The sequence below is a fragment of the Gorilla gorilla genome, chromosome 1, assembly GCF_029281585.2.
Source record: "Gorilla gorilla gorilla isolate KB3781 chromosome 1, NHGRI_mGorGor1-v2.1_pri, whole genome shotgun sequence".
In the NCBI taxonomy this organism is placed as follows: Eukaryota; Metazoa; Chordata; class Mammalia; order Primates; family Hominidae; genus Gorilla; species Gorilla gorilla.
In genome coordinates, this window is record NC_073224.2 from 56,336,900 (window position 1) to 56,408,988 (window position 72,089).

General features: G+C 40.5%; 1 protein-coding gene and 2 long non-coding RNA genes across 5 annotated transcripts; 2 read left to right on the forward strand and 1 right to left on the reverse strand.

Annotated features, from left to right (window-relative positions):
• Positions 1-6,486: 6,486 nt before the first annotated feature.
• LOC101143415 (uncharacterized) lies at positions 6,487-10,127 on the reverse strand. Its single transcript, XR_010135107.1, has 2 exons — positions 10,062-10,127; positions 6,487-6,672 (listed from the first exon to the last, which is right to left on the reverse strand). It is a non-coding gene; the product is annotated as an uncharacterized lncRNA (long non-coding RNA).
• A 1,637-nt stretch (positions 10,128-11,764) lies between these two features.
• Positions 11,765-20,562, forward strand: ZNF281 (zinc finger protein 281). Of its 2 annotated transcripts, none has more exons than XM_004028111.4 (2): positions 11,765-12,069; positions 12,296-20,562. In XM_004028111.4, exon 2 carries the CDS (start codon positions 12,310-12,312, stop codon positions 14,989-14,991), a length of 2,682 nt encoding a protein of 893 aa, XP_004028160.1. In that variant the 5' UTR covers positions 11,765-12,069; positions 12,296-12,309; the 3' UTR covers positions 14,992-20,562. The 2 variants fall into 2 exon arrangements, with proteins under 2 accessions (XP_004028160.1, XP_018884009.1); XM_019028464.3 differs by having other exon boundaries at positions 11,767-12,069; positions 12,292-20,562.
• Positions 20,563-44,141: 23,579 nt separating this feature from the next.
• Positions 44,142-58,037, forward strand: LOC101142692 (uncharacterized). Of its 2 annotated transcripts, XR_008673308.2 has the most exons (6): positions 44,142-47,581; positions 47,702-47,933; positions 48,781-48,857; positions 50,782-50,901; positions 53,081-53,287; positions 54,744-58,037. It is a non-coding gene; the product is annotated as an uncharacterized lncRNA (long non-coding RNA). The 2 variants fall into 2 exon arrangements; XR_008673309.2 differs by lacking the exon at positions 50,782-50,901 and having other exon boundaries at positions 44,142-47,933.
• Positions 58,038-72,089: the final 14,052 nt, after the last annotated feature.

The window sequence follows — 72,089 nt, forward strand, 5'->3', positions numbered from 1 at the left end:
TGCAGCACACCAGCATGGCACATATGTACATATGTAACTAACCTGCACGTTGTGCACATGTACCCTAAAACTTAAAGTGTAATAATAATAAAAGAAAAAAAAGAAAAAAAAGAAAAAACTCATTACATCACTTTTCCCATTAAAATTCTTTAATAATCCCCTCTTCCTAGAGAATAGCTTAACTCCTTGACATGATATGCAAAACCTTTCATGATCTGGTCCTTTCTTCCTTTCCAGTTTCGTCACCTTGCCTGTCTCACTTGAAAACCAGTTGCTCCAGCAATTCTGAACTCCTTGGAGGTAACTCTGGCCTGGTTGGTGCTCTCAAAACTCTTTTTTTCAAATTATCTCAGAAATGCCCTTTCCCAGCCGTCTCCCTGATCACTCCTTCTACTCCTTCAAGGATCAGATCTTTATGGCCAGACACGGTGGCTCATGCCTGTAATCCTAGCACTTTGGGAGGCCGAGGTGGGTGAATCACCTGAGGTCAAGAGTTCAAGACCAGGTTGGCCAACATGGTGAAAACCCATCTCTATTAAAAATACAAAAATTAGCAGGGCGTGGTGGCAGACGCCTGTAATCTCAGCTACTCAGGAGGCTGAGGCAGAAGAATCGCTTGAACCCGGGTGACGGAGGTTGCAGTGAGCCGAGCGAAGCAAGACTCCATCTCAAACACAACAAAACAAAATCAGATCTTTAGAAAAATATCAAATCAAAATGCTTCACACAAAAAAGAGGCAGTCACTTCATGAATTTTGGCTTCCCTTTGAAAACTCACGGTCTTCCCTTGGTGAAACTGAGTTTTCTACTTATAAGCTTCTTTTAGTCTATTTTTAAAAATAACTTCTCTACTAGACTTCTTGATGGTAAGATCCACATCTTAACCCTACTTAGAGTCACACAGTACCTGATACCTAGTAAGTACTCAATAAATGTAAATGGATAATGTAAGAATTATTACTAATTACTCAGTTTCCATTGTATGTAGATAGAAGAAATAGACTTTTGTCTAGCACACATTGAATTCTAGCACACATTGAATTTTCATTATGTCCTAGGCATCATGTTAATTGTTACCTACTTTATTGTGACAACCCTGTACAATTACTATTGTTACCGAATAAGGAAAGTTAGCCTCAGAGAAGTTAAGAAAACTGCCCAAAGTCACAGGGTTAGTGTGTGGTAGAGCTCGGAGTACCGGAGTACATCCAAGTTTGTTTGACTCCAAACCTTTTTTTTTTTTTTTTTTGAGATGGAGTCTCACTGTCACCAGGCTGGAGTGCAATGGCCTGATCTTGGCTCACTGCAACGTCCACCTCCTGGATTCAGGCGATTCTCCTGCCTCAGCCTCCTGAGTAGCTGGGATTACAGGTGTCCACCAGCAAGCGTGGCTAATTTTCATATTTTTAGTAGAGACGGGGTTTCACCATGTTGCCCAGGATGGTCTCGAACTCCTGACCTCAAGAGATCCACCCGCCTCGGCCTCCCAAAGTGCGAGGATTACAGGCGTGAGCCACCATGCCTGGCCCCAAATCCTTAGCTTTTAACCTTTACCCTCGACTGCCCCTTTGGATCCTGTTTGGTTCTTCTGCAAAACTGTCATTTAAAATATTCTCCTTAGCCAGGCACAGTGGCTCACACCCAGCACTCTGGGAGTCTGAGGTAGGTGGATCACTTGAGTCTAGGAGTTCCAGATCAGCCTGGGCAACATGGTGAAACCCCGTCTCTACAAAAATACAAAAATTAGCTGGGCGTGGTGGTGCATGTCTGTAGTCCCAGCTACTAGGGAGGCTGAGGTGGGAGGACTGATTGAGCTCAGGTCAAGGCTGCAGTGAGCCATGATCGCACCACTGCACTCCAGTCTGGGCAACAGAGCGAGACCCTGTCTCAAAAAAAAAAAAAAAAAAGAAAGAAAGAAAGGAAAGATATTCTCCTTTATGTCACTCAGTATTGCTCTTAGGAAATATTTTTTGTGAAAAATAGATCTTATTATCAGACAGTGGGAACCATGTAGTAACCCATCAAGTTCTCTTTCTTGGATTGGCCACCTGGAGTGAAGTGAAATTCCTGTTGGAATTATTTTATCTTTTCCTGGGCTTCTGGCTTCTTTCAGATTTTATTTTTGGCCAGGTATGGTGGCTCACGCCTATAATCCCAACACTTTGAGAGGCCCAGGCCAGTGGATCACTTGAAGCCAGAAGTTCAAGGCCAGTCCTGGCCAACATGGTGAAACCCTGTCTCTACTAAAAAAACAAAAATTAGCTGGGCGTGGTGGCACATTCCTATAGTTCCAGCTACTTGGGAGGCTGAGGCAGGAGATTTGCTTGAACTCAGGAGGCAGGGGTAGTGGTGAGCTGAGATCGCGCCATTTCACTCCAGCCTGGGCAACAGAGTGAGGCTCTGTCTCCAAACAAAACACAAAAACAAAAAAAACCCCCAGATTTTGGCCAGGCGCAGTGGCTCACGCCTGTAATCCCAGCACTTTGGGAGGCCGAGGCGGGTGGATCACTTGAGGTCAGGAGTTCGAGACCAGCCTGACCAACAAGGTGAAACCCCACCTCTACTAAAATGCAAAAATTAGCTGGGCGTAGTGGTGCACGCCTGTAATCCCAGCTACTTGGGAGGCTGAAGCAGGAGAATCAATTGAACCCAGGAGGCAGAGGTTGCAGTGAGCCAAGCTTGGGCCATTGCACTCCAGCCTGGGCACCAAGAGCGAAACTCCGTCTCAAAAACAAAACAAAACTAAACTAAACAAAAACAGATTTTATTTTCAACTACCCAGTGATATACATAGATAGTTATATGTATGTACTAAACATATATCTGTATATATTATATATATAAAAATCTATGAGAATAGAAATAAAATATTTCTATTTATATATGACTTATGTATATATACATTTTATATATATACACATATATATACATATATATATATGATAGGATAGTTAGAAGTAAAATTTGAAAAAAATCAGAAGCCCAGAAAAAGAGAAAATAATTCTACCAGGAATTTCATTATAGTACATATAATAAATTCATTTTAGCTGGGCACCTGTAGTCTAGCTACTAGGGAGGTTGAGGCAGGAAGATCACTTGAGCCTAGGAATTTGAGGCTGCAGTTGCTATGATCCTGCCTATGAATTGCTACTCCACTCTAGTCTGGGCAAAATAGAGAGGCACTGCCTCTTGAAAACTAAATAAATAAAAATAAAAATGAGGCCACTTAAAAAATAAACACACTTTAAATAAACCCACTTTTTTGTTCAAATTTATTATAGTCCTTATATTAAAATAAGAATCTAGGAAAAAAATCTAATCTTACCTCCAAATCAAATCAATATTTCATTTGTCTGTCTTATATTTCGATCCTTATTCGTGTGCAGATTGTTTTCTATATTTACAGTAACATGATACATAGAATTTTATATTCCACCTCTTTTCTTGACAACATCAGCATGTTTTTCTAGTTTGCTTTGTCTCACTTGTTTCTCCTTTTCTTTTTGTTTTTTGAGATGGAGTTTCGCTCTTGTTGCCCAGGCTAGAGTGCAGTGGCGCGATCTTGGCTCATGGCGACCTCTGCCTCCGAGGTTCAAGTGATTCTCCTGCCTCAGCCTCCCAAGTAGCTGCGATTATAGGTGCTCGCCACCATGCCAGGCTAACTTTTGTATTTTTAGTAGAGACGGGGTTTCACCATGTTGGCCAGCCTGGTCTCCAACTCCTGAACTCTGGTGATCCACCCGCCTTGGCCTCCCAAAGTGTTGAGATTACAGACATGAGCCAACGCCCCCAGCCTGTCTCACTTGTTTCTGACTTGCCTCCTCTTCCTCTTATCCTTCCCATTAGGAAACCAGTGACGACAACAACAGTTTGGTGTGCATCCTTGCACATCTTTCTCCTGTGTAATTATTAATAGTTACATTTGGGCAGAGGAAGGGAGAGTTTTGCTATTTGTTTTACAAAAGTAAGAATATATAACATAATGCATCTTTCCTCTTGCTTTTTTTAACTATGCAAGGACATCCCTCCAGACTAATATAGCTCCAACTCATTCTTTTAGTTGCCTAATATCCTAAGGGATAAAGATACCACAATTTATTCAGTTGTTCTCGTGCTGAAGGGCATTCAAGTTGTTTCTAGTTCTTTGCCACTGTGCACAATGCAGCAACAAGCAACCTCAAAAATACATATCCTTCACGCTAACGCTTTTGTTTCTATAGGATGTAATCCCCAAAGCGGGAATTGTTTATAGAAAGTAGATTGGGGCCGTGTGCACTGGCTCACGCCTGTAATCCCACCACTTTGGGAGGCTGAGGCAGGCAGATCACGAGGTCAGGAGATTGAGACCATCCTGGCTAACACAGTGAAACCCCCTCTACTAAAAATACAAAAAATTAGCTGGGTGTGGTGGCAGGCTCCTGTAGTCCCAGCTACTCGGGAGGCTGAGGCAGGAGAATCGCTTGAACCCGGGAGGTGGAGGTTGCAGTGAGCCGAGATCATGCCACTGTACTCCAGCCTGGGTGACAAGTGAGACTCTGTCTCAAAACAAAACCAAAAACAAACAAACAAAACAAACAAACAAAAAAAGAAAGTAGATTGGAACAGGATTTGTAAATATATAAAAGTACACAGCATAGTAACATACATTCAAAAAAGTTCAGTAAATGATGACAATGATAAGAATATTTGACAATACGGTTACCTAGCAGCCTTTTTTTGATGGTAAAAGGTAAGTTTCCCAGCAACCAGAAAGTATATGTCATTGAATGAGAATCTATAAGGAAAGTACAAGAGGCAGAAACTGGCCCATAGCTACTGAAAATCATTGTTACCAACCGCATTTCTTGTTGTACTTGCTAGGTGGAGGACCAGGGTTACTTGAAGCCCTATTACTAAATACTGAGTCCCTAACCCTATGAGCTAATCAAACTGCAATATGCTTTTAATAAACTTGAGCTTTGAAAAGACTCACCAATTGCATTATCTTGAAGCTAGTGACTTAAGAGTTATGAAGTTGTTGGCTGGGGGAGGTGGCCCACGCCTGTAATCGCAGCACTTTGGGAGGCCGAGGCGGGCAGATCACGAGGTCAGGAGATCGAGACCACCCTGGCTAACACGGTGAAACCCCGTCTCTACTAAAAATACAAAAAATTAGCCGGGCGTGGTGGGGGCGCCTGTAGTCCCAGCTACTCGGGAGGCTGAGGCAGGAGAATGGCATGAACCCAGGAGGCGGAGCTTGCAGTGAGCCAAGATCACACCACTGCACTCCAGCCTGGGCAGCAGAGCAAGACTGCGTCTCAAAAAAAAAAAAAAGAGTTATGAAGGTGTCTATTTAAGACAATGTGTGTGAAAGAGCATTATATTAGGAGTCAAACAGTAATCCTTGGCTCTGCCAACTTGTCAGCATTGTGGCACTTTGAGCAAGCCTCGAAATCCCTGTATATAAGAATAAAGCTAATAATACTCACACTGCCTCCTTTGCAATGTTGTAGTGAAGAACAAATGGGTTTATGTAAATGAAAGTGCTTGAGAGAGCTATCCAGATATTAGCACTGTTAATACTATTCTGATTCCTGAGGAGGCAATGTGCTATGTATGGGGCACCTGTCCTGTTCTTTCTGTTGCCAAGAAAGAAAATATTACCACTTAAAAAAGATTGATTCTGTAACAATCATGAAGTGTACTGTAAAAGTACAGATCAATATAACAACAGACTTGATGTCAACCACTGAATCTATTTGCAGATAATGCTCAAGACTTCTAGAACAGTGTAAATATTTACAAAGTCGCCTCAGTTTTCAATGTTTCATAGATAAATGAGAATGAAATCATCAAGAATGTTTTTTTTCTCTTTCCCTTAGTTTCTATTTTTAACTTCTGTACAGTATCAGATGTAATATCCTGGTGTTCTTTCCCAACTCCTGGCCCCTGCCCATAAAGTACACGCATGCTACAGGAATCCAGCTACACTTTGGATGCTTCCTGCCCAATTAATGTTATTTTTACTGTGACTAAAGCATTGAGAAATAGGTACCTCTATAGAAAATACTTCATATATTAATACATTACAGATGAACTGTTCTATAGATGGAATAGTAGAAACCACCTAACAGACATGAGAGATCATTCAATTCAGAAATGTGACATACTTTCAGTATTGACTCTTTAGTAGGACAGAATGTTGCTATAAGGAGTTCCAGAAATTACAGTGCCAGTTGAAGTTTGGCAGTTGGTTCCTTCCAGCTGTTCTTAAAGATATCCTCTCTGCAGGAATTTAAAAGTGGCTCATAGTATGGCTTAAGATGTTTATGTTTAGTTGTTTCTGTTGTGATTCTTCCCTTTGAGAAAACAAGATGTTTTTCTAGTAGTAAAGGGTTTACGAAGTTCTGTGACATTAGATCTAAATGATCATGACTGTGAATACCTGGTAAAATTAATGGAGAAAAAAGACATCATGTGTGGGGCATACAATTATGGGGCATAAAATTAGTTACAAAAAAACTAATTTTTATTGTTTATGTTATACATTTCAACTGGTTGTGGCAGCATCAGATAGACACCCCAAGTGAAAGAGAAGCAGAGAGTCCTTGGCATGATTTCAGGTTTCAGACTCCCTCATGGTCTTTAGAAACATCCTTCCGGGGCTTCCTTACCATGCTGTTAGGTGTACATCTGTTGAGGACAGGCAAAAAGAGAAAAAAAGCTTTTGAGATGGAAGCTGCCTGTATCTAAAATCCTTTTAAATTCTAAATCCTATTTTCAAAAGGAATATTTTTGTTGTGATCATTTTACATTTAAGGTTAAATGTATTAAAATTAAAAATGTATAATAAGTAACGTGGTAGTGTAGTAAATAAAAATATGAAGCATACTCTACTTTCTCAGTTTACCAAAATGTGGGGAAAAAATAAAACTTACAAGACAGATAAATTACAGGGGTGATTATACCATTATTAAAGTGCTCTTTGATTTTCTTTTTATTTATTTATTTTTTTAGAGATAGGATCTCACTCTGTTGCCAGGATGGACTGGAGAGCAGTGGTGCAATCATAGCTCACTGCAGCCTCCAACTTCTGGGCTCAAGTGATCCTCTCATCTCCTGAGTAGCTGAGACTACAAGCATGCAGCACCATGCCCGGCTAACTTTTAAATTTTTGGTAGAGACAGGGTCTTGCTATGTTGCCAAGGCTTGTCTCAAACTCCCAGCCTCAAGCGGTCCTCCTGCCTCAGCCTCCCAAAGAGTTGGGATTACAGGCGTGAACAACTGCACCTGGTCGCTCTTTGATTTTCAAAGCATCATATAGATTTCACATAAACAGCTGGGTTTCTTATATGGAAATAATAATGCATGTTGTTCAATGTTCAGGAAATTTTATTTGTTCAGGAACTCATCTATTGTACAAAGCAAAATATTCCTATCATAAATAGAATTAAAATTTGAATGACTTACTCTTAAATTTTTATTTATGCAGCAAAATAAGGAATAAAAAATTAACAATTATTGAGGGAAGAGGAACTCTTAATTATCTTAGAGTTTTTACATAAATCAGAAACAAGATTTTTTTTTTCTTAACTATTTAGAATTATCCAGAATTGGAGCAAACAAGTAGCCTATAAAATGAGTACTAAACTCAAGTACTGAGTGGCTTGAATTTAGTCTGCCCTAAATGGATCTTGACCAAGGCTACTGGAAGGAGGAAAGTGAGTGTTGGTATTGAACTTTGGGACATCGGGTATACACAGTAAAAAAAAGTGTAGCTATAGTTGAATTTTTAAAAGTTTATTATCAAAATGGAAATTGTTTATTGTTCATAACTCTTCATTAATCATTCTTATTAATACAAATGTATGTATTGCAACAGTTTTAGTTTCTGAAATTATAAAGGTAGTAGTATTGAATTAGATTTGTTATAATGAATATACCATACTAATGTAAAATGTTAAAAATAGAGGAAACTGGGGACGTATCGGATATATGCAAACTGTTAGTACTATCTTTTTTTGTTGTTTTTTTTTTTGAGGCGGAGTTTCACTCTTGTGGCCCAGACTGGTATGCAGTGGCGCAATCTCTGCTCACTGCAACCTCCGCCTCCTGGGTTCAAGTGATTCTCCTGCCTCAGCCTTCCTAGTAGCTGGGATTACAGGCATGTGCCACCACGCCCGGCAAATTTTTTATTTTTAGTAACGACGAGGTTTCACCATGTTGGCCAGGCTGGTCTTGAACTACTGACCTCAGGTGATCTGCCCGCCTCGGCCTCCGAAAGTGCTGGGAATACAGGCAAGAGCCACCGTGCCCAGCCTGAGTACTATCTTATCAATTTTTCTGTAAAACTAAAATTGCTGTAAAAAACAAAATCTATTTAAAAAGAAACTAAATAAAAACAAGAATCACTAGTTTTATACAATCTCTTTGTTCTGGGATTGTTTCCATTATCTGTAAAATCTAAGCATTCAGAGATAAACAAATATTAAAATATTCCTTTAATATTTTACTTTTGAAAGAATCATATTACTTAACTATTTGAACCATTTCTAGATTTAGTACAGACTCCTATTTAATATTTGGCTTGTTAGTACCTAACAAGAATACTACAATGTAGATTTTTATTTCCTCACCAAAGTGAAAATTTTTTGCTGTCTGTTTTCTCTAAGTTTAAAGCATATAGTTTTATTTTCTTTTAAAAGTTAAGATTTTAGAGTTAAAAGTGAATTTATATTTTCTAATTAATTGAGCATTTTCTAAAGCTAAAGACTAATCAATCAACATCTCTGGAATATTTGTTACATATATAGATTACAATAAAAATGTATGCAGTTCACAACAGATGGTAATGTGAAATTTTATCTCGAGCTGGTATTTCAAGTATTATTTCAAAACCTATTCATACTTATTACCTTAAGTTTATTCTTTTAGCTGCTTTATAATTTTTTTTTTAATTTTAACCCTGTTGAAGATTGTAACAAATATATTCTAGTTGCTACAGTCTAAAACAGTGCTTGGAAATACTGATGCTTAGTGTTATTTCTATGATTACTTTAATAACATTTCCTGAGTTTAATTTTTTCATTACCCGGCTATCTTTCAGAACTGGTATATTGATTTTTCTAATTAATATTCTTTGTACTTGCGATGGTATTTTTATTTTGTACTTCTAAATAATTGAATAGCACGACCATTATAAGTGATGTGCTTGCTATGTTATCATATAAATGCTCAAGGTACACCTTCTAATGTTGAAAAATAGGAAAATAAATTGACCTTGATGAAGTGTGTCTTCTTCTGTCTGTTCCCAGGAAAGTTTATTTCAGGTATTTCTACTGCTGAAATGATTAGCGTTAACAGCTTTCCCCCTCCATTTTATTTTACAGGGTCTCTTCATCTTCCTGATATATGGGGTGTACAACACAGAGGTAAGTCTGCTTGGAGTATCTCAAGGCTGACAGAGTGAATGAGAGAAATGACAGGTTTCTTATCTTGATAACTGAGGAACAAAGTTGGCTTTTCATATGAGTGTCCTACTGCCCTTCATGCTTGGACTAGCTTATATGCATCCCAGCTTACCATTAAACACTGACACCCTGAATAAAGGGACAGCCTCATTTCTCATAGGCATTGACTAATATTTTACGACTGCCTTAAGTTTTTGAACTTTCAGTCTTTAACACTTAGCTATTGTAGAAAAAAACAAAAACAAAAACAAAAACAAAAAAACAACTCAGCCTCTCCTATACTCTCACTCAACAATCAACACAGAAGATTTCTGCGACCAAATGTGTAGGGGTTTCTCCCCACACACCGAGCAAGCAATCGATTCTGCAGCAGACACCACTGGGGTGTCCTCCAATTCAATTCTGACACTACCTACCTGGAGACAGCATCAGATCCCACAGATTAAGAGCCCAGGCCTACAAGACCGGCCGCATTTCAGATGCCAATCACAAGCCCCAGGTAGTTTTACCTGTGCTTCTGACTGACCAGCTGTAAATCGGGGTTCCCATGACCCCTTCCTTGGGCTTGATTAATTTGCTAGAGCAGCTCATAGAACCCAGGCAAACACTTACGTTTTCCGGTTTACTATTAAGGACATTACAAAGGCTATCGATGAACACCAGATGAAGAGATGGATGGGGGAAAGTCTGTGGGAAGGGGCGCGGAGCTTCCATGCCCTTTCCGGGTGCGCCACCCTCCTGGAACCTTCACGTGTTCGCTTACAGGAAGCTCTCCAAACCCCGTCCTTTTTTAGGTTTTTATGAAGGCTTCATTACACAGGCATGATTGATTAAATCATTGGCCATTGAAGATCAACTTAACCTTCAATCCCTCTCTCCTCCCCAGAGGTCGGGGGGTGGGACTCAAAGTCCCAAACTCTAATCCTGCCTTGGTCTTTCCGGTGACCAGCCCCCATCCTGAAGCTACCTAGGGGTTGCCAGCCATCATCAGTCGCTTCATTAGCATACAAAAAGACATTTATTACTTTGCAGATTCCAAGGATTTTAGCAGTTGTATGCCACAAAACGGTTCAAAGTCCAAATATATATTTCACAATATCACAACTATACTTGACAGTATTAAAGTGTCAGTTTAAGTGGTGGAATACTTACATGTTGTTTCATGGGATTAGAAAAAAAGCAATTACTTCTTATCTCAAAATTCTCATTAAATATTGTCTGTAAAATTTTTAGGGCAGGCTCAGAGAGGTCCATAAGTATTAGTAAATAATCCCTATGGTTTCGATTGTGAAATTTCCCAGAGAATTTATTATTTAATTATGAGAAGTTATTTAGCTAGAAACATTGTGATGTACATGTAACTTCATTAAGAAAACATACTATGTAAATAAGCTGTTGTCATAGTTCTAGTTCTTTTATTTAAAATTTCTCATTTATAAATATCCTTTGCTAGGAAAGTGTCTGGTTTAGATTTCTGCATGGTTAACATGAAATCGAGTGCCTTGTGTACATTAGGCACTGAATAAATATTTGTTGTTTGATTTTGTTGATATAACTTTGATTTTAAGATTTTACTTCATAATTTTCCCTTACGAGAAAAATTTCTAAATTTGCAATGAGTTTCTTGGTATTCTGTACTGGCGAGGAAAGAGTTGATCCTAGCAGAGCTCTTAGAATGGCCTGGTGGTTAATTTTTCATAAACAATATAAAGGGCCAGGCATTTATAACGTGGCAAACAGACTGATTAGCCAGGCTAAGGTACGGGGGCATTTAAATAAGATGTAATGATAATGAAGTATGTGTGTGGGCGTGTTTTACAGGACTGCTGCACCTGGATTACGCTCGGTTTCCTCTTCCAGTAGCCTTCAGGAAGGTTGGCAGTAAGACAAGTTTTTTTCTTTTTTTTTTTTTTTGCAACGGTACCACTAATTGCGGTTTCAAAGCAGGCTCCTCCCATAAATGCAAAGGATATGCGCCCATTATTAGTGCTTCCAAATTCAAAGGGATAACATAAGCACCTGTTTTAATAAATGTTGAGCATTTGGAGTTGAATGCTTCTTGATAGAATCAAAAGTGCCCTCAATGATCCACTTCTAGGTTTGAATTTTATTTCAAGACCTGGATTGCAAAACCTAGAGTGAAGAAAGCCCTAACACTGAATCCTCAGTTTCCCCCACCTTCTCTTCCAGCCCCTTTCTCTGCATCTCCCACGCCACGCTGTAGTACAGTCCCCCGTAACTTCCCGCCCCTTGGGTTCCACCTCCTGAGCGTCTTTCCCCCAGAAACCCTCAACCACTTTCATCTCCTTCAGTGCAGCCCACCAATCACGCCTGTGCGCCTCGAAAGCCCCTTTTTAGCAGGACTCCAAATCCCCGCCTCCCCTGCCCTTGCTCCCCCGCCTCCGCCCAACGGCCCCAGTGATTGACAGGCAGGCCGGGCGGAAGCTGCGGCGCAGGCGCCCTGGCTCCTTAGACCTCCCCTCTGGCCGGGTCGAGGAGTTCCCAGCAGACACTGCGCCGCGGCTGCGCAGTACACGGGAGGCTTTTAATTCCATTGTGGAGAGGACGGCGTTATTTTTATTAACTGGAGGCGACGGCGGCTGCGGCGGCGGCGGGACCCGTAAGTATTGCCGGTGGGTCCAGAAGGGAGAGGGCGAGGCCTGGGGAAGAGTCGCAGGACCATGCGTGCCGGTGCCGGAGGCGACTGGGCTGGGAATTAGTGCTGGGCGCGTTGCGGTCTGGGCGGCGGCGCGGCGGGGTCCTTAGCGCTGCGGTGGTCCCGGCCCGGGGCCCGGTTCCACCTCCTTTCCTCCCTCTTCCCTCTCCCTCCTCCTTTCTTCAGCCAGGCCTCCTCCGGGGTATGAAAATCGGCAGTGGGTTCCTGAGTGGCGGCGGAGGTACCGGCAGTAGCGGTGGTAGCGGCTCCGGCGGCGGTGGTAGTGGCGGCGGCGGCGGCAGCAGCGGCAGGAGGGCAGAGATGGAACCCACCTTTCCCCAGGGTATGGTTATGTTCAACCACCGTCTTCCCCCGGTCACCAGCTTCACCCGGCCGGCGGGGTCGGCCGCCCCACCCCCGCAATGCGTGTTATCCTCCTCTACCTCCGCAGCCCCGGCCGCTGAGCCCCCCCCTCCGCCAGCCCCGGACATGACTTTCAAGAAGGAGCCGGCGGCGTCAGCCGCGGCCTTCCCCTCGCAGAGGACCTCCTGGGGGTTCTTGCAATCTTTGGTTAGCATCAAACAGGAGAAACCCGCGGATCCTGAGGAGCAGCAGTCCCACCACCACCATCACCACCACCACTATGGGGGGCTGTTCGCTGGAGCTGAAGAGAGGTCTCCAGGCCTAGGAGGCGGTGAAGGGGGGAGTCACGGCGTCATCCAGGACCTCAGTATTCTCCACCAGCATGTCCAGCAGCAACCAGCCCAGCACCACCGTGACGTATTACTCAGCAGCAGTAGCAGGACTGATGACCACCATGGCACTGAGGAGCCAAAGCAGGACACTAATGTCAAAAAGGCAAAAAGGCCAAAGCCAGAATCTCAGGGAATCAAAGCCAAGAGGAAGCCAAGTGCATCTTCCAAACCTTCTTTGGTTGGAGATGGAGAAGGTGCCATCCTCTCCCCAAGTCAGAAACCTCATATCTGTGATCACTGTAGTGCTGCTTTCCGAAGCTCCTATCACCTGCGGAGACATGTCCTCATTCATACAGGAGAAAGACCTTTCCAGTGCAGCCAGTGTAGTATGGGTTTCATTCAGAAATACCTACTACAGAGACATGAGAAAATTCATAGTAGAGAGAAGCCATTTGGATGTGATCAGTGCAGCATGAAGTTTATTCAGAAGTACCATATGGAGAGACACAAGAGGACACATAGTGGAGAAAAGCCATATAAGTGTGACACTTGCCAACAGTATTTTTCAAGGACTGATAGATTGTTGAAGCACAGGCGCACATGTGGTGAAGTCATAGTTAAAGGAGCCGCTAGTGTAGAACCTGGGTCATCAAACCATAACAATATGGGTAATCTGGCTGTGTTGTCTCAGGGAAATACAAGTTCTTCAAGGAGAAAAACAAAGTCAAAAAGCATAGCTATTGAAAATAAGGAACAGAAGACCGGTAAAACAAATGAATCGCAAATTTCAAATAATATAACCATGCAGAGTTACTCAGTAGAAATGCCTACCGTGTCTTCCAGTGGAGGCATAATTGGCACTGGAATAGATGAACTGCAGAAAAGGGTGCCAAAATTGATCTTTAAGAAAGGAAGCAGAAAGAATACAGATAAAAACTACCTTAACTTTGTGTCACCATTACCAGACATAGTAGGACAGAAATCCTTGTCTGGAAAACCAAGTGGCTCACTTGGCATAGTATCAAATAATAGTGTGGAGACCATTGGTCTTCTCCAAAGTACAAGTGGCAAACAAGGTCAGATAAGTAGTAATTATGATGATGCCATGCAGTTTTCAAAGAAAAGAAGATATTTACCAACTGCCAGCAGCAACAGTGCCTTTTCTATAAACGTAGGACACATGGTCTCCCAACAGTCTGTCATTCAGTCTGCAGGTGTCAGTGTTTTGGACAATGAGGCACCATTGTCACTTATTGACTCCTCAGCTCTAAATGCTGAAATTAAATCTTGTCATGACAAGTCTGGAATTCCTGATGAGGTTTTACAAAGTATTTTGGATCAATACTCCAACAAATCAGAAAGCCAGAAAGAGGATCCTTTCAATATTGCAGAACCACGAGTGGATTTACACACCTCAGGAGAACACTCAGAATTGGTTCAAGAAGAAAATTTGAGCCCAGGCACCCAAACACCTTCAAATGATAAAGCAAGTATGTTGCAAGAATACTCCAAATACCTCCAACAGGCTTTTGAAAAATCCACTAATGCAAGTTTTACTCTTGGACACGGTTTCCAATTTGTCAGTTTGTCTTCACCTCTCCACAACCACACTTTGTTTCCAGAAAAACAAATATACACTACGTCTCCTTTGGAGTGTGGTTTCGGCCAATCTGTTACCTCAGTGTTGCCATCTTCATTGCCAAAGCCTCCTTTTGGGATGTTGTTTGGATCTCAGCCAGGTCTTTATTTGTCTGCTTTGGATGCTACACATCAGCAGTTGACACCTTCCCAGGAGCTGGATGATCTGATAGATTCTCAGAAGAACTTAGAGACTTCATCAGCCTTCCAGTCCTCATCTCAGAAATTGACTAGCCAGAAGGAACAGAAAAACTTAGAGTCTTCAACAGGCTTTCAGATTCCATCTCAGGAGTTAGCTAGCCAGATAGATCCTCAGAAAGACATAGAGCCTAGAACAACGTATCAGATTGAGAACTTTGCACAAGCGTTTGGTTCTCAGTTTAAGTCGGGCAGCAGGGTGCCAATGACCTTTATCACTAACTCTAATGGAGAAGTGGACCATAGAGTAAGGACTTCAGTGTCAGATTTCTCAGGGTATACAAATATGATGTCTGATGTAAGTGAGCCATGTAGTACAAGAGTAAAGACACCCACCAGCCAGAGTTACAGGTAAGGTCCCAAAAGTGGCCAGGCTGGAGGTCTTCTAATGTAATTTTGTTTTATTTTGAGAACACTGCCATTGGAATGTTTCTACACGATCCTATTAAGAATAATGTGATGCCCTTTCAATGCAACTTTTCATATTTAGTTTATTTTGTTAGCGTGATTTTAGCTCTGTTTGTATTATGATTTTTAATCAAAATCAATAGATTAAAAATAGTTTGACATTCAAAGTGACAATGTTTAGCAATCAAATTTACATGTATAGATCGTCAGGGAATAGCCCAAATGTTTTAAACGCAAAAAAAAAAAAAAAAGACAAAAAAACAACAAAAAAAAAACCTACAAAAAAAACTTTGTTGCTAGGATTAAGGTTATTCTAATTGCTTTACTCTCAGGAAAGTGTAATAACGCATGGGAATTCTGTACGTTATCACTGTAATGGAATATCCAATTTACAGATAGTATGATATACATTTTATCATTTAAGTAAGGGATCGAAAACATTTCAAATTGCTCTGTCTGGGCTGATAGACATTTCGTCATTTAAGTAAGGGATCGAAAACATTTCAAATTGCTATCTCCATCTGGGCTGATCCAAAATTCTGAGATTGTTGGCTACCTGTATTTTGTTGCAGCTTTTAAATGTACTCTGAACTTCCAAACCACATTCATTCCAGCCTGGTAGAACAAATATTCTTGGATCTTTGATCAAAGCCTGGAATGATAGCTTTAATAAAAGAAGGAAAAAAAAAAAGCACCCTCTCTTGATCTCAACTGTAACAAGGCTGTAATTCCATCAAGCGATTCTACTGACATCTAGTACAGTGTTGAAGCCCGTGGTTGGCTGGTTCCAGTATTAGAACTCAAGTTGAAATTATATGATTAACTGAAATTTGGGGCATGCATTATTTATTATACATGGCCTAAAAGGGTTCTGTCTGCGCTGTTACGTATTACCTACACTTCTGGGTTTTTTTGTTCTTGTTCTCAGCCTCTCTTTAAGATTTCTTGGGCCTTCCTTTTCCCTCTTTCTATTTTAACAGTTTTAATTTTAGAACCATTTACATTCCAGTAGGTAATTCACTATGCGCTTTATATGCCTTAGGGCATCCAAATAAAAAACAATAGGGTAAACATCCCCAAAACCCACCTTTAAAAAAAAAAAACCCATACAGATTTCCATATGTAATAAAACCCCATGTTCTTGGATAGATATTAATAAGGTTGTAATTCCAACTGGTGACATAACTCCTGTGAGGGATAAGAATGTGTCTGCTTATAGTAATAACATCAGAACCTCTTTGTGAAATTGCGGCCTTTAATGTACATTTTAATAAAAGGGTGCATTAGTATTGTACAGGGGTCTTGTAAAGTCAAAACTTGCTATGAACTCTAATTGCCATTTGAAGCTACTGATTGGCAGTGGCTCTACTCTAAAACTGCTTTTTAGCAATTGTATTTTTTTCCTGATTATATTTTTTAATGTACTTTGATGTTTATGCTGATGAGTTTTTTATGTACTTTTGGTGATGTTTCAGTCTTATGTACTCTTCTGACGTCAGAAAAGTACCACTGGTTGTTTGCAGTCTTATTGTGTAATCAGCCTACCGCAGGCTTCCATGTATAATAAAGTAATTAATATTGTGCAAGTGTAAAACACTTCTATTATAAAAGCAGTGTTTGGAAAATAAGAAATATTAAAAATGGTTACAAAGTATTAGTTAATTTCCTTTTCCCACTTTCCTCCCTTTAGCTTTAGCAGCTAAAGGGTCACCAACTTGTCATTGCAAGATTCTTAGAAAATGTACTTAATCTTAAATACACTCAGTACTAAAAAGTGTTTATTTCTTACTTCAGTAAGTGCGGTAAGTTCTATTGAGTACAGAGTACAAGCTGTAATCAAAGGATGGAGAGGACCTTTACCACTGTATCTCTTAAGCTGTATGATTTTTCTCCAGTTTGTTTTTTACAGGTTTTGAATTTCTTTAACTTTTATTGTGTGTACTGAATACTGCATATGTATTATTCTGATTGTTTGCTCTAGTTTACTACCAATAAAAGTCCTGTTAATCACAAGATTGAAGAAAGGAGATATTACTTAATATCCAGTAACGTTTTTCAGAATTTTCTATTAACATTTTCTAAAATATTCACATCTGTGGTATAACCTGCAGTTTAGAGGCTTGTATTTTAATTGTATTTTTTTAACTTAGGTATTTTGTGTTTCTAGGTTTATTTTAGTTGAAAATGGACTCAAGGCCAGGAGTGGTGGCTCACGCCTGTAATCCTAGCACTTCGGGAGGCCAAGGCGGGTGGATTGCCTGAGCTCAGGAGCTCGAGACCAGTCTGGGTAACACAGTGAAACCCCGTCTCTACTAAAATACAAAAAATCAGCTGGGTGGGGCGGCGTGTGCCTGTAGTCCCAGCTTCTCGGGAGGCTGAGGCAGGATAATTGCTTGAACCCAGAAGGTGGGGAGGTTGCAGTGAGCCAAGATTGTGCCACTGCACTCCAGCCTGGGCGACAGAGCAAGACTCCGTTTCAAAAAAAAAAAGAAAGGATTCAAATTTACATAATATTAAATTTTTGTTCTTCCATATTGCTGTGCACCTAAAACATATTCAATGTTCATAAAATATTCAGTTTTATGACATGAAAACATTCAACATTTTATGAACATTGAATACTTTATGAATGTTGAATATGTTTTAGGTGCATAATATGGAAGAATAGAAATTTAATATTATATAAATCAATGTTTTCTTGAAATTGGGTTAGCCATCCTAATATTACTCCAGAGAAATTATTTATTGAGGCTTTATTTTAAATCAGATTCCAATATCTTCTGGTTTTAGGTGCATCCTTTTTTGCCTCAAAAAGGTTGTAAAATACTATGGCACCAGTTTTGGGAAAAAAACTTTTTACTTAAAAAGTTGTGATAAAGTGACAGTATGATTTAGATTACAACGGTCTTGAGCATTTTAGTTGGGATGAAGGTATTATTAAATCATAGCAATGTTTTAAAATGTTGAGAGTATAAGTATTAGAAGGAAAGAGCTAAACCTATAAATAATGGAGATGCAGAAACTGAAAATTAGTAAATATGTAATATATTAGTAAACTTATAAGTATGAAGGAGAAAAAGATCATAAGACATTTGTGTTTTGAAATTTAGTGGCTACAGTGTTGAGGAATTGGGAATAAATATATTAAAGGGTAGAATAGGTCTTTGAGGCTTTGTTTTCTTTTTAGTATATGATAGTATTACAGGAAATCATAAAGATATTAAGTATAAGCATGGATTTCTCTGTAGAGATTATCTGTACTGGCGAGTCTGTGATTAGGAAATGTCAGTTTTTGTTTGTTTTGCCCAAGTGTATTTCCTAGATTTGGTCTTTTTCTTGAACAAGAGTGCTAAGCAGAATCTCTGATTCTGTATTGAAATCCAACTTTTGATTTCTTTGCACAGGTGACTTATTCTCTGTTCTAGATTAGCCCTAACAGATTGATTTTTTTTTTTTTAACCCATCCACCTGCCTTTGTTTCTTCTGTGGAATGTCTGTCTCTGAATATGATCATTTTAAAATTAAGGTTTTTTTTTACTTTTAAGAAGTTAAGATATGAAGTAGGAAACAATGCTTTTGGATTTCTGTTGTGCTACTGGAAATTCAGAATAAGGACTACCATAATTTAGCAATTGCTGGTCAGTATTTTTGAGGTAATTTAATAATGGGAACAGTGGAAAAACATCTATAATTTTTAGCGTGTTTTTAAAAAGTTGCAAACTGATACAAATATTTCTACTTTAGTTTTCTGTATTATGCTCATCAGATGAGAGAGGCAAAAGTTTGTATTCATTCCTGTCATCTGGCATTTTGTAATTACTTGCCATTAGTAGCATTTAAGCCTGAACTGGGTGACAGTTTGAGCAATATGGTTTCATGAGGTCACATGGAATTTTTACCTTCCAAATTCATAGGCTCTTGTTAAGCAGAAGAACTTCCCTCACCAAAAATAGTTTCTGAACTTCTACTTTTAGAGTAAAACATACCTGAAGACTATCATTTTCTGAGTTTTATGGTCTTTGTGTTTTCTATGATACATACTGATAGGATTTCATTTTTAGAATGTGATGCAAGACTCCTTTGTTAGTGCTATGATAGGATCCATGCGTCATGTTGCGTGAGGTTATGTCAGTAATGTTCCATGAATATTTTGTTATGGGATCCCTCCTGGTATTTAAGAAGAGGGATCTGTGGTGGTTTACCAATCTGCTTGTACCCTTCATGAAATGATAAACAATTACTGATAGATAGTGAGGGAAAATATTGTATTCTCATTATTTTTTTTATATCCTTGGTAACATTTAAAATGAACAGTAGGATGAACACAGCATCTTAGAATTCTGTTATCTTATGCTTGACTGTATTTGAGTGTGACTAATTTAGACTATATTTAAATTCTTTATGAATTTTTGGCTTACTCATACAAGTCCAGCGTAACATTTTTTTTGGGTCACAGACTCTGGGTACCCGATATAATTGATGGCCCCCCGTCCCCTGTACGTTAGCAGAGATATATCAACAAATGAAAATGTGCAAGCCAGTCTACATGCTCACAAGACCTCCTCCAACTTTGAAATAAATTCTTAGTTATGGACCCTAGGTTAAGAATTTAGAAGACATCCTAAATATTGAAATTTGATTGTATAGATAAGTAGGAAGTTAAAACCTAAGAAAATCATCAAATATTAGGGGTGCTTCTGAATTGATTTATCTGCAGTTTAACTACTTAGCATTTATGGAATGCATTTAGTTTACAAAAAGCCATAGAGTTTTATGATAAGCTGGTCAAGTAATTAGTTGAATAGATTTTATAATTCTTTGCACTTCTCATCTGATAATAACTACCGTATAGGTAGTAGACTTGACAGTAGTTCAGTATTTTCTGTTAACAGAGTTGTGTTTATAACAATTACAGTCAACTACTGTGGTTCTTCAGTTGCACAGAGTAGCTTTTGGCAAAAGTGAAAAAACCTACAACCAACCTACATCTTTTTACCTACGAGGAATAATATTGAGTTCTTAATAACAGACTATATTTCATTATAGCCTGTGTGTGTGACTAGCTAGGTTGAAATGTACTGTGCATGATAAGCCTTGTAAAGCAAGTTATATGTTGAAATTAGTATCTTGGGAAGTGTAGATAGATAGCTGGAGAAAAATGTAATGATTTGGAGCTTGTACTCCAGAGGGGAAAATGTATTTCCCGTGTTTATAGAGAATAGAAGAATAATGGGCAGGGGTTGAATGTAAAGGGAATTAAGGGATATCTTAGAATGGAGAAGAAAAGGAATAGATTTTGAAGGAAAATATCATACACATTCCGTACTCAGTCACATTTGGAAAATAGGGAATATAAAATTTACTCCAATATTAACTGTTAAAAGGGTAAAGAGGATCTTTAGCTGGAAAACTGTTCTGATTTTGTCATTCTTTCAGTTCAGACTTATTTCAGTACTTTGGTTTGTTATGAACTTTAGAACTATTGTGGAGCAATTAATAAATAACTCTTAACAGACAACTGTGGTGAATTTCTGTTTACGTGTCCAGTCTAGGAAAAAGATGGCTAATCTTTGTGTTTATGTATTAAATCTTTTCTTTGGTAACTCATAAAATCACACAGTTTCCATCGGTTGTTAAGAATTTTAAATAACTTTTTTCTTACTAAAACAATTGGCAGTCAAAATTGTTATATGTGATCAAATGGATATGAACAGAATTTAGGAATTAAGACCAAAACTCTGAATCCACATTCTTTACCCACCAAAAAATAAATGTACAAATACAGTGTACGAAGGCATGTTGTGTTACGACAAAGGAAAAGTGTGAGTGGTTATAAAAAGTTGGAAACCCTTAATAATTATTTTTTTGTTTTGCTTTGAAAAATATTTGCAATTTTAACTTGTGACTAGTTCGTTTCTTTATTCTACGTTAGATAAGAATCTTATAAGCATTATCTATTGGAAAGTTAAAGTTTTAAATGGGAGCTAAAGTTTTAAATACTGAGTTTTGGAATAAATACAGTTTTTAAAGTCGAAGTGACATTTTTTAGATTAATTTCTAAAGAGTGGATTGCAAAATTGAATGACAAGATCAGCAGTGTAACTATTTTATGTTTGTGCATAAACTAAGCTCTTCCTACGAGGAAGCCAAGTGCAAACATTTGAAAGAGAGTTCCTTCTTTTTGGAGGATAATGAGAACTGTAAATGGGTATCATTGTGGGTCTCCATGAATAGACAACCCATGACCTTCATCAGTTTAGTGGTGGAACTGGAAAGAGCTTTTCTAAGACTTGCAGTTTTTTACTTCGTGGTCCAAAACAGTAAAAGTGCCTAGTATAGATTAGAAAGCTGACTGAAATGAGACCTGAAGTTTTCATCTTGCAAGTGGGTAAGGTATAGGGATAAAAATTGTGAAAATGTTTGCATTTAATAGACCCAATATGTAAATTTTCTTTTTAAAAATTTATTATTATTTTTATACCCCAGGCCATGGCAGATTTATTCTTTTTTCTTTTTCTTTTTTCTAATATGTAAATTTTATTCAGTCAAGCACATTAGAAAACTGAGCAAGATTTCGTAGCACTGCATAAATGCATTAAATCACTTTAAAACTTGATCTTGTACTGCTTTCACTTTTGTTGTAAGTAGCCTTACAATGAGCAAATTAAAATTGTGTTACTATAATATGTTAAGGATTATGTTGTTTGTAAGGTAAATTACTGAGGAATTTTATTCCTTTGGATTTGGGGGGACAGCTGTAGAAGGTCCAAATGTTTAATTTCTTTTTTATGATGTCCACTAAGATATCATACACATTTCTATACTCAGTCACATTTGGAGTAGTTTGCTGTGTATTTCTTTTTATGAGTGTTTATGTTGGTAATTTGATCTCTTAAAGGTTTAGTTTAGAAATTTTGCAAGGGTAATTAGAAACTATTACACTAATTTTTAAAATTGCCTCTTGTTTTTAGTAAGTAAAAAATTAGGTTATGACAACACTTAACATAGATTGTCTAGGTTTAGTTGAAAAAGTATAAAAAAACCTATGATTGTTGAACATGCTGTAAAAAAACAAAATATTAAAACTTGTGACAGATTTGTCTTTGGAAGGGAAGGAATGACTGTTGTGTAAGGACAGAGTGAAAAAGGATCTAAGGAGATTAATATTAATGGGAATGTTTACCGTGGCCATATACTTAAAGACCTTAAACATTTGAATTAGATAGATTTGGAAGACTGGTACCAATGGCCAACTGATAATGGGTTCCTATGGGGTACTGCCGGTGAGTTACAGGAATGTATATGAAGGCAAAACTAAAATGTGATTTGGGAAGATTTTCCAGAGTGGCCTGATAGAAAGAATAGAACATTACAGTTTTTCATTTTGTTCACTTTGATTTTATTAAACCTCTAAAACAAATTGATATTTGAGAAGGAGAGACAAGGGTATGTAAAGGATGTAATGATATTTTTCCTAATAATGCTAGTGTACGTGTCCTATAGAAAGGAGAAGAGGTAGTATTTAGGAAAAGATGAGAGAAAAAGGAGTGTCTTGCTTAGTAGCTTTTTTGTGATAACATTGAAAGTTTCTCTCTTGAAACTTGAAATTTTGAAGTACTGTAATTCAGTATGGGTGAGTATCTTAATTTGGAAAAAAACCACTAAGCTGACTTGTAATACAAAGTAAATGGTAACATTTTTATTCATAGCTAAATATTAAGTAGCAGAAAAGAATTGTCATGGAAATCATTTTTTGCTTTTAAACTTTCAATTCATCTATATATGTAAATAAAGTCTTAATGCAAGCAAAATTTTACAGAAATAGTTATGTAATTATGAAGTAATTTCAGGACTTCCCATGACATTTAATGATGGAAACTATTTTTCTGATTTCCAAACCAAAACTAACATGCATTTTATAATTTAATAAGAAATGATCACCCGATTATATTCAGTCATATACTCAGCTGAACCAATACTCCATCTGGAACTAGAATACAAAAATACTTTGAATGGTCTGAAAGTACTATTTGTTAAAAATGTTCAGTACTGAAATATCAGTTGGAAGTTTGCCAGGTGAATGTGAGAGCAGAAATTCAATATATATGTAGAATTGCCTTTCATAAGGCAGTTATTTTGTTTATAAGCCATGTATAGTTATTTAGATGATCAAGTTTATCTGTACTAAACTTGATCATCTAAATAACTGCGTGGCTGATCAAGTTTAATACAGATAAACTTTATCATCTAAATAACTGCATGGCTTATAAAGTATACATGTATTTGTGTTTTAATAAAATATTCAGAACACAAATTACTGGTGGCTGAATATATAAAATACACTTTGAGAGGAATACTAGCAAGAGCAGATGGTGGGGACATTGCTTTGCAATAAATAAGATTAATGTGTTTAGAGCTATTAAGATTGTGAAGAGAAAGGCAAGAAGTTTAGCCTATCAATAGGAAGCACACCAGTGCCTGAACCTGACTTGAGTTTTGAAAAAGCTCATTTCTTAAAAACATTCTTAGAAAATTGGGCTTCACAGAATAGATATGTTTGGAAATCTTGGTTCACATACATATAAGGAATATCCAGTTTCTCCCTATTTTCAAGAATAGCCACTTCACATCTTTTAGGTGGCTCTCAAATGTTGGACAGGAGCAGTTGTTAGGGTTTTTCAAATGTAAGTCAGAACTGTTGTTTGGAGAAAATGAATTTTTTCATTTCATAAGATTATAATTTCTAGAAATATCTATTAAAAGGTAGAAATTACATTAAAGATAGTAAGTATATTGTGAGTATGTGAAATGAATTTTAGAAATGATCACCTCTCTATTATTTTAATAGAGTGGAACAAAAATGTTTTAAATGGTTCTTACTTTGGAAATGGATGTCTTAAAAATTCTGATATTGCCACCATTTGTTCTACAAAACTGAAGCATATTAAGAGCTGGAGTTTATAAATAAGTCTGTTTTAATCATATTTTCTTTTATAAATACAGTATCACTTGATTTTAAATTAGGGATGAAAAAGATGTTTAGATAATTTTACAGTTTTACTTTAATGATTTGATTTACAATTGTCTTTTGTAATAAAGGTGGGTTTCTTTTTTTTTTTTTTTCTGAGAGGGAGCCTTGCTCTGTTGCCCAGGTTGGAGTGCAGTGGCGTGATCTCCGCTTGCTGCAACCTCTGCCTCCCAGGTTCAAGCAATTCTTCTGCCTCAGCCTCCTGAGTAGCTGGGATTACGGGCGCCGGCTACCACACCTGGCTAATTTTTGTATTTTTTTAGTAGAGATGGGGTTTCACCATGTTGGCCAGGCTGGTCTCGAACTGACCTCAGGTGTTCTGCCCACCTTGGCCTCCCAAAATGCTGGGATTACAGGCGTGAGCCACCGCACCCAGCCTGTCCTTTTTTTTTTTTTTTTTAAGTGGAGGTGGGGTTTTTCTGTTTTGACCAGGCTGGTCTCGAACTCCTGACCTCAAGTGACCCTCCCGCCTCGGCCTCCCAAAGCGCTGGGATTCAGGAGTGAGCCACTGTGCCTGGCCAAGAATTGCCTTTTGTAATAAAAATAAATTAAGCATTTTACTGTTACCAGAGGTAAGTAAACATAATTTATAACTTGGAAATGAATGACGTTCAGGGCTCTTCTTGATTTTAGTCCCAATTACATTATTATCCAAATTGAAACTTGATGGACAACTGCCTGGTCTTGCGCTTACTTGGAATGTATTCTCTCCTCCATTTGGCTACTTTCAATCTCATGATTTTCAACTGCTCCTAATCTACCAGCTATCAAATTGAGAAGTTATGTATGTGTTACATTAAGTATTAAGTGATGTTGAAGCAGAATGATTGTGGAAAAGAAAGCATTTCATAATCTATTGAAATCTGATACATTAGTCATTAGTATGTTGTATTTATTATATGGCCATTAGAGATAAAGCTAAATATATATATTTTGATATTAACATTTCAGTATATCACCTCCAAAACAAAGCTAAAATATACATAGATGACTATTACATTATGAAAAAGGTGCTATGTGAATATAAGATTGTTTAGTACTGGGACTTTCAGATTCGTCATTCCATAAAGTATTCCTTGGATCTTATCAGCCTTAGAAGCTGAAAGGAAAGCAATACAGAGAGAGATGGCATACACTTTTCATTAACAAACAATTCATCTCATTAGTCCTCTGCTGCTCTGATTTGCATCTCAGTGCAAAGTTGTTTAGGTCCTACCTAAATGCCCTCTTTGGTTGTCTAGGGCCTGGCTATGAAAGTGGACCAGCATCACTTAGGAGTATGTTAAATATGCAGTCTCAGCCTCACCCTAGGTCTTCTGAATGAGAACCTTCATTTTAGCAAGATGCTCCGGATACATTAGAATTTGAGAAGCACTGTGTTAAAACTCTTTCACTTATGCTCCAACACTCTCCTTGGCCTTCCTTTCTCCTCTTTCATCAAAATCCATTCACTTCCCATAGGACCCTAATTCAAAATTCACTGGTTTAGTTTTATAAAAACTAATCCACTGAGCAAATACCTGGGTGCCCATTATGTGCCAGCATTAGTCTAGGTAATAAAGGTGAAAAGAACAAAATGGAATGTCCTTAAATTCTAATGGAGGAGCTGAGTGAACAAATACATCATATAATGTGGGTTAGGGTTAAATGCTAGGCAGAAAAGGGGACCAGAAAATGATAGCGAGATGTGTGCTTATTCAGATAGGGAAGTTCTGGAAGGGGTAACATTAGAGCAAAGACGCAAAGGACATAGGAAAGTGAATCTGGGGGAGGAGATTTTAGGGTGCTGATATCCAACCATGAGTATTTAAAAAAATTTATTATCATTACATTTTTTTTTTTTTTTTGAGATGGAGTCTTTCTCTGTCACCCAGGCTGGAGTGCAGTGCAGTGGCACAATCTAGGCTCACTACAACCTGCGCCTCCCAGGTTCAAGCGATTCTCATGCCTCAGCCTCCAGAGTAGAAGAGATTACAGGTGTGTGCCACCACGCCCAGCTAATTTTTGTATTTTTAGTAGAGACGGGGTTTCATCATGTTGGCCAGTCTGGTCTCAAAACTCCTGACCTAAGGTGATCTGCCAGCCTCAGCCTCCCAAAGTGCTGGGATTATAGGTGTGAGCCACTGTGTCTGGCTTATAATTACTGTTGTATGTCATAGTTCACAAATCCCTTGCGTGCTATAAATGAGAGTATTTTCATGTCACTGGTGAAGAACAGGCTCAGGAAGGGAAGAGATCTGCTCTTGCCTAACGTACCACTGGTAAAATTGGTGAAACCCCTTGGTGATTTCAAATCTTATGGGGTTTTTTTTTTTTTAAACTAGTACTGCATTATGCCTTCTTTATTCAGAAGTCTTGAGGCCTTACAGAAAGACCCATGTAGAAAGTTGTATAGTTAGACCTAATTTAAAATCTTGGCTTTGGCATTGAATAGAAGTAAAGTTACTTCATTTTCCTGAAGCTGAACTTCCTCATCTGTAAAGTGGTGCTTGTAAGCACCCATCACATGGAGCAAGGGCTCATAACAGATCAGTATTTAACCTTTCCAGGGAATGCATGCGCACTTTAACAAGGGTCTTGTAGGGGTAAAGACACCACACGAGTAACTAAATCAGTGGTTCTCAGTTGGGGGCAGTTTTGCTCCCAGGGGACATTGAGCAGTATCTGGAGACATTTTTGTTGTCACAACTTGGAACCAGACTGTGTGCTACTGGCATCTAATGGGGAGAGACCAAGGATGTTGCTAGCCATTCCACAATGCCCAGAACAGCCCCTCATCACAAAGAATTATGCAGCTTATCAGGTTTTAAGGAGCCCCAGCCCTCCTACCCTCCTGGGCCTGACCAGCTATACTGCTCCGTCTCCCCCAGCCACATACCCCACCAAGTGTACTGCACAAGGACCCCCACCCAGGGGCCCTGCACCATGAAATGAGATGAAATACCAACTGTGGACCAAACGCAATAAAACCTCTGTTTTTAGGAACAAACAAAGAATTACGCAGCCTAGAATGTCAGTAATGCCGAGGTAGGGAATCTCTGCTTTAAAAGATATGCCACTATTGAAATAGTTGGGGGACACATAGAGGTCTCACTTTTGGAATATTTAGGTAACCTGACCAGTCACTCTAAGAAATAAATACAAGGCTAGGTGTGATTAAAGATGGACAATTTTTAGTGAGAAGCTTTTTAAAAAAAACTTACTGTGCCTATCTGATTCAATTATTTAAGCTTGCTGGATTCCCACTGTTTTTTTATTCTTTTATCTGACAAGTACATTAATTTAAGGAATTTACTACTGCTTCTTAAATTCTAAGTTAAAATTCACTAATGGAGGCCGGGCGTGGTGGCTCACGCCTGTAATCCCAGCACTTTGGGAGGCCGAGGCAGGTGGATCACATGGTCAGGAGTTCAAGACCAGCCTGGCTAAGATGGTGACACCTGTCTCTACTAAAAAAAATACAAAAATTAGCCGGGCGTGGTGGTGGGCACCTGTAATCCCAGCTACTCGGGAGGCTGAGGCAGGGAATTGCCTGAACCTGGGAGGTGGAGGTTGCAGTGAGCTGATATCGCGCCAGTGCACTCCAACCTGGGCGACAGAGTGAGACTCCGTCTCAAAACAAAACAAAACAAAACAAAAATTCACTGATGGGGTGTTAGAAGCATCAGTAGGTTTTACTCAAATCTCTAATAAACCTAGTATATACTGGATAATTTCTGGCTTAATTATGACGACAGATTTAGGATTACTATGTGGTATTTAGGGTTTGAGATCCGCCTAATTTCCTTCATGAGGACAAATCTATTTGCAGTTAACTAAAACTCCTTAGTTATGTTAATTTCATATTTATAGTTAGCATTTAAAAATTAAATTAGTCAAGCAGCCAGATGTGGCACACACCTGTAGTCTCAGCTACTCTGGAGGCTGAGATGGGAACACTCCTTGAGTCCAGGAGTTTGAGGCACTATAATTGCACCTGTATGAATAGCCACTGTACTCCAACCTGGGCAACATAGTGAGACCCCATTTCTAAATAAATAATAGTCAAAGTAGGGGTATCTAATCATCAAATCCCTCTTTTGTTCCAGTATTCTTTTTTTTTTTTTTTTTTTTTTTTTGAGACGGAGTCTCTGTCACCCAGGCTGGAATGCAGTGACATGATCTTGACACATTGTAACCTCCACCTCCCAGGTTCAAGCGATTCTCCCACCTCAGCCTTCCAAGTAGATGGGATTACAGATGTGCAGCACCACACCTGGCTAATTTTTATATTTTTAGTAGAGACAGTGTTCCACCATGTTGACCAGGCTGGTCTCGAACTCTGGGTCTCAAGTGATCCTCCTGCCTCAGCCTCCCAAAGTGCTGGGATTACAGACGTGAGACACTGCACTCTCTCTTCTTTAAAACAGAAATCTCGGCCAGGTGCACACCTGTAATCCCAGCACTTTGGGAGGCCAAGGTGGGTGGATCATCCAAGGTCAGGAGTTCAAGACCAGCCTGGCCAACATGGTGGAACCCTGCCTCTATAAAAAATGCAAAAATTAGCTGGGCATGGTGGCAGGCACCTGTAGTCCTAGCTACTCAGGAGGCTGAGGCGGGAGAATCGCTTGAACCTGGAAGGCAGAGGTTGCAATGAGCCAAGATTGCGCCCGTGCACTACAGCCGTGTGCCATGGCTCACGCCTGTAATCCTAGCACTTTGGGAGGCTGAGGCGGGTGGATCTCTTGAGCCCAGGAGTTTGAGACTAGCCTGGGCAACCTGGCAAAACCCCATCTCTACAAAAAATACAACAATTAACCAGGTGTGGTGGTGCGCGCCTGTGGTCCCAGCTACTCCAGAGGCAGAGGTGGGAGGATCGCTTGAGCCTGGGAGGCAGAGGTTGCAGTTAGCTGAGATTGCGTCACTGCACTCCAGCCTGGGGGACAAAGTGAGACCCTGTCTTGAAAGAAAAAGAAATCTCCCTGACTTCCTGAAAGACAGATCTTATTTTGTATTCATTATCTGAGTAACATCTTTATGTGGCATACAACTGTGGCAGAGTGAATGAGTAACAATTACTGCTTCACATCAGTAGGAACTACTGGTAAAGGCGGAGGAGGGAGGAGCCCTGTTACATTGTTAAGAGTGGTTTATATGTAAGTTGAAACTCTAGTCCATTGATTGGAATGCTGGGTTTTGGAGCTGCATAAACAGAGCCCCCTGATTATTGTATGCCCTATAATATGGGAATGAATGTACTAACATATAAAACATAATTCCTGAGGAACCTGGCATTGCTTATGAAAGTTCCACAGGCTGCTTGTGGGAATTGTATATTATCATTTGTTGAACACCTACTTCGTCAGAGTGTTTTTGGGCTTTGCCTCATTTGATTCTGACAAATTGAAAGGCAGGGTAATATTAATCTCATTTTACAGATGAACAAATTGGGTTAGGAAAATTCCACCAGAGAAGCACTGGAAATAATAGAGCTAGAATGCAAATGTAGGATTGGTTTGAGATCCCTGAGGCTTCCCACTGTGTTCAAGATCCAGCCTGGCACCAAGTTTCAGCGTCATGGTCTCGAAAGAGCTCAAGCCCAGGGGTCCCGCAGTTTAAGTTCTAGTCCTGACTCCAGGACTTTGGAGCTACATGATTCTGAAGAAACTGCTAAACCTTTCTTGGCCACCTCTTTCATAAACATAAAGTGGATATAAAAAATACTTCCCTGCCTCATTCTCAGGACTGCTGAGCAGAGAACAGGAAAATGCCCTGTAATAGGTAAAGATCTATAGCCCAAGGAATCCTAACCTGCCTGTGTTACATAAAAGAGGGCGACTGGCAGAACTGGGCTAACTGAATGTCTAGGAGTGAAGGTTTTCTATTTTTACTCATTGTTTTTTTTATGGAATCTTCTCATGTCCTATTTGTGATTCCTCAGTTAAGCAGTGTTGATGCTGTTGGCTCAGCTGTTTGCAGTTTTCAATGAGTATAGTTTGTAATGCTAATGTTTGGAATTTGCATACTGGGAAAGTTGGGGTGTTTTGCAGAATGCAAATTTTATGATATCAAAAGGTAGATTATTTTCTATTTCTGTGATCAGATTATTGTTATAGTTTCCAATGGAAAGATGAATATAAGGAAATTACTATTACCACCTTCCTCATTTTGTTTCCCCAAAACATAACAATTTATTGAAACACTTGACTCTTCTTGTCATAGCATTATTCTTGCTTAATATGTATTAATAAGTAGATAAAAGGAAATACAATTTTATCAGAAATAGACATTCTATAATGGAGTCAGGATGGTTTATATACCATGCAGTTTGATTTGTTCTGTTCTTAGAATACTTTAGAGAAAAAATTTAAAATATAACAATAGATTGAAGAATAAACAACTCTAGTGTTTACATATTAACAAGATATAGTAACTATATCTTGAAATCATACCCGATTGAGGAACATTTTCTGAAGCAGTTTAACACAGGACTTGCCTACAGAATGAACTGAGAAATTGAAGAGAATTTGAAAATACTTTGAAATTTTTCTTAACAAAATTGCCTCATGATTTTCTACTGCTAGTGTTTATAATCTAATGACTGTTTTCTTCTCATTGGTTAGTTAGCCCATTTAACCTTTTCTAAATAATAAGTAGCAAGGAAAACAAAATTTGTTGCTTGTATTTGGGATTTGACTTACATATTTTAAGTACATGAATGTCAAGCAAAAAACACAATTTGAGTACAGACACGTCTAAATGCAAGCACATACTTTATTATTACCTCATTAAGATGTAACTCATACTTTTTTATTTTTAAGGATTAAACTTGACTAGTACATTTGGTGATTTTTAGCAAAAAAAAATTTGTATAAGATTAATATATGTAACAGATTTGCTTCATTGTTGACACCTCACATTTTAACATGTTGACGTATACTAATCAGTGTTTTCCAGCGGGTTTTCTGCTTCTTAAATTCTAAATTAAGCACTGGCATAAATTTTTAAGAGTAATTTTCAGTGTTAGCCCTTTTAAATAAAAATTTTGTTGGCCAGGTGTGGTGGCTCATGCCTGTAATCCCAGCACTTTGGGAGGCCGAGGCGGGCAGATCACGAGGTCTGGAGATTGAGATCATCCTGGCTAACACGGTGAAACCACATCTCTACTAAAAATACAAAAAATTAGCCAAGCATGGTGGTGGGTTCCTGTAGTCCCAGCTACTCGGGAGGCTGAGGCAGGAGAATGGCGTGAACCCGGGAGGCGGAGCTTGCAGTGAGCTGAGATCACACCACTGCACTCCAGCCTGGGTGACAGAGCCAGACTCAGTCTCAAAAAAACAAACAAACAAAACTCCACTTTTAATGTTTCAGCTTTTAAAATATGACATCACTCCCTTAACAGTATTTATTGAGTGCCAGGCATTAGTAGCTACTGAATAGCGTCAAGAATCAGATATGGCCCTTCCCTCAAGGAGCTTAATTAAAGTCCATGACAAAGAAGGGCCAGAAGCAGAGTATAATGAGGAGAAAGAAGTAAGGATGCTGTGAATGTGTATAGTTGGAAATTTATTCTAGTTTAAGAATCACTGAGACTTAAAAGATGAGAAGGAGTTAGGCAGGCAATGAATAAGCATAGAGAAAACGTGCCAAGTTGAGAGTGGCCATGACTGTATGGTCCGCAGTGCCAATTGGAGTGGATTTACCAGGCAGCAGGACAGGACAACAGTGGGAAATGGAGTGTTGAATACAGGGGTGGAATCTAAGCTAGATAGAGGGGACAGGACAGGGGAAAAGGAAAGTCCTGAGAGATGTAGAAAACAACTCTGGTGGGAATAGATGAGGAAGCTACAAGGAGAAAAGTTGCATTCAAAGTGGAATGTCAGATTTCATTTCAGTGATAGAGCAGGTTGGACCCTGATAAGGTCTAGGGTGCACCTGTGAGAGATATGACTGACGTGGTACAGGGCAGGATAAAGCTGGAGATAGGGTGGTCAAGAAAATGAGGAGCAGAATGATGATGGATGGCTGGTCCACTTAAATCTTGAGGATATTCAGAAAAATGGCAGGATGTGGGGAGGAGAGGAGCCCATTTCTAGTGTTCTTAGGAAATGGCCAGGCAGTAAATGGATGTCAGCCAAGAGAAGTGGTGGAGAGGGATATAGCCAAATGCCATGAGGCTTTAAAAAAGTAGTTTTACAAGGCCGGGCGTGGTGGTTCATCCCTGTAATCCCAGCACTTTGGGAGGCCGAGGCGGGCGGATCTCGAGATCGGGAGATCGAGACTATCCTGGCTAACACGGTGAAACTCCGTCTCTACTAGAAATACAAAAAATTAGCTGGGCGTGGTGGCAGGCGCCTGTAGTCCCAGCTACTCAGGAAGCTGAGGCAGGAGAATGGTATGAACCCGGGAGACAGAGCTTGCAGTGAGCCGAGATCGCGCCACTGCACTCCAGCCTGGGCAACAGAGTGAGACTCTGTCTCAAAACAAACAAACAAAAAACTAGTTTTACAAGAGGATAAAAGAAAGGAGGTATGTGGGATGGGAAGGACACTGACCCCACCTAGCCCCAAACTCTAGACTTTCTTAATTCTCCACATTTCAGTCTATTGGCAAATTCTATGGTTGTCATCTAGAAAATATTTCCATTCTGTTTTCTTAATTTCCACTGCACTACTCAGGTCCAAGCCACCATTATCTCTTGTTCTAAGACTGTTTTAACTTCTCAGCTCTTCTCCCTATTTTCATTTTTGTCCCCATACAACCCATTTCCCTCTAGAATCATTCATGCAATATCACTCTGCTGTTTTAAACTTCAGCCTGCTTCAGTGTCTTCCTACTACTCTTAGAGTAAAATGCAAACTTTGTGTGAGGCCTGCAGAGCCACTCTCCTGTTAACTTTTCTCAGATTACATGCTACTCTGCTACTCACATGGGCTTCCTCTCTGTTCCTGCAAGACCAGCCCAGTGCCACCTCAGAACATTGCATTTGTTACTATATACGTGGTGCTTCCACATTGCCTGGTACCTGAAAGGTACTTAATATTTGTTAAATGTGTGAGAAAACAGCCTTCTCTTGAGAGAACTGTGGGGAGAGGGAGTTTCAAGTTAATGCCAGGAGATTGAGGTTGCAGGAGAGTTTAATTATGGAAAATGAGTTCCCCAGGATTCAAGGGAAGGCTTTAAATGTAAAAGAGGAGTGTGGCCAGGAGAGTGGAAGCACAGAGAATTTAGGAGTTTGCGGTCATAACAGGCTGTATAATTATGTTATAACAAGTAAACTAAGTGTTAAGAAATCGACCAGTAATTAATGTGGCTGTAGTGCCAACATTTTTCATGCGATTTTGAATAACTCAAAACTTTAGAAGGTTTTAGATTGAGTTAGGGCATAACCATAGACTTCTTAAATTGCAAATTATTTTTCCATACTTCCCAGGAATACTTGACTTGGGGATTTAATTTTTGATTGGAGATGGGGGAGAATAGTTTGTTATTTCATTTTCATTACATTAGAATAGAAGCTTTAATTTTTTTCTGTGACTCCATGATAAAAAATACATTTATATCACCTATAATATAAATCATGTATTGATGTAAAGTTTCACACAAAATATTGTTTTTAAAATTATTGCTCTTTGATGCATTTTATTCTATTTCATTTTTTTTAAAGTGCTGGATGGGACTCACTAAAAATCAATTTATAACTTGAAAAACACTGTTCTACAAGATGGAGAGGATCACTTCCTCTTAATGAGAAGGGGCTTATACATGTCTGTTCTGATTTTGTCCCTTCTAGAGGGGAAAGGGAAAAAAAAGTTTGTGACTCTAGTTTTTTTTTTTTTTTTTTTTTTGAGACGGAGTCCCGCTGTGTCACTAGGTTGGAGTGCAATGGTGTGATCTTGGCTCACTGGAACCTCTGCCTCCTGGGTTCAAGTGATTCTCCTGTCTCAGCCTCCCGAGTAACTGGGGCTACAGGCGTGTGCCACTACGTCCAGCTAATTTTTGTATTTTTAGTAGAGGCGGGGTTTCACCATGTTGGCCAGGATAGTCTTAATCTCTTGACCTCGTGATCCGCCCGCCTTGGCCTCCCAAAGTGCTGGGATTACAGGTGTGAGCCACCACGCCCGGCCAGTTCTTGCTGTTTTTGAATGAATAAACAAATAATTCAAAAGGCCTCTCTGTCCCATCTCCTTTTTCTTACTCTGTTTACAAATGTCAGATAGTTGCGCAGGTGATGAAATGATGAAATAAATGACTAATTTATTTTGCTTTTATCTGTCTTCTGTCACTCTTAATTGTCTTTATTTGAGGGAAACATATGTTATTGTTAGGCATGCTGAGGTAGGCCTTCATTCTCAAAGTTACTGTGCTGTTAAAAGCTAATGTAAATTATCCTAAAGAAAGGCAAATTTTTAACATTTTCATGAAGTATCCAGAAACTATGGGACAACATTTAGAAGCAAAAATATTTTGAGTTACAGTCCTTTTGGGCTGGGTGTGGTGGCTCATGCCTGTAATTTCAGCACCTTGGGAGGCTGAGGCGGGCGGATCACGAGGTCGGGAGTTCTAGACCAGTCTGGCCAACATGGTGAAACCCCGTCTCTACCAAAAATACAAAAATTAGCTGGGTGTGGTGGCGCATGCCTGTAATCCTAGCTACTCAGGAGGCTGAGGCAGGAGAAGTGCTTGAACATGGGAGGTGGAGGTTGCAGTGAGCCAAGATCATGCCAGTGCACTCCAGCCTGGGTGATAGAGCCAGACTTCATCCAAAAAAAAAAAAAAAGCTATAGTCCTCTTGATTGACAGTTTTCACTAACAGTATAGTATAAGCTAACATGCCGAAGATAAAACTCCAATACTTAAGCTTTAGTAGCATTTTTACTGCACTTAGCAAAACAAAGTTCAGTGACTGCTACATTTTTATGTTTCTTTTGTGTACCATGTTTTTTATTGTTAAGAATTTGGAAGATATGAAAAAAGAAAAAATATCCAGCAGTCAACCATTTAATTAACATTTTGTTGTATTTCCTGTTTGCTTTCCCTGTGCATATACTTTTTTTTTTTTTTTTTTTTAAGACAGGGTCTTGCTCTGTAGGCTGGAGTGCAGTGGCAGGATTATAGCTCACTGCAGCCTTAAATTCCCAGGCCCAAGCAATCCTCCCACCTCAGCCTCCTGAGTAGCTGAGACTACAGGCATGCTCCACCATGCCCAGCTAATTTTTCATTTTTTCATTTTTGGTAGAAATGAGATCTCACTGTGTTACCCAGGCTGATCTCAAACTTCTGAGCTCAAGTGATCTAACTGCCTTGGCATCCCAAAGTGTTGGAATTATAGGCAGGAGCTGCTGTGTCAGTCCCCTTTTCTCTTTTTATAAAAATGTATGTGTAGGAGGCCAGGCACGGTGGCTGGTGCCTGTAATCCCCACACTTTGGGAGGCCGAGGAGGGCAGATCACCTGAGGTCAGGGGTTCGAGACCAGCCTGGCCAACATGGTGAAATCCCATCTCTACTAAAAATACAAACATTAGGGTGGTGTGGGCACTTGTAATCCCAGCTATTCAGGAGACTGAGGCAGGAGAATCACTTGAACCCGGGAGGCAGAGGTTGCAGTGAGCTAAGACTGAGCCATTGCACTCCAGCCTGGGCAACAAAAGCGAAACTCTGTCTAAAAAAAAAAAAAAAAAAAAAAAGGCATAGGAGAAAGTCTGGAAGGGTTAACAATGTATTATTATATCTGGGGAATAGGATTGTGGTGTTTACTTTTAAGTCTTAGCTATATTTTCTATAATAATTTGTCTATAGTGACACTTGTATATGTAAAAAGTGAAGAAATAGAAAAATACAAAACATCAGCAAGGGCTGGGCAGGGTGGCTCATACCTGTAATCCTAGCACTTTGGGAGGCCGAGGAGGGTAGATCACCTGAGGTCAGGAGTTCGAGACCAGCCTGGCCAACATGGTGAAACCCGATTTCTACTGAAAATACAAAAATTAGCCAGGTGTGGTGATGTGCGCCTGTAATCCCAGCTGCTTGGGAGGCTGAGGTGTGAGAATAGCTTGAACCAGGGAGGAGGAGGCTGTAGTGAGCCGAGATAGCGCCACTGCACTCCAGAAACAAACAAACAAAAAAACAAACAAACAAAAAATCAGCAAAGAGTGTCGATGTCTACAGGGTGCTAGTCTGTGAGGGACAGACATTATGAAGTCAGTGCGGCAAGAATGCTGGGACCTCAGAGAGGAGTTAGGATTTGAATCCCACCTTCCCTAGTGGGGCCCAGTACTTAATGCTCTGCAGTTATTTTCCATCTGTGAAATGGCTTCTGACCAAGAGATTTGTCAAATAGCATGTAGATCAGTAAGTTTAAGATACCATGAGTAAAGAAGCAATTCTTCCCAGGTTACACATGTGTAGTCAGTTCAAACTTCCCTCGGTCTTTATAGCACTCATTAAACAGACTCATTAACAAATGGTACCTAATACCTGCTTGGCTCTGTTTGAGGTCCTTGTGTGCAACAGTGGTGAACAAAATGGTTAAGGTCCTGGCTATCAGAATGCATACCTAGCATCCTTAAATCTGGTTTCTGAAAAGAACATGTATTTAGATAATTTATGAATAATTATTCTGAAATAGTGCAAAGAAAAACTAAGATGCTTTGGTGAGACATCTGAACTTTCACTGTCACAGGGAGCTACAACTTCCCACAATGTCCAGGGCAGGACTTACCAGTAATTGGATGTGGCTTCTCTCTTATCTCTTTAGTGCTTTTTTTTCTTTTTAATATAAACAAAAACCACAGCATTTTAATACTTATTTTTATATTTCCCGGAATACTCATATTACTCATACCTCTGAAAACACACGTTTAAATCTCGGTTAAAATTTAATCGAGATGTGAAAATGCTCATTCTTTGACTTGGTAATACCGGTTTAAGAATTTGTTTTAAGGCCGGGCACGGTGGCTCACGCCTATAATCCCAGCACTCTGGGAGGCCGAGGCAGGTAGATCACTTGAGGTCAGGACTTCCAGACCTGCCTGGCCAACATGGCGAAACCCCTGGCGAAACCCTATCTCTACTAAAAAGACAAAAAGTAGCCAGACGTGGTGGTGTGTGCCTGTAATCCCAGCTACTTGGGAGGCTGAGGCATGAGAATCGTTTAAACCCGGGAGGTGGAGGTTGCAGTGAATTGAGATCAAGCCACTGCATTCCAGCCTAGGTGACAAAGTGAGACTCCATCTCAAACAACTAAACTAAAATAATGTTCAGGGCCAGGTGCTGTGGCACTTTGGGAGACCAAGGCGGGAGGATCACTTCAGAGACCAGCCTGGGCAACATAAGGAGACCCCGTCTCTACCAAAAAAAAAAAGCCAGATGTGGTGGTACACTCACCTGTGGTCCCAGCTACTCAGGAGGCTGAGCCCAGGAGGTTGAGGCTGTACTGTAGCTGTGACTGCACCACTGCACTCCAGTCTGGGCAACAGAGCAAGATCCTCTCTCAATAAATAAATAGACAGATTAGATAGATAGATAGATAGATAGATAGATAGATAGATTGATTGATTGATAAAATTATGTCCATGTATGCATAGAGATGAAGTGTTTGATTTAGTACAATGGCATTATGAGTGATTTTCTTTTTTCTTAAATATTGATCTCCAGTAATGTTGCTGTAATATTTGGCAAAAACAAAACCAACTGAGTTAATACATCTTGCTATACCTGGTTTTGGAATGATTATTGGTGTGGGCAAAAATCTTATCTATTAGATTGAATCTAGTTTTTGGAGAAGGTGGCCAAAGTAAGTAAACAGCTCAAATTGAACACTGAAACTTTGTTAGCCTAAATTAGCTAGGCTTTGAATTACCATGGAAATACTATGAAATATCAGTGTGTACTATGTCTGAATATATTGAAAAGAGATTGATCTAGTATGTATTCACTTAGGTTTTGGGGGTCCCATATTCAACAAATTGTGTGGATAAATATCAATACAATCTTTTATCCCCAAGATTAGTCAGAGTAGATTCTTGCCATAGGTGTGATGCACCCAAAGAACCTGACTGTTGTAAAACCATGTAATATTTCAGGGAATGCAAAGCAAATGTACTGCAATTAGTTAAGCTAGAATTGAACCAGGAGTAAAGTTAAAGGGGTCTAGATCTAATTTCATACTTATTGCTGATGAAAGAAGGCCCTGTTAAGTAAAACCTTTTCCTGAGAATCTAGATATAAGGAAAAAAAAAATACAGAGTATATTAAAGTTGCTACATTAAGGCAAAATGAAGAAATTAAAATGGCTTTAAATTTCTACATATTCACTGTTGAATTAGTGAATTGAATATTTTTATACTGTGAAAATTAAGAAGTATGACAGGAAACTTAAGAGTTAATTGTTAAAGTGAATGCACTAAGAGATGGTGCTGTAGTTGGAATCTTGAAGTTTTTGATTTTTTTTAGTTGTTTTTAGAAATATAGTCTTATATTTCGAGAGCAGTTTGAACTTTGAACTGTCAGAATCTGTCTTAGAATCTATCTGGGGTCAGGTGCAGTGGCTTACAGTTGTAATCCCAGCACTTTGGGAGGCCAAGGCGGTGGATCACCTGAGGTCAGGAGCTAGAGACCAGCCTGGCCAACATGATGAAACCCTGTCTCTACTAAAAATACAAAAATTATCTGGGCGTGCTGGCACATGCCTGTAATCCCAGCTACTTGGGAGGCTGAGGCAGAAGAATCGCTTGAACCCTAGGAGGTGGAGGTTGCAGTGAGCTGAGATCGCACCACTGCACTCCAGCCTGGGTGACAGAGCAAGACTCGGTCAAAAAAAAAGAGAATCTAGTTGGAATGGGAGGACTTGGATCATTCATCCAAGGATAATATATCAATTGCTTAGAAAGCCTTTTACCAAATCTTATTTAAAAATAAAATTATATGTTGTCATATAGCAGCCTAGAGTAGAAGTATGAGAACATTTTTCTTATACTTTCCTCTAGCCAGCAATAAACTATTTACATCATCCTTAGATCCTAGTCACTCATTTACTTGTTCATTCATTCCTAAAAATTTGAGTATGGGGTACCAGGCACTGTGTCAGTTGCTGGAATACAGTGATAAACTAAGATAGTCAAAGTTCTTGCTCTCCTGGAAATAACATTCTAGTGGGAGTAGGCAGACAGAAAATAGCAAACAAACAAGATAACTAGATTGTGCTAAGCACTGCAAAGTAAGGACACAGGATAATGAGCTGGAGAAGAATGGAGGTGGGCGCACTTTAGACTGCTGCTCCAGGAAGAGTTAAAACACATCTTAGACTGTGTCTCATTTTCTAATGCCCCTAGAAGCAGGCTCTGAGCCCATTTAGTATACATAATTGAAATGGTGAATTAGGAAAGATTCAGGTGGAATGAGGGTGCTCAAAACCTGTTAGTCAATTTGACCAAGAAACTTCTGAAACTGTAACATGATTGACTCTACAGAGACAGTATCTGAAGGGTCTTTTAGGATGGTCCCAATTGCTTCTATTAATATCTCGGCCAGCCGGGCATGGTGGCTCACGCCTGTAATCCCAACACTTTGGGAGGCTGAGGTGGGCGGATCACGAGGTCAGGAGTTCGAGACCAGCCTGACCAACATGGTGAAACCCTGTCTCTACTTAAAAAATACAAAAATTAGCCGGACGTAGTGGTGCATGCCTGTATTCTCAGCTATTTGGGAGCCTGAGGCAGGAGAATCGCTTGAACCCGGGAGGCGGAGGTTGCAGTGAGTCGAGCGAGCCACTGCACTCCAGCCTGGGCGACAGAGTGAGACTCTGTCTCAAAAAAAAAAAAAAAAAAAATCTTGGCCATATTTTAATGTAGGATCCATACATAAATTTTAACGCCCAATTTTTAATTATAGTCAGTAGCAAACATGTTACTTTTGGGAAGTCTCTTTTCTGACTTGTTAAAGCAAGTATGCATGGGCCTATAATTCTACAACACAAATTGCGTTTTTGTTTTGATGAGCTCTGTTCCTTTATTCATACACTCATTCATTCAACAAATATTTATTCAGAACTTACTAGGTCCTGGGGATACTACAGTGAACAATAAACAGCAATCTATGCTCTCATGTGATAGCCTCTGGTTATACCGCTTGATTCCTTTTCTTTTTCTTTCTGACTCATATACTGCTACTTTCTGACTTATATACTACTTTCTTACTTTCTGACTTATATACTGCTAATATCACTGCTTAACACCAATTTGCGAAGATAACATTTATGTGACGTAAATAGATCTATTTTATGTTCTGCTGTTCTTAACACTTAAACATTATTATTGCGAGTGATTTTTGTATTCTTTTGGATGTGGGTAATTTAACTTTTATTAAGGTAATTTTAGTATGTTAGATGCTCAACTCTTTTGGCCATTAGAGTGCTCTTCTTTATTTAGGAGCGTGTAACTACTTGTCTCTGACTGATTGTGCAGTCATGACATAGCTGGAGTCAGGATCCAACTTTAAACATTGTGAGATAAATCATTTCCACAGTCTTGCTTAAGTGGCCATTTTAGTGTAGAGAAGCACATTTTCCGTTGAAAGCTAATGTGAATGTCTCCTTGACCCCGGGTCTCAACAATTTTTGAGCAACATAGGTATGATGGTTTAGAAAAAGCTTGATAGATTAAAAAAAAAGATTCTGTAAAATTAAAAATTTTCCCTTTGAAGAATTATTGATAAAAGCATGCATTTGAAACAATATAATTCATATATATCAATAATAAAAATGGGGTCTATTTGAGTTTACTAAGCATTAGCTTAGCAATAGCTACATTTCTCTAGACAGATTTCTGAGTTGTTATGAACATTTGATCTCAAGACAATGAAACCTGTAGAAATTAGTAGTTCCTTTTTCCTTTTCAATGCTCTGTATACCAAACAAAAACTGTCTCCTTTCATGCATAAACATTAATGACCAGTATCTGTGAGCACAAAGCCTGTATATTCAAGGTTAAAACTCATTCCCTGCACTATTTGGGGAGATGATTAACTCTTCTTGGTAGCAGACCAGAAGCAAGTGGGGCAGCCCCCACCTCTTCATCTTTCTGTGGAGATCTATAGGGTTGTCTACAAAACAGCTGCTCCCCACATGTACTGGGTGTGAAAAAATCCATTTTTGAGAAACAAACATCAAAACAAAGGCCTCATAGCTGTGTATTTTTCTACCTTTGGGTCCAGGATCCAAAGTCCGTATTGAAATGGCTTACTTGCCTTCCAGAGCACAAGGGTGGCTGCAGGAGGTAGACCCAGAGGTTTTCACAAACCAGGTCTTCCCTGGAAATAGTAGTAGAGGCTCGGGACCCAGATCCCCATGGAACCACCTGGCTGGTTTCTTTAGGGGAGGGCCTGAGCCAGGAGTTTTTCAGGGGCAGAGCCATGTGCCTTTCTGATCTGACTATATTCTGGGCTTAGGTGAATCTATGTTGACTTTGGAGTGGTCAGAGGGGTTGAAGCAAAACTGGCATGGATATTCTGCTGGTTGTCAAATGTTGGGCAAGTGTCCTGCTCATAATTTTTAAAGGACAAATATTTGAAATGAGCTAGCTATTTTAGATAATTTAAAAATTATTTATGTGCTGGTTTATTGTATAGAAAGGAATATGAAATATTGTACATAACTTAAAAAAAGATTAAAACAAGCCTGGCACAATGGCTGGCACCTGTAGTCCTAGCTACTGAGGAGGCTGAGGCGAGAGAATTACTTGGGCCCAGGTGTTCGAGACTGCAATGAACTATAATTGCACCGCTGCACTCCAGCCAGGGCAACAGAGTGAGACCCTGTCTCTCTCTACATATAAAACAGTAGATCAACATTACAAAATGTTAAAAAGAGAAAAAACACCCATAATACTGTTATTCCATTTTTCCTCTGTGCAAATATATTTGAACATGGTTATATTCATAATGCACATATATCATCTGTATTCTGCTTTTCAATTTAATATCATCCTCTATTTTCTGTATATTGTGACAGTCTTCATAATTTATTTTTAATGATAATATAGTATTTCATTAGAAACATGTACTCTAACTAACATTTTTCTGATTATTGGGCATTTAGGTTGATTCATATTTTGTAGTGAACATCTTTTCTTTTGGATCATTTCTTAGGATCAGTTTCCAGCAATAAGATTACTGTGTCAAAGGAAGTAGACATTTTTATGACTGATACATGCTTTGCAAAAGGTTTGGCCTTTTTCTTTGCACAACTTTAAAGGTGAATCATCAGCCATGAGCCAGTGCTTACATTTTTGGACAGTTAATTATTATTCCCATATTAGGCAGAGAGAGAAAAGCTCTGTGCACATCTGATTTTCTTCTTATTGCTTTCATTATATAGAGCTGACGTGTTGAGAAAAATGTCCTGGCTGTGAGACATTCCAGACAACAGAGCCATCACTTTGGAAAAGTTTGGACCAATCCCAATTTTGCAATCAGCTCCCAGAGTTTTTCATATTTCTTTTGGCAAAGATATCTGTCGCTGTGGTCAAATGCAGCTGAATGGTTAAAGTCACAGCGTGAGCTGATCAAGGTGCCTATTTTAGTATTAGGTTGGCAGTCTGTGGCCAGGTGTCTGGGTATTTTGAGAGAAGTAATTTTGTAAAGTAATTTGCAATTCTTAACTGTGAACAGTGCCAGAAGAGTTATATGCAGGTTTTCTGTGGAGATTCTCTCTCTCTTCCAGACCAATTGGAGGATAATCATTGGTTTCCGAAGAAAACACACTGGGCCAGGTGCAGTGGCTCATGCCTGTAATCCCAGCACTTTTGGGATGCTGAGGCAGGCGGATCACCTGAGGTCGGGAGTTCAAGACCAGCCTGGGTAACATGGTGAAACCCTGTCTCTGCTAAAATTACAAAAATTAGCCAGGTGTCATGGCATCCACCTGTAATCCCAGCCACTCAGGAGGCTGAGGCAGGAGAATCGCTTGAACCCAGGAGGCGGAGCTTGCAGTGAGCTGAGACATGCCATTGCACTCCAGCCTGGGTGACAGAGCAAGACTCCATCTCAAAAAAAAAAAAAAAAAAAGAAAAAAGAAAACACACTGATTGCAGGGAAATTAGGACACCTTGGTCCTTGCTGAATGTGTCACAGTGTCTGTGCTTTGCAGCAAATTGCTTGACTTGAGTTTTTTCCCTCTAAGAAGCAAAGATATTGGAAACAGGAGTGCCAAAATCCCTAAAATTTTTTAGGTTCTTTGTCCGTTGGATGATTCTAATTGCATGCCCATTTTTGTAGCCAAGGAAGTAATTTCCCTATTCATTGGGGCTTCTGTCAGGCAACAATGGAAAAGAATAGGATGTGAAACACAAACCTATCTTTATAGTTTGTCATTTCTACCAGAAGATATCATGGCATATATAATTAAAACCAATGGCAAAAATTATTTTGACTACCTGTGGCTTGAATGTACTTACTCTATCCCTGCTCCTCATGAATATGTTAAACATAGAAAAAAAAATAGCATTCACTCTTGCCCAGCAGGTTAAGAGGAAGTCAGTCCATTCTGTGGAACTGGTCTTGAATTTACCGACCATTACTTTATTTGCTGACTGTAAAAATTCTAGCTTAAAAAATAGCACTCTCAACAACATCATTTTCAAACATGAAGGCCAACAGTATTTTATTTAGCATAGCATTTTGAAAATGTAATGGCAATTTGGTAAGAAAAACTTAGGCCAGTTAGGGGAGGAGTAAAAATGAAAGTGGGAATAACATTCATTTTCTTTTTGTATTTTTTATTTTTAATTTTTTTGAGGCAGTCTCATTCTGTTGCCCAAGCTGGAGTGCAGTGGCGCGATCTTGGCTCATGCAACCTCTGACTCCTGGGTTCAAGTGATTCTCCTGCCTCAGCCTCCTGAGTAGCTGGGATTACAGGTGTATGCCACCATGCCCGGCTAAATTTTGTGTTTTTAGTAGAGATGGGGTTTCACCATATTGGCCAGGCTGGACTCAAACTCCTGACCTGAAGTGATCCGCCTGCCTCAGCTTCCCAAAGTGCTGGGATTACCGGCGTGAGGCACTGCACCTGGCCATTTTCTATAAACTCTCTGAAATTAATTTTCATTTAGTCTGTTATAAAAGTAGTTATTCTCATTTTTCCCTATGAAGGCATAGAGTCAGTAAAGAGATTTATAATGAAGCTATGTGGTCACTTTAATGCATATCTTTGTAGCTGCCTGTAGAAGAGTTTTCTATTGACTGTGGAAACCCCTTCATAAGAAACAGGGTGAGGGTCACTCTAGCTGAGCTTGAGTAGTTTACTTAACCTGTCTGTTTCCAAACTGGTAAAATGGATTGTGGTGAAGATTAGAGCTGATACAGTTTAAGCACCCAGCTGCCCTCTTGCAAGTGAGGATACTAAGAGAGGAACCCAGTCCCAACCTCTCCCCAGGGAATAGCAGCAGGAGAGTGCTGGGTTGTAGACCAGTGTTGAGACTTGTAAATAGTCTTTGGCACCATAGGGCCATGTGTATTCACTCATCAAATTCAGCCGTGTGTGTGTGTGTGTGTGTGTGTGTGTGTGTGTGTGTATGTGTGTGTGTGCGTGTTTGTGACCCTACTCTGAGCCAGGTACTGTTTCAGGTATTAGGGATACTGCTGTGAATAAAACAGAGATGCTGCCCCTGCTGATGGAGACAAGTAATAACTAAAGAAACATAGATGGAGATCTGTGCTATAAAGAAAGAGCAGAGAGCAGGCATGTTGGCTCATGCCTATAATCCTAGCACTTTGGGAGCCCAAAGTGAGAGGATCACTTGAGCCTAGGAGTTCAAGACCAGCCTGGGCAACATGGTGAGACTACGTCTCTACTTAAAAACAACAACAACAGAGTATGGAGATAGAGAGTGATCAAGTGGGAGGGAATTGTTTTGGATAGGACTTTCAGATCAAGTAAGGTCAGATCAGCCTCTCATCAGAAGACACTTGTAGCAGAGTGCTTACTAAGGAAGTGAAGGAGCTCTGAGTTTGTCATATGAATATTGGGAAAAAGAATGTTCCAGGCAGTGAAAACAGCATGAGCAAAGGCCCTGAGGCAATAGCATACTTGATGTGTTCCACTAAGGAGGGCAATGTTGTGCCTGGAGTGGAGTCAACAAGGAAGAGATTAAGCTAGAGGCTGAGGTCAGAGAGATGGGTGAGGTGGCCAGATCATATGAGGCCTTGTAAATCAAGATAAGGACTTTCTTTGGCTTTTGAGTAAAATGGGAAACTATAGAGATTTTTAAGCAGAGGAGTGACATCATCTGACTTCAAAGGAGTTTTTATAGTGTGTTGTGGGCTTTTATAGGCTCAGGCAAGAGGTGGATAGGGTGGATGGGGAATAGATCTTGTAGAGCTGAGTGTTCCAATATGGTGGCCTCTGGCCACAAGTGGCTACTTAAATGTAAATTAATTAAAATTTTAAAAATTAAAAATTCATTTTATCAATTGCACTAGCCACATTTCAAATGCACAGTAGCCACATGTAGCTAGTGGCTACTGTATTGGACAGTGAGATGTAGATCATTTCCATTGCCACAGAAAGTTCTACTGGACAGTGCTGGTAGGGTATTAAAGGTCTTTGTAGGGACTTCAACTTTTACTCTGAGTAAATAGAAAGCCATTGGAGGGTTTTAAGCAGAGGAGGAACATGCTCTGACTTATGATTTCGAAAGATCACTGTTGAGAATAGACTGTAAGGGGGCAATGGTGAAAGTTGATAGACCATTAATAGTCTAGATGAGAGATGACCATGTCTTCGATGAGGGGGTAGGAGTGATAATGATGATAAATTATTGGATTTTGGATATATTTTGAAGGCAGAACCAATAGGCTTTTCTGATGAAAATGATGTGATATGAGAAAATAATGACAAAAAGGTTGTGGGTGATGATGAGAGAAGAGAATACAAGGCCAAAGAGAAGGGATTTCCCTTGTGGAGGAGGAGTCTCATTCACCTTGAAGCAGGAGGGAAAGCAGGGATCTGGGTGGAAAAAGATCTAGAGAATCCTCATCTAAGCAGAAGATGAAGGAGTAAAGAGAGAAAGATGGGTGTATTGGAAGCTTGCGGGTGATGGAGAAAGTTTCAAATAATTCTTGGAAAATAAGTTGAAAAAAGAAACGTAACACAGTTGTTAGAGCAGGGCATGATTGCTTGTGCCTATAGTCCCAGCTACTTGGGATCCTGAGGCAGGAGGATCTCTTGAGCCCAGGAGATGGAGGCTGCGTTGAGCTATGTTTATGCCACTGCACTCCAGCCTAAGCGACAGAGCAAGACTCCATTTCTTAAAAATAAAACAAAAATGTAGTTGTTAGTATTGAGGGCCCATAAGAAGTTGGTGATGATGAACCTATCTACGCTTTTGATCACCTCCAGCAGAGTTTGACTGTTGCGTGCAAGCAAAGAGAAAGGAGATGGTGGGGTTCAATGAGGGCTGTCGTTTTCCTAGATAGGTTTGTAGAAAAAACAGAGAGGAAGGGAGTTTAAGGGATTGGCAAAAAGGATATAGTAATAACAGACCATGGAATAAAAATTGAGTAAGAAGGAAAGTGAAAACAGCTGAAGGCTAATGAATTGGGAGAAAGCAGATGGATCAATAGACTGGAGGCCCCAGTATTTCTAAGAGCAGTTGGAGTTGTTGTCATGCAAGTTGGAAGGAAAGATGCTTATCCAAAAGCTGAATGCCTGAATCAGTAATCTTGTGGCAGAGCTATTGTAGGTGATGACAAGGTCAGTCCTTTGAAGTCTATGCATATATATCTTCATTATAGGCTGACTTGCCAAGTCTTAGAATTTTTACAATATAACCTCACTGTGGATCTCATCTAAGCAGGTTTGGTAACCAAAAGCTCAAGAGCATGAGATTGAGACCCCAGAGAGCTCATAGCCTGTCACAAATCAGCTGTGTAACCACGGACCTTGAGGAAATGAACCTTATGGTCCCTTCCATCTCTAATCTGTGACTCCATAGCCCCATTATAATATAGCCTTTTCCCAAACACTGACCTTCAACATAGACCCTGGGGGATTTTTCTATTAAAAATTTGCAACTCTGCACATTTTTATCTGCTGATGCCTCTTGGAATATTAAATGCTTAGAAAGCTGTCCTCGGGATCACATTCTGGAATCTTGACCATGTAGTCATCTGAGTGGGTGTGACAGGAAGTATACACCAGCAGCATTTGTGTCTGAGTGTCCTTCAGACAATGGGATGGCTGCACCTTTACCCGTCCTCTCCAACTCTCTCCACCTAGAAAGTATTCTTTTCTCTTAATTTTGTTAGAGCTATATAGGAATGCTCCTTCAGCAGAAATGACAGAGGCTGTTGCTCTCAGAATCAAATGCAATAATGTGACCTGTAAATTCCTGTGAATATTTGGATATTTTAGCGATATTTGTTTATTCAGAAGAGATTCTGGATGCAGAACTCTCCTCCTCTCTGTTCTCTAACCCTGCTTTCCACCATCATTCTTCTCTCTCTAGGGCACAGAGAGAATTAAGAACAACCTAAGGTAAATTTTTAACAAGATGGTCTAGCTTGAGCTCTGTAGGCTTGACTGATGAAATAAGTAGTAGTTTTTTGCTAAAATAACCACATTGTTTGCAAAAGTTTTCTCCTTCGAGTTTTCTAGGGTCATTACAATGATCTAACTGCCTTACCTGCTTTTGAACTGGTTGAGCCTCCTGTGGGACCGAAAACAAAAGAAGGGTGTTGAAATGCAAATAGATAACTCTGGGTCCCAGTCCCTGACTGCAAAAGGAAGCCAAAACTGACAACAATGTCTCCTTCTCTACGGAGGTTTGTAGAAAGGCTGTACAAAAATCTCACAAGATGTATTTCTTCTCGTGGACTGGAGTCCCAAGGTAGGTAAGAAAAACAAAAACAAGATAAAAACAAACAAAGGATTCCGTACTTGGAATTTGCTCAGTACCAGTTGAATAGCTAATTGTTTCTTGTGTTCTTCCCCTCCCCCCTTTTTTTCTGCCTGAATAGATAATCCTTACAAAACATCTATTCATTCTACAAGTGAAAATTTCAAGAATATTCGATACTGACCTTGGCAAGAGTAATGGACCGAGATTGAGTGATGAATTTGTGTGTGTTGTGGCTGATGTGCATTTTGGTGCTTTGTATGCAAGTTTAAGAATATCTTAGCAATAGGAAAGGAAGATTTATGGCATTTTAATTAATGAATATAATGAAGGCTAAAACTTGTAGATAAATTTATAAGGTACACAATTATTTTTATAGCTTATTTTTAGCACAAAGGTGATTGTATTTTGTTGCTTTAAGAAAGGACCTCTTGATAATACTGGCATGTTTTATATTTCAATGTGACCAGTTTAACTGATATGCAAACAATTATTTTTTAAGGGAAATAAAATGAGGCAGTAGTACAACTTAGCGAAGAGGACACTGTGGCAGATTCTAATGACTAGATTAAATTTGAGCTCTTATTTGGCTTTTACTACCAACTGACTGCATAACTTTGGGTCAGTTATTTGGCTCTTTTTTTTTTTTTAATTTACAAAATTAGAATGAGAACTACAGATAGTGAAAATATTTGGAAAAGCTTTTTGAAGTCCCACGTGAAAGGCATCAGAAAAAAGAGTTGGGTGATTTTTTTTTAATGGGAAATAATCTGATATTGTCACTAAACCTAAATTTTTTGTATATTAATTTATTTTTTAAGCTGTTATTTAATTTCAGGTGCTTAAGAGCTCTTCAATTTGTTAATGGAAAGAAACACCGTTTACACCGGATGGCTACAAAGCAACCTTATTCTGGTAAAATAATCTCTTAAATCCTTATATACACAGTCACTAACTGTTGGCTTTATAAGGTCAGTAGTAGCAAAACAGCCCTGTGGCAGTTAGAAGCTCAGCATGTCCAAGATAGCACTAACGGGGAACAAACACAAAAAACAGCAGTTTAAACAGTACCATTTGATTTGAATTTAACCCAATCTTAAACAGAGGACTCTAAAAAAACTGTTACCAGCAAAGTTACATTAATTAGGGAGATCATTAGGTTGTATCAATGCAGTTTAGCTATGCCTTTTAAAAAGTGAAGATGGACAAGAAGCGGTGGCTCATACCTGTAATTTCAGCACTTTGGGAGGCCAAGGTGGGAGGATCCCTTGAACCCAGGACTTTGAGACCAACTTGGGCAACAAAGTGAGACCATCATGTCTACAAAATTTTAAAAATTAGCTGGGTGTGGTGGGGTATGCCTGTGGTCCCAACTATTTGGAAGGCTGAAGCAGGAGGATCGCTTGAGCCCAGGAGGTCAAGGCTGCAGTAAGCCATGATCGTGCTACTGCACTCCAACCTGGGCAACTGAGTGAGACCCTGTCTCAAAAAAAAAGAAAAAGATTGAACTTGCAGGCCAACATTTATTTCTGACTATTGACTACTTTTGAAAGAGAAAGCTTTGGACACTAACATTCTAGTCTCAGAGGCCTCAAAGAAGCACAGCCCTGTAAAGAAGAAAATTCTGCTGGGATTAGCAAGAGCCTCAAGGTTTTGGGAACTTGGAATGCCAGGCTCAGTGTTCCGAGTTCCAATATTGACTCTGCCTGTGAGTCACCCTGAACTAGTCACTCAGTCTCTTGTGTTTCCCCCTTTAGAGAAGAGCTAAGACTATTGACTTTTCAGGAGTTGCAAAACACGTTACAAAAGGATAGGAAAGTACTATGCAAACATGTAAATATCATGAAATATTGGGGGGGTACATTTTAATAAAGATAAGCTGCATTCTTCTGATAATTGGAAGTTGATAATCTTTATGTAAAGACAGGCAGATTGATTTCAAAATGGAGGTTAATGCTTGAAATTTTAATTTGAACAGTGTAAATTTGGATCATTGTTTGCTCTGTTAGTCGATGTTGCTTACTGAAAGGAAACTCTTAACAAGTTGTCTTACTAGAATGGCTTATTTTCAGAGTCAGACCCCCAGGCTTTCTAGAAATGTGTATTAAAATTTAGTAACCTCACTTTCAATTGTTGAGTATAGGACACTGTGGTTGGGTTTCTATATATGTTGTAAACAAGCCAAATACACAAAGTGAACTCTCTATGGGCCTTAAAAAAGTCTTAAAAAATTTTTTTTGAGGATATTGAATGAGGCACCTATTTTATTCCTTACTTTTGCAGGATAGCTTGTCAGTGCCAGCTTGGGTTTTTGAATTCTGACTTTTTGCTGGCCATGATTTGGCTGTCTCATTAATAAGATAAGCCTTTCTAAAGTGGAGCTCATTGTTTTTTAGTTCTTTTAATGGTGTGGCTAGCCTCTCATTGTTAAAGAAAAGAAAGAATATAATTTTTATTCTTCGTTCTTTCTGGCAACTTTATACCCTCTACTAACCCACCCAGTCCTGAAATCCTGTTAGTTTTTCCATCTGTGACTAGCATCTCTCTTCTGATTCCCAGTAAACGCTACTATATTCCCATCATTCAAAATTAACAACTGTTATTATTTTTGTCGTATCTTCTTCAATTTTTTTAAAGAAATAAAACAAAACATTGATGATAAAATCAAGTTGCCTTTGAATATTAATTCCAAGTCCATTTCCTCCTTCTGTCCTCACTTCCCAGAGCCCATGTTCAGTTTGTATACTTTTTAATATTTTATATATATTTGTATGTACCCATAGTTAATATGTAGTATTGTTTTATGGATTTAAATATACATAAATGTTTTCTTTTTTAGAGAGAGAGGATCTCATTCTGTCACCCAGGCTGGAGTGCATGATCATAGCTCACTGCAGCCTCGACCTCCTGGGCTCAAGTGATCCTCCTGCTCCAGCCTCTCAAGTAGCTAGGACTACAGGTGTGTGCCACTATGCTTGGCTAATTTTTTTTTTTTTTTGTAGAGATGGGATCTTACAATGTTGCCTGGTCTCAAACTCCTGGCCTCAAGAGATCCTCCCGCCTCTGCTTCCCAAAATGCTAGGATTACAAGTATGAACCACCATGCCCAGCCAACTGTTATATGATTTGTTTACTTTCTCTGAGCATTGTTTTTAAGGTCTAGCCATGTTTTTGTACAGACACACACACACATGCACACACACACACACACACACCCATCTATATATATATTCATTATTTTTAATTGCTGTCTAGCATTTCTTTTCTTTCTTTCTTTTTTTTTTTTTTTTTTGAGAAAGACTCTCGCTCTGTCACCCAGACTGGAGTGCAGTGGCACGATCTCAGCTCACTGCAACCTCTGCCTCCCGGGTTCAAGCAATTCTTCTGCCTCAGCCTCCCAAGTAGCTGGGACTACAGGCGCCTGCCACCAAGCCCGGCTAATTTTTGTATTTTTAGTAGAGACGGGGTTTCAACATATTGGCCAGTCTGGTCTCAAACTCCCGACCTCAGGTGATCTGCCCGCCTTGGCCTCCCAAAGTGCTGGGATTATAGGCATGAGCCACCACACCCGGCTATTTGCTGTCTAGCATTTCATGGCATAAATAATACCACATTTTATCAGTCCATTTATTAGTGAATATATGATTGTTTATATTTTTTTCACTAATATATAGGCAATAGTTTCTTAGTCTTGATTCCTAGATGCAGGATTGCTACATTTTGAATATGCACAATTTAACTTTTAAGAGATATTACCAAATTGATTTTCAACTGTTGGAAAACTGTTTCCCCAGATACTTTCCAATACTTATCAGACTTCTTAATCTTTGCCAATTTTAGGGGTAACAAATGGTTTTCCCTGGGCTTTCTAGCTTTATTTCAGTTCATCCTATTCATAGTTGCTGGCCTAATCCTTTCTAAGGACAGCACTGCTCAGGGCCTTACCTGGTCAAACACTCTCAGAAGCTCTCCACTATCTACTCAGTCCAAACTGCACCAAGTCCTCTGCAAGCAACCTGTCCCACCTCATCTATCCGTGCCCAGCTGGACCAGAACGTGCAACTTACCACTTTCTCAAACTCAGCTTTTACTTTTCTGCCTCTGCAACTTGATCATGCTCTTCTGCATTCCTGTATTGATTCAATAAATATTTATTGAGCTCTTTACTTCCTGCCAGGTGCTGGGAATATAAGGGTGAAAAAGAAAGACCACATCTAGGCATTTATGGGACTTAACAATTTTTAGCAGAGGATGGGGATGGGCAGAAAATAATCCAGTAAAAAAATTAAGCACGATAATTTTCCATAGTACTTTATAAGTACTATAAAGAAAGTAAAATAGAATGTTAATGAGTTTGTGTGGAGGAGTGACGGGGGTGGATGTGGGGCATGTCCAGGTGGGAACTTTAGAGGGGCAGGTGCTCAGCGAAGGCTTTACAGAGAAGGTTATATTCCCCTTGAGACCAGCAGTGTGAAGCTCATTCACAGACCAGAAGTATTTCTGATCCTGAGCAAGTGCAGATCCCTGCATGTAGGGGTGGCCTCAGAGGATCCTGAGAGGAGCAGAGCTGCCCTTGTGGCTGGCAGTTGGGGCTAGGAGAGTGGTGGATGCTGTAGGAGACAAAGGCAGGCAAAGCCATGCCTCTCAGGGCCTTGTGGATGCTCTCTACCAAAGCCACTGCAGGAAACCGTAGTTTGCCCTTTAAAGCCCTGTAAAGCCGTGATCAAATCCTCTCTTCATAATCATTCCTGATCCAGCTGGCTGGGCGCGCTCTTTCTGGACCACCATTGCACAGTAGTGGTGCCTCTTAAGGCATTTAACATAGCACTTTGGGATCATGATGTCTGTCCTTCCCATGAGCTATTAGAATTTGTTTTCATGTTGCTGTTTTGTTTCTACCTCACAAGGGACAATACTTTATTGTCTAGAAAGAGGAAAGTAGAGGAGGAAAAGGTAGAACACAGAAGAAGCCTGTCATTTTTTATTGAGTCTGGAATGAACTGAGTTTCAGTGAAATAAGCTTTCCTGTTGTATATTTGAGCTGATTTTCACAATGGCAAATATGACAAATTTAATTTTCCTTAAAAATTGATAAGACCAGTTGGAGTTCTAAAAGTGATTTTTTCTACCCCTTGAAGATCTTTTCTCAGAATAGCAGTCTGTAGGCTGTCACCTAAAGTGTCCTGTTTTCAGTGCTGCACCTGCTCTGAGCTTCAGCTTTTTACGAAGACGTCATGGTGTGCTATCTGTACTGGGAAACTTTCCCCACCATCAGCCAGCTCCTGAAGATAACATTGTCTGCTAGAGATTGTCATGTATGTGGATTGAATCTCTTTATCTTCATGGTAAGTTTGGAGTTGTGTGTTAGACCTACCTTACTGGTGAAAAGAATGAAGGTTCGTAGAGGTCATTACTTGTCTGTCCGCAGGTTACGAAATTAGAGAATAGCGAAGCTGACACTTGAATCTGGGGCTACTGACCAATTCTCTATGAAGCTTCCACACTTTAAGTAGTAACATAGCAAAGACCAAGCACTTAAAATTATTTCTAGATGAAGCCTTTGTGCTCTGAACCACTGTGATCACTGTTGATCGCATTTTCCTTCTTGAACTCATTTTCTATTAATAGGAGCATTTATCACAGACAGTGAGAGGCAGTTTGTGCAGCGGGGAAGAGCATGGGCTGTCTGAAGCTAGACTGTCTGAGTCAGGGTCTTCTGTGCCAGCTTGCTAGCTGTGTGGGGGAAGTTACTTAACATTTCTGTGGTTAAGTTTCCTTATTTTTAGTATGAGGATAATAACAGCACCTACCTCACTGGGTTGTTGTAAGGATTAAATAGGATAATGTACTTAAAAGGCTTAGAACAGAGCCTTGTACTTAATAAGTCCTCAGTTAATGCTCTCCTAGTCTCAGGTCTCAGCTCAAATGTCCTCTCCTAGGGAGGCCTTACCTGGGCCCTGTAGCTAGCCTGGGCCTCCCCCAGGCATTCAACATCTCCACCCTCTGCCTGCACCCTGCCTACTTCCCTCATGGTGTTTTCCCTCTTTTGGGGTACCAGGTTTATTACAGGGTTGTTTCCTCTGTGACAATGTGAGCTTTCCATGGGTTGGCTTGTATGTTCCAGTTTCCAGCTCCAGGACAGTGCCTGGCATGTAGTTTGCTCTCAATGTACATTTGTTTAACAGCTCTCTGTTTCTGAAAATCCTGAATCAGAGCTTTCATTTTGAACAAAATCGTTGCTACTCTGGTTTCTTCTCAATATGCCATATGTATTAGTGTTCCCTGAAACTTCATTCCCACAGCTTCAGACATGATCCCAAATGGCTCAAGAATTTGTACTTCTAGCCCTGACTCCTCTTTCTTTCTTTACTTTTTTTTTTTTTTTTTTTTTTTTTGAGACAGAGTCTCACTCTGTCTCCTGGGCTGGAGTACAGTGGCGCGATCTTGGCTCACTGCAACCTCTGCCTCCCGGGTTCAGGCAATTCTCCTGCCGCAGCCTCCCAAGTAGCTGGGATTACAGGCTCCCGCCACTATGCCCAGCTAATTTTTTGTATTTTTAGTAGTGACGGGGTTTCACCATGTTGGCCAGGCTGGTCTTGAACTCCTGACCTCATGATTCGACCACCTCGGCCTCCCAAAGTTCTGGGATTACAGGTGTGAGCCACCAAGCCCGGCCCTGACTCCTCTTTCAATCTGTATTTCCAGCTAACTGTTCATAAAACAAATTCTGGTAGGTATCCTTAGCACAACATGTTCAAAACCAAATGCACTACTTTTTTTTTTTTTTTTTTTCTAAACCAGGTCCTCTTTCTGTGCCCCCAGCCCGGTTGACAATGTGTGCCTTCACTCACCCAATTAGAAACCTTGGAGGTATCCTGTACTCTTCTGTCACTTACCCTCAGCCTAAAGCCAATCAGTCACCAAAATATTGTCTGTCATTATCATCATCATCATCATCATCATCATCATCACTATCACCACTGATGGAGTGAGAACCTTGTGCAGTTGAGCATGAACCCCAATTTCATTTGCAAAATGACCCAGACAGCAGATTTCATCTCATATAAAATAAGCAAGGTGAGGTTTTGATGACATTACAGACATGGCTAAGAAGAGGTTGAGAACCAGCATTCAGCCCACCTGACTCCAAAGCTCATGCCCCGAACCTCAGAAACTTCTCCAGTGAGCTCCTTTTTTTTAATGGCAGGATCACACCATTAGTCTGGACTGGATCCAACCTGGATTGTTGCAACAGCCTTTGATCTGATCTGTCAAGCCCTGTGCCTTCTGTGCAACCCATTCTCTACCCTGGCACGAGCATTACTAAAATACCAATCTGGTCCTATGACTCCTCTGCATAAAAACCACGGCTGGGGCTGGTCAAGTGCAACAGTGTTTACAACTAATTGATCACAACCAGTTACAGATATCTTTGTTCCTTCTTTAGCCAAAAACAAACAGAAAAACAAAAAAACAAAACCCAAACAACAAAAACAAACACAAAAAACCCCCCATTGTTGGTTCCCTTTTGCATCTTTTGAATTCTAAACTCCTCACATAGCATAAAATCCCCTTCTGGGTCTTTCCCCAGCCTACACCCCACTTCCCCACCTGCCCCATTCCCCCTGTTGTTCCTACCTCTGGCCTTACTTCAGCCCCAGGGTCCCCTGCTGGACATGGCAGGCCCAGCACATGCTGCCCTGGGCCCTTTCACTTTGCTTTGTGACATATTTTTCATCCTTCAACCTTCAGCTCATAAGCCATATTCTCTGTGAAGGCGTCCAGAGGGCCCGAGACAGCCCCTCCCACCTGTGTTCCTCAGAGCATTCTGTGCCCATAATTAGGGTGAACACATTTCTGAATCAGCAGTGGAAATGTTTCAGTTCAGACAGTTACGCATGTGCCCCTGAAGGCAATGGGACAGTTAATAGAGCAAAGTCCAGAAGAAACTCTTGGAGATGATTCCTCTTTATCTGTCTGCTACCCTGTAGAGGGGTGGGGAAGGTACTTCCAGGGTAGAGAGCTGTGGGTGGCCCTTGTATCTCTTGGAGATGATTCCTCTTTGTCTGTCTGCTACCCTGTAGAGGGGTGGGGAAGTTACTTCCAGGGTAGAGAGCTGTGGGTGGTCCTTGTATTTGCCCATACCTGACACGATGCCTAACTGTTGTTTGCTGAATGTATGAAGATTATGCCAGGCCTGAGATTCTTTTGAACATAACCAAATGTCATGTGTAAATTTCTCCAAATAACCAACCAACAAACCCAGCTCTTTATAACAATGGACAATCCAGCATGCGTATTAGGACTGTTTAAGTCTCAGCTTTATCACTAGAACAATTCTCATAGACACACTTCTTCATCTGTAAAATGGGGATAATGGTAGCTACTTACGGGAGTTGCAGTGAAGACTCTGTGAATGAATTGAAGGAAATTAGCAGGCACAGAGTCTGGCAAAGAAGTCTTTGTTTCAGGCACAAAGATATGTGTAGCTCATCACTATAAACAGGAACTAGAAGGCAAGGTCATGTTCTAGAATAACTTTTAAAAGTTAGGATATTGTTGGGAATTTTAAAAGGTAAGACAATTAAAAATATGACTAATATTTGTCAGCTTTTTTTTTTTTTTTTTGATATGGAGTCTTGCTCTTTTACCCAGGCTGGAGTGAAGTGGCGCCATCTCGGCTCACTACAGCCTCTGCCTCCCGGGTTTAAGCGATTCTCCCTCCTCAGCCTCTTGAGTAGCTGGGATTACAGGCACCCGCCATCATGCCCGGCTAATTTTTGTATTTTTAGTAGAGACTGGGGTTCACCGTGTTGTTCAGGCTGGTCTTGAACTCCTGACCTCAAGTGATCCACCCACCTCGACCTCCCAAAGTGCTGGGATTACAGGCTTGAGCCACTGCGCCTGGCCTCATTTGTTAGCTTTAACATATGAAGAGACATCCTCCTAAATGTTAAAGTACTCTTTGACATTTTACCCATGCATTTTACAGTTGGGCTGGGAGAGATGTGACTTCCGGTTTGTTTTGCCTCACCTTTGCATTTCATCAGCTGTGTCTGATCCCAGCCTAGCCTGTGTGTCGGAATCACTTGGATGAGTGTTTTACAGACTCCTGGGCTCTACCCCAAACCCACTGAATCAGAATGGGGACAGGAAGGGAACTGTAAATCTACATTTATGAAAACCTCCCCTTGTGGTTTTGATAGTCTGCAAGGTTTGGGAATCACTAGTTCCCAAACACACCAGTAGAAAAGCATATAGTAATTAACATTCTCAATTTCTCAGCTTTACAGTGTTTGTAATTAAAAAATTTTATTTGCTTTTTTGTAAGCAATATTAGCTTTCTCAATGTCTGTTTCACCTTCACTGCAGTCTGTTTATCCAGCCTGGGAAAAAAACTGGCTCGACTTAAACAATGAGACAAAAAAGGTGCAAACCTGGCAGCTTCCCTACCTTTTTTGCATTAGCGTGTAGGTATTTCCTCCATGTCCTACCAGGGCCATTTAAATGCTAATGTAGTTAAGTACAACAATCTTTTTAGCAATCAGATGGAATTGTTTTTACCACAATCTTATTTCTTATTTCTCCAGTCCGTACTTTCCTTTTTTGGGGCAGGGTGGGGGTAGGGCTAGAGGGGCATACATTTAAATTCTTTGACCTTTCAAACCTTAACAAAAATTCTCTCTTAATATCTTCTCAGCAGTTCTTGCAATGTGTCTATCCTCTAAACCTGAGCTCTGCAATTTGAATGTGCTGAGTCACCTTGTCTTTGCAGGGTCAAACATTTTGCATCCAGGAAAAGTACTGCAGAAAATCACACCATTAGCAGCTAGCTGGTATGTTATTTGAATATTTGAATACAAATAGGAAGACTGGAAAGGAGAAAGTTACTGTGTACACAGATACATAGTAACTTACATATATTTAAAACAACCTTTTTTTTTTTTTTCTAATAGTCTGCTAAGTCCTCTTTCTGATTGATGACTTTTTTGTGTGTGAAATTCTCTAAATATTTATTTGTGTTCCTAGAAAGTGAAAATGAATATAAATGGTAAAGCAGTTGCCTTGCAATGTTTAATAAAAGGAGAAAATAGTCTTTGCTATTATACTGAAGCTTTGCATAATTAAGATTCTTGAATTAATTTTAAAGAATTAATAACAAAAAAATACAATCATGAACCAGATATTGAGAGTTAATGTCTAATTTAAGTTCAACTTTTAGGAAGTCCGTTTTCCTATTTTGATCATGTAGTTGAATAGACAGTGAGGAGATGTTACTACAACTGTATTAATAGAGGAAGTGGCAGGAAGCTACAGTTTCCTTAGAATCAGAAAGAAAGTTTATAGAACTCACTGGAAATGAGGGTTATAGATAAAGATTGAAGTAGGAATAACTTCTATTTAGAATTGCTATTGTATTTTTGTAACATAAGAGTGGTTTTCTTTCAAGTAAGTGTTTGGGGCTAAAGAGAATGCCAACACTCCACTCACAGGGAAGTCGGAAAGCTTACCAGTATTAACAAACATCCGAAGTCATTTCACAAGGTGGAAGTTTACTATAGAACCAATAAACATAATCTTCCTCCAGGGTGTTTTGAGTCATGAATGGGGAGCAACTTGCTCCCTTCGTGGATGGAGCACTGGGGACAAGCTTCTCTGCATCAGAGCCTGTGAAATATCAATAGCAACAGCTACTGTACTCTGAGTGCTCACTTCCTCTATGCCAGAGGCTGGCTCTGGTCTTTAATTGAATTCGCTCACTATACAGCCCCCTATACAGAAGGAGCGCTAATTTTCAATACCTTAAAGAGGCCAAATCATTCCCACAGCATTGGTGGCAGAGGGGGTATTTGAACCCAGGCAGAATGACTCGAACTCCCTGGTAATTAGCCATGGTGGAGAATGTCTCCCAGCTCACAAAAATGACTACTCACTGGCAAGTAACACTAAGTACAGAAAGAACGTCATCAGTTGGTTGGTGTTCTTGCTTTCTCTCCGTGAACAATTAAGAGGGCTCAGAGGTGAGATGGGGTGGGGTGGGATAAAGGGAAGGCCTGGAAGAAGGGACAGAAGGGCTGCAAATAATCACCTGGGAGCCCAGTGAGACTCAGAGAAAGATTCTAACCTAAAATACTCTTCTGCTGTCAGCTATTCTGTAATTAACATCCACAGATGAAAACATGAAGTGTATTAAAAATCCTTTGTGTTTTTTTTGAATTTTGACTGACGGACATAATATAATGACTTGATAATTAAAAAAAAGAAAGAAAACCCACAAAACCCAACAACCCAAAATTCTAAACTAACTGCTTTTCATCATTCTACTCCCTGATTAGACATGGAATTGGGCTCGTTGCTAGGGGTAGAACAATGGCCTGTGTTGGGCAGGACAAGGGCATGGAAGCTCTCCAGCAAGCAGCACAGTGGGACAGCACAGGCTTCTAGCAGGCATGGTTTCAGTCTCAATTGTTTACAAGCCTTGGGATCTGGAACAATTGATTTGAGCCCTACAACATTAGAATGGTTCCTTTTCTCAGGGCCTAATATGGGCCAGAGAAGGCACTCAGCAAGGAGGGTTTTTTCAGAGGCCCAGGAAGAACTAGTTCAGAGGCCGAGCCTCCTGGGAGACCACGTAGATGAGTGGGGTCAGGTGCCTGTGTCTGAGATCTAGCTCAGGTCAGGGCAGTTTTCATTGAGAAGGTGACATTTGAACAAAGATTTGAAGTTGCTGAGTGAGTTAGCCATGTGGGAATCTCAATAGAAGAGATTTCCAAGCAGAGGAAACAACTAAGGAGAAACAGGAAATTGCCTTCTGGCAAGATCTAGGAACAGCAAGGAAGTAAGTGTGGCTGAAACAGAGTGAGTAAGGGGTAAAGTAGTTGAAAGTGAGGTCGGGGAATAAGGGAGTCAGACTGGCCAGCATCATTTTAAGGACTCTGAGTTTTAACTATGAGAGCGACATGGAGCCATTGCAAAGTTCTGAGCAGAGGAGGACATGGGACTGAGAGTTTAAAAAGATTGCTCTAAGCCAGGTGCAATGGCTCATGCCTGTAATCCCAGCACTCTGGGAGGCCGAGGCAGGAGGATCACTTGAGGCCAGGAGTTCGAGACCAGCCTGGACAACATAGCCTGACCTCATCTCCACTAAAAAAGAAATAAAGCTGGGTGTGCTGGTTGCGTACCTGTAGTCCCAGCTACTCAGGAGGCTGAGGTGGGAGGATCACTTGAGCCTGGGAAGTTGAGGGTGCACTGAGTCATGATCATGCCACTGTACTCCAGCCTGGGCAACAGAGCAAGACCCTGTCTCAAAAACAACAGCAACAACAAAAATCTAAAACGATTGCTCTGATTGCTATATTCAGAATAGACTGGGTTTGAAGCAGAAAGACCAGTTAGGAGCCATTGAGTAATCCAGACAAGAGATGATGTTGGGTCTGACCAGGGTTCATAACAGTATGGGGGTGAGAAGTGGGCAGATTCTGGATCTATGTTGAAGGTAAAACCAACAGGATTTATCCCTGGGTTGGATATGGAATGTGAGTGGAAAAGAGAACGTGAGGATTTATTCCAGGGCTTATGGCATGAGCAACTGGAAGGATGGCGTTGCCAATACCTGGGGTGGCAAGGATATGCAGAGGAAACAGATCTGGGGGGAACACCAAGGGTTCATTTTTGCCCATGTTGAGTGTGAGATGTCCACTTGATATCCAAGTGGAGATCAAATGGAGGAGAGAAAGGGGTCTGGTCTGGTGATACGCTTTTAGAAATTACCAGCATGTAAATATTTAAAGCCCAGAGACAAAGAGATCATAAAGGGAGTACTGACAGAGAAGAGAAGGGATCAGCAGACTGAGCTTTGAGGTGCTACAATACTGAGAGTTCTAGAAAAAGAGGAGGGAGCCCCAGAGGGGACTTGAGATGGAGCAACAAATGAGGCTGCCTTGAAGATGGCATTCACCAGGCAGAGAGTAGGGAAAGAATTCTAGGTGAGGGGAAGGGTGAGTACCCAGACTCAGAGGTACGAAAGCCTGATCTGGGAGAGGGTCGGGGAGGATAGTAAGTGGTGTGGTATGGGGAAGAGTAGAGTAGAGGCTGCAAGATGGGCTTCTTTGACATGTAAGGGACTTGGACCTTCAATGGAAGATTTTGGGAGTTAATTTCTTGATAATTATGAGGAAGTTGATGGCAGCTAAGACTCATTGACGTATTATTCTAACTTACCATGTGTCAAGCACTGTGCTAAGCAAATTACATACATTATCTCACTTAATCTTTACACCTACCCTTTAAGAAAGATAGTAGTATTATCCTCTGCAGATGAAGAAATGGGCTCAGGGGGTCAAAGTTATCAGTGAGTAAACTGCCTTTAACCCAGGTAGTTCCATTCCGGAGTCCATCCTTTTAACCACTAACCTGTCCTGTCTCCTTGAGGTCTGGCACTTCTTAACCAGGTCTCAGAGGGTCAGCCTGAGAGCATGTGTCATTTCCCCATAGAGGACCTGACTTCACTGTTTCTCAGATGAGGTGCTTTACCTGCAAAGGGTTAAGGTAGATTCTGGGCACCAGTGAAGGAGTTCAAGTGGAGCAGCAACTTGACAGGATTTGCTTGTGTAGGATGTTGATCTGGCAGTAGTGTGGTGAACAGAGTGCATGAGGGTGCCTGCTAGTAAGGGAGATATATTTGGGGAAGATTAGCTCAATGTGAGACCTATTGAGGGGCCTGAGGGCTGATGAAGCAGTGTGCTTCAGGCTGCAGGGTCAGGGTCTTAGTAAGAGATGAGCTAGATTTGAGAGTCACGTGGCTGCAAATAGAATCAGTGGTTCTGAGGGAGGGAAGCAATTTTCAGATATTCACTGTCCATATATACACATTTTTCTCAAATGGATCCCTTAGAGAACAGGGAAAATGCACACCTCTTGCACTTCCATCATCTTCCTATGGTGTGTTTGGGAAGGTAAAAAAAAAACCTCCGGGACACAAACCTAGGTCCAATTTCAAATATAATGCATGTAGGAGAATGTGAATGACTCAGGGCGAGTGACACTTCCTTTTACAAGTCAGATGAGTCTGGCTGTTCGCTTTCAACATACTTGAAGGGAGACCTAAACACACACACACACGTGCGCGCACGCACACACACACACACACACTCTTTAGAGATAGGGTCTTACCATGTTGCCCAGGCTGGAGTGCAGTGGCTGTTCACAGGTGTGATCATAGCACATTACAGCCTGGAACTTCAAGTGGTCCTCCCACCTCAGCCTCAAAGGGTGTGGGATTACAGTTGCACACCACTGTGCCTGGCTGAACATAAGGATAGATTACAACGTGATTTGGGGCTATGACTTTCAAGGATTTCAAAGATTTGAGTGACATTGCTGTAGCTAAAATACTTCCATTCTTTTATTTATTTAAAAATAATTTCTCAGTTATTATATCTATAAAAAGAACAGTAGTGATATAATTATACCAAACGGTTTCATTATAATAATAAGTCATCCACAAACCCATTAACTAATAATAGGAAAATAAACCCAGTTCATCTCATTAATCTCATTGAAGAATGTATTTCCAATAAAACTTTATATTGAATGATTGTCAAAGTTTATAATATACTTATGATGTTTTGATTAATTGTGTACTATGAATAACTGGAATTTACTACTACTTAATCCAGAGGAATTTTTCTTTGTCTACCTAGAGGATTATGGTCACAATTTTTTTTTCTATTTTAAATCTTAATTTATGTCCATAGTTTTGTGGATGAGATCTATGAATGGGTTATCAATAAAAGGTTTTTGTTTGTTTATTTGGTTTTTTTTTGAGACAGAGTCTCACTCTGTCATCCAGGCTGGAGTACAGCAGCGTGATCTCAGCTCACTGCAACCTCCAACTTCCAGGTTCAAGCGATTCTTGTGCCTCAGCTTCCCGAGTAGCTGGGATTACAGATGCTCGCCACCATGCCCAGCTAATTTTTGTATTTTTAGTAGAGATGGGGTTTTCCCATGTTGGCCAGGCTGGTCTTGAACTCCTGACCTCAGGTCATCCGCTGGCCTCAGTTTCCCAAAGTGCTGAGATCACAGGCATGGGCCACTATCCCTGGCCAATAAAAGCTTTTGAAGCATAAAAACAAATTTCATTTATAATTGGTGGGTAAAACAAAAACTTGCATCCAAATGTTTGTAGCAGCCTTATTCATAATAACCAAAAAGTGGAAACAATTCAAATGTCCACCAGCTGATGAATGGATAAACAAAATGTGGCATATCCATACAATTGAATATTATTGGACAGTAAAAGGAATGAGTACTGATTCATTCCACAACATGGATGAACCTTGAAATATTATGCTAAGTGAAAGAAGCCAGTCACAAAAGATTACATATTATATGATTCCATTTGTATGAAATGTTCAGAATAGGCAAATTTATGGAGACAGAAAGTAGATCAGTAGTTGTTTAGGGCTGTAGTAGGGGAGGGGACAATGAGGAATGAGTGCTAATGGGTACTAGGTTTATTTTTGGGGTGATGAAGATGTCTTAAGGCTGATTGTACCAACGATTGCAGCTGTAAATATGCTGAAAACCATTAAGTTGCATTCTTTAAATGGATAAATTATATGGTATATGTTTTGTTTTGTTTTGTTTTGTTTTTGAGACAGAGTCTCACTCTATCACCCAGGTTGGAGTGCAGTGGTGCAGTCTCAGCTCACTGCAACCTCTGTCTCCTGGGTTCAAGTGATTCTCCTGCCTCAGCATCCCCAGTAGCTGGGATAACAGGTGCACACCACCATGCCTGGCTAATGTTTTGTATTTTTAGTAGAGATGGGGTTTCATCATGCTGGCCAGACTGGTCTCGAACTCCTGACCTCATGATCCACCCACCTCAGCCTCCCACAGTGCTGAGATTACAGGCATGAGCCACTGTGCACAGTCAGTATGTGTTTTATATCTCAATAAGGCTGTTAAAATATCTGTGGGAGGTTGGGCACAGTGGCTTATGCCTGTAATCCCAGCACTTTTTTTTTTTTTTTTGAGATGGAGTCTCGTTTTGTCGCACAGGCTGGAGTGCAGTGGCGTGATCCCGGCTTACTGCAACCTCCGCCTCCTGGGTTCAAGCGATTCTCCTGCCTCAGCCTCCCAAGTAGCTGGGACTACAGAAGTGCGCCACCATGCCTGGCTAATTTTTTTGTATTTTTAGTAGAGACGGGGTTTCACTGTGTTAGCCAGGATGGTCTCGATCTCTTGACCTCGTGATCTGCCTGCCTCGGCCTCCCAAAGTGCTGGGATTACAGGTGTGAGCCACCATACCCAGCCTAATCCCAGCACTTTGGGAGGCCGAGGCAGGAGGATCACTTGAGGCCAGGAGTTCAAAACAAGCTTGGGCAACATAGTGAGAACCCAGTCTCTACAAAAGAAAAAGTAAAAAGTTAGCTGGATGTGGTGGCCCATACCTGTAGCCTCAGCTACTTGAGAGTCTGAGGCAGAGAATCTTTTGAGCCCAGGAGTTTGAAGCCACGTGAGCTACCATTGCACCACTGCACTCCAGCCTGAGCAACAAAACAAGACCCGATCTCCCCCAACCTCCTCCCCCACCAGAATTCTGTGGAGTTAAGTGAATGAAAACAGAAGTTAAAGCAGATATAAGAATGATACAATATTCTGACTATAAAAGAAGATCTTGTACATTTACAAAACACTATCAATTCATTGCAACCATTTAAATTTGGGATTATAGCTACTTGGGAGGCTGAGGCAGTTGGATTGCTTGAGTTCAGAAGTTTGAGACTACAGTGAGCCATAATCGCCCCACTGCACTCTAGCTTGGATGAAGAGTGAGCCCCGTCAAGTAAATAAATAATAAAATAAATAAATAAAATAAAAAATTTGGATGTCAAATCAGAAATTGCATAGGAGGGCCGGGCTCACGCCTGTAATCCCAGCACTTTGGGTGGCCCAGGTGGGCAGATCATGAGGTCAGGAGATCAAGACCAGTCTTGCCAACAAGGTGAAACCCTGTCTCTACTAAAATACAAAAAATTAGTCGAGCGTGGTGGTGCACACCTGTAGTCCCAGCTACTCGGAAGGCTGAGGCAGGGGAATCGCTTGAACCCGGGAAGTGGAGGTTGCATGAGCCGAGATCGCGCCACTGCACTCTAGCCTGGTGACAGGGGGACACTCTGTCTCAAAACAAACAAACAAACAAAAAGAAATTGCATAGGAATATGTAGTTTTTTGTGGGGTTTTCTGTTTTGTTTTGTTTTTTTGAGACAGGATCTCGCTCTGTCACTCAGGCTGGAGAGTAGTGGTGTGATCCCGGCTCACTGCAGCCTCCACCTCCTGGGTTCAAGCGATTCTCCTACCTCAGCCTCCTGGGTGTCTGGGACCACAGGCCTACTGCCACAAAACCGCCTGCCTCGGCCTCCCAAAATGCTGGGATTACAAGCGTGAGCCACCGTGCGCAGCCCTGTAGTTTTTATTTTAGGAGATTCTTAAGCAAAAAAGCCTGAAGCCCAGTGAATTAAATCTCCTAAAGAGAATGGCTAGATTAAATGAGAAAAGAGGACTAAAGAAGGAAAATTTCAGACTAGCCAATGTGTCAAAACCCTGTCTCTACAAAAAATGCAAAAATTAGCTGGGCATGGTGGTGTGTACCTGTAGTTTCAGGTATGCAGGAGGCTGAGGCAGGAGGATCACTTTGACCTAGTCTCATTTAAAAACAACAAAAACAAAACAAAAACAAAAAGGAAAGAGAGAAAATTAGGAATACTAGCATCTAAAGAAAATGCAGGAGAAATGGAGAAGTAGGACTAGAACCATAGAAGGACTGTTTACAGCTGGAGGGTAGTGTCAAGCATCCCTCAGGATTGTGGAAGCTCAGGACTCAAAATCATCTGTGATTGGCAATTATGAAGTCTTTGACTTTGGCACCACCCATTTCAGTGAATTAATTGCAGTCCAGCGCAGAGACTGATGGCTGGGAACAGGAGTTCAGAGAGGTTAGAGGCGAGAATCAGAGGGAGGAAGTGAAGACATCAACTGTGAACTACTTTCTTGAGAAGTTAGAACAGAAATAATACGGCAGTAGTTTGGTAACTTTTGGGAGAAGTGGTGTAAAGGTAGTTGTTACTACTTTGAAAACGAGATTGATTTGAACATAAACCAAAGGTAAAAAGCTGGTGAGAGAGAGAGAGGAGGGATGCTCATTTCTGTTGTATGCAAAATGTTCTGCAACTCAGCTAGCCTTGGCTGTGACCCCTGGGAAGCCAGAGGGGATGCCATCCCCCTTACTTCAGAATTGTGGCCTTTCTCTTCTGGTGAGCTAGGAATTTTATTCAGTAATTCTCGGGAATTTTACAAACTCTTATCTAGGCAGTGAGCCACTATCTTGATACTCAGTTTCCAAAACTGCTTGTTTCTACAGAGCTCATTTCCAATGTTGCCAATGTTTAGTGCTACAACAGGGATGGGGGTGTGGATGGACCAACAGGCTAGCTCAACATTCTTTTGAATTTGGGTTAAGTGACTGATTTAGGGTAAGAGTGGCTCCCAGGGCCAGGCGCGGTGGCTCACGCCTGTAATCCCAGCACTTTGGGAGGCCGAGGCGGGCGGATCACAAGGTCAGAAGATCGAGACCATCCTGGCTAACATGGTGAAACCCCGTCTCTACTAAAAATACAAAAAATTAGCCGGGTATGGTGGCGGGCGCCTATTGTCCCAGCTACTCGGGAGGCTGAGGCAGGAGAATGGAGTGAACCCGGGAGGCGGAGCTTGTAGTAGTGAGCCGAGATCGCGCCAGTGCATTCCAGCCTGGGCTACAGAGTAAGACTCCGTCTCAAAAAAAAAAAAAAAAAAAAAAAAAGAGTGGCTCCCGAATTTCTTGGGTAGGAGTAAAAAAGATTTTACGGTATTTTTTTTTCTCACCTTAGTTCTTTAGAATTATGCTGGAAGGAACCAATTCACCTCAAATACCAAGGAAATGGGTGTGATGTAGTAGGCAGAGGAGTAGCCTTTTCCATACTGCCGGCAGAATGGAGACAGACCTGGGCTCGCACACACCACCCGGACCCAGGAGTGGGTGGTTCAATGTGTACTGTTAAGACTAAAGAAGGTTGGCCAGGCGTGATGGCTCATGCATGTAATCCCAACATTTTGGGAGGCCAATGCGGGCGGATCACTCGAGCGCAGGAGTTTGAGACCAGCCTGGGCAACATGGCGAAACTCCATCTCTACAAAAAATACAGAAAAGCTGGGTGTGTTGGCACGCACCTGTAGTCCCGGCTGCTCTGGAGGCTGAGATGGGAGAATCACCTGAGCTCAGGAGGTTGAGGCTGTGTGAGCCATGGTTGCACCACTGCACTGCAGCCTGGGCGACAGAGACCCTGTCTCAATTAAAATAAAAAAGAAGGTCATGTGAAAGCTCACTGTGAACAGGACTTTTTTTTCTCTGTAGGTGCTTCATTGTTACTTCAGTTCACTTGAACTCATTTCATTGTTTTCACACTCTTATGAAATGCTCTCAACAATAACTGCAACAACAAATAGAGAAGAAAGGAAGTATTTAGTAATATCAAGAGAGGGCCGTGGTTAGCATGAGACATCTTGCGTTATTCACCACTGCAATGAGAAGAAAAAGACTGAGCAAAGGGAATTTCATCCATTTCTCAAGGATTTAGAGAGCTACATGCTCCATTTGAAGGTCACATTGTACATGGTGAGGTCACATTAAAGGAATTGACTTCCTCCTCTAAATCCCCCTGATCTTTATATATTTCTTTCCATGGTTTTATGCTAATACTTTGAAGAACTGAAGAATGTTATGAGGTGGCCAGGGAATGCTATGGTTCCAGGTAAATATATTTTCAAGGTCTTTGCCAGTCGGTAAAACATTTTCCAGAACACACTTTGGTGTAAGCATACTAGTAGTAATAGTAACAAGTATTAGCAGGAGAAACTATCTTAGTTTTTTGAATTTATACTTAATATTGTTATTACCTTGTTTTGTAGCTGAGATATTAAGTTCCCTGCTGTGTGCTGAGGGCATTGAGAACCCAAAGATAAAGAGGACACAGCCTCTCTAAAAACCTTTCTAAGGCCCTGTGGCTCCTTGTCCTTGGGTGGAATTCAGGGGCCCTGTGAACTTTTATAGGAAAAGATTACAGTTTCATCACCCTCTAACTGCAATACAGTATTTCCTTCAGTTATCAATGGTAATGACAAGCCACAGGAGTGACAGCTATTCCCATTTATACATATCACTACTTTGAAATAATGGTAGTCATTTGATTTACCACTAGATCAATAACAAGGCACATATGGTATGACAGCCAATAAATGTTTGAATAGTTTGATAACTGTATTTCATAATTAGTTTTCTGCATATGCCTATGTCTATTTTACCTTATTTTGAGAAGGCTTTAGGAGGCACAAAAAAAGGTTAAGAACCCCTTTCTGTTTACTATCTCATGAGGAAGGCTAGAAGCTTCAACAGATAAAATCAGTACAAAGTGGTGAGTGGCAGCTAGAAACATGCTCAGGAGCTGTGGAGCACAGGCTTGAGCAGAGATTCAGGGAAGGCTGATGGAGAAGATTCCTGAGCTGCGTCTGGAATGAAGAAGAAACAGAAGCAGGAAAAGGTCATTTCCAGGAGAGAACAGAACAGATCTTAGGGCAGGAAATGGCCTATGTGGAAGGCGGGTACTGACAGTCAGGGCTTGCTTACTGTGCTAAGTCTTGGGGGCTCAAGAATGAATGAGGGACCTCCTAGGTGGTCAGTGTGCTCACTGTTCAGAACAATGTTTATGGGGACAGGGTGGAGAGGGGTATAGTTTGAAAAAGGAAATTTTTTTTTTTGGACACGGAGTCTCACTCTGTCTCCCAGGCTGGAGTGCAATGGCGTGATCTCGGCTCACTGCAATGTCCGCCTCCCAGGTTCAAGCGATTCTCCTGCCTCAGCCTCTCGAGTAGCTGGGATTACAGGTGTCCACCACCATGCCCGGCTAATTTTTGTATTTTTAGTAGAGATGGGGTTTCACCATGTTGGCCAGGCTGGTCTCAAACTCCCAACCTTAGGTGATCCGCTCGCCTTGACCTCCCAAAGTGCTGGGATTACAGGCATGAGCCACTGCACCTGGCCGCCTTTCTAAAATTTTATATGAGTGGAATCATACACCATGTGCTCTTCTCTTTGGTCTGGCTTCTTTCACATTGCATAATGCATTTGAGATTTGTTCATGCTGTTGCAAATCAACAGTTCATTCCCATTTTTTTTGCCAAGCAGTATTTATTATAGAATTATATACTCTGAAAAGGGGAAAAAAACCAACCTTTGTTTTCATAAAACAAAATTTTAAAAAGGAGTGAGATTTTTAATGCTTATCAAATGGGAATATGAGTTAAAAATTGTTGAGAAATGCTGCTCCAGCATGTGGTCAGAGAGCATTCCAGCCCAAGATTTTCTTACCGTCAATGCTAAATTTGAGCACATTTGGAAGTATTTTAGACCTGAAAGAAGGCAGGACATCAAAACAACCACTAGAGCCGAGTGGGCCTTTGTAACCACAGACTCTCTGACGAAAAGATTTGTAAAGACTCTGCCTAATGAAGAGTTCAAAAAGCATTTTGTGTGTCATCTGTTTTCTTTACAGTCTCCTTACTTGGTAGATAAGGGGCAAGAATTATTTTCCATGTTGCATAAATAGGAAATGAGGTATAGCGAGTTTGAGATACTTATTACCCAAGATCCCAGGGAGTCAGAGGCAGACTGAGGACTGCAAAAGATTCCTCCTGGTCCACAATCTTAGCCTTGCCAGTAGGCTGGGCTGAAAGCTTTAAAAAAAAATACAGTAATTTCACTTTCACTTTTGTTCTTGTTTGGGTTGTGATACAATCTTTAATTTGAAGGAATGAAGGGTTTTCTTTTCCTTCTTTGTTTTTAAAACTTTCCCCTCTCTTCTTGGTAAACACCAACATGTGTGTTGACCCTATCCAGTTGAACTCAACAACCTAATGCCTGTTTTGTGCCAGGCTCTTTTCCAGGCACTAAGGAGGCACTGATCTGGACAAATCCTGGAGGTTACTGTGAAGCAGGAAGGACAAAATGACCAAATGAGAATTAAATTACTTTTTTAGGGTCGTGGAAGATTTGAAAATCTGGGGAAACATATGTGTCCTCTTTCCCCCAAAAAATGCACATAGTGTGTACACACACACACACACGTGTGTGTGTGCGCGCTTGGGCTCACATGATTTTGCAATGATTTTAGCATGTTTAGAGACCCCCCAGAACTTGTGTGTAGGATTGGCCTTTGGATGAGTATTTTTGGCATAGAATGAAATAGTAATGCCTTGAAGGCAGCACAAAGCCATAGTCACTGAATACAGAGAAAGATTCAGAGGATCCTGTGAGATGGGTGGGGCTGTTACTGTTAGTGTTTTGATAGACACGTGTACTGAGTTGGGAGGGTACTAATTTCTGGAAGGCAATATTCCAGGTAGAGGGCACATCTGAGAAAGGTAGGAGGGGAGGGAAGCAGAAAAATGCAAAGCAATCTGAGAAACCCAGTTTGGCTGGAGGATAGATTATATGAAGAGCAATCTTCAGAAACACCCATAGAAAGGTAGGCAGGGGTCATATTGTGAGTGATACTGTAAGCAAGGTGAGTAGTCTTCTTTTTATTCTCCCCAGTAAAATATTCTGCAGTTCCTTTTATTTTTAATTAGATGGAAAAACCCCATCTCTATCAAAAAACACAAAAATTAGCCGGGCTTGGTGGTGCATGCCTGTAGTCCCAGCTACTTGGGAGGCTGAGGCAAGAGGATCACTTGAGAGTGAGCTGTGATCATGCCACTGCACTCCAGCATGGCTGACACAGCAAGACCCTGTCTCAAAAATATGTATATATTATATATAGTTTTCTGTTGTTGTTTGTTTGGTTTTTTTTGAGATGGAGTCTCACTCTGATGTCCAGGCTGGAGTGCAGTGGTGCAATCTCAGCTCACTGCAACCTCTGCTTTCCAGGTTTAAGGAATTATCCTGTCTCAGCCTCCTGAGTAGCTGGTACTTACAGGCACATGCCACCATGACCAGCTAATTTTTGTATTTTTAGTAGAGAAGGGGTTTCACCCTGTCACCATATTGGATGGGGTTTCACCATATTGGCCTCAAACTCCTGACCTCAGGTGATCCACTCACCTCAGCCTCCCAAAGTGCTGGGATTACAGGCATGAGCCACTGAGCCTGGCCAAATCAGTTAGTTTTTGCTAGTAACAATTCCCCCTACCCCTAAAATTTCATGGCTTTAAACAATCATATATTTAGCTTGTGATTTTGTGGTCAGATGATTCTAGTCTGGGCAGCTCAGCTGGGCAGCTGATGTCTTCTGGGCTTGTCCCCATGTCTGGAGCCAACCAATGGGTTAGATGGTGGCCAGGTGATCCAGGAAGGCTTCCCTTGTGTGTGGCCACTGGCTAAGAGCCTTGGTGCTCCTCCATGTTTCCACTCCTCTAGCAGGCTAGCACAGGCTTATTCACATGGTGGTCTTAGGGATAAAAATGCAAGCAGGAGAGTAAACCCAGAGCACAGGTGAATTAAAGCCACTGCTTGCGTACATTTGCTTCACAAGTCACATGGCCAACCAAAATGCAGGGGCAGGGAAATAGACTCAACTTTCTGATGGGAAGAACTGCAACATCACATTGCAGGGATGTGGAAGGGAGAACTTGTGGTGGTTTTTGTAAACTACCTCACCTGGTCATTGAATGCATTGATTCCACAGTATGTGATAGATACAGGCAGCTAACAAAAATTTGGATTATTGGATAAATTATTGGCCATATATATACTTGTATATATGTACCATACTTATTTTGCAAATAAGCTTGAAGCCTGCCTAGGAAAAACTGAGTCTTTTTTTTCCAGCCTATCTTATTTTTGGATCCTTATATTAGTGATATATGGAGCTTAAATATTGCAGAACTAGTAACAAAATGTTAATGTCAATACCTCAGAAAAGGGAGTTACTGAAGAATACTGAACTTAATGTACAGTTGAATTAAATAAAGATAGTAGCCTAAGCCAAATATTATTAGACTAGTGAATGATAGAAACAAAAAGCTACAAAGAGGTTTGGTTTGCATGTTAAAAAG

Excerpts from the sequence above, each read along its gene's own strand:
- ZNF281 (XM_004028111.4), top strand. The coding sequence starts at position 12,310 with ATGAAAATCGGCAGTGGGTTCCTGAGTGGCGGCGGAGGTACCGGCAGT.